Source organism: Scyliorhinus canicula, chromosome 21 (genome assembly GCF_902713615.1).
Source record: "Scyliorhinus canicula chromosome 21, sScyCan1.1, whole genome shotgun sequence".
Lineage (NCBI taxonomy): Eukaryota > Metazoa > Chordata > Chondrichthyes > Carcharhiniformes > Scyliorhinidae > Scyliorhinus > Scyliorhinus canicula.
Genome location: NC_052166.1, coordinates 70,861,257 through 70,933,345, shown reverse-complemented (window position 1 = coordinate 70,933,345; position 72,089 = coordinate 70,861,257). Strand labels below are relative to the sequence as shown.

At 48.6% G+C, this 72,089-nt stretch overlaps 1 protein-coding gene across 1 annotated transcript; it reads right to left on the bottom strand.

Moving 5' to 3' along the window:
- Window positions 1-29,805: 29,805 nt before the first annotated feature.
- On the bottom strand, window positions 29,806-56,455 carry agpat2 (1-acylglycerol-3-phosphate O-acyltransferase 2 (lysophosphatidic acid acyltransferase, beta)). Its single transcript, XM_038782615.1, has 6 exons — window positions 56,142-56,455; window positions 43,766-43,899; window positions 36,225-36,400; window positions 33,281-33,376; window positions 32,115-32,187; window positions 29,806-31,458 (listed from the first exon to the last, which is right to left on the bottom strand). Exons 1-6 carry the CDS (start codon window positions 56,303-56,305, stop codon window positions 31,307-31,309), a joined length of 795 nt encoding a protein of 264 aa, XP_038638543.1. The 5' UTR covers window positions 56,306-56,455; the 3' UTR covers window positions 29,806-31,306.
- Window positions 56,456-72,089: the final 15,634 nt, after the last annotated feature.

Here is a 72,089-nt window from a genome sequence, read left to right as displayed (position 1 = left end):
ACCCTGTAATCTGCATTCAAATTTTTTCTACCAAAATGAATCACCTCGCACTTATCAGGGTTAAACTCCATCTGCCACTTTCCAGCTCAGCTCTGCATCCTATCAATGTCTCTTTGCAGCCTACAACAGCCCTCCACCTCATCCACTACTCCACCAACCTTGGTGTCATGAGAAAATTTACTGACCTACCCTTCAGCCCCCACTTCCAATTCATTGATAAAAATCACAAATAGCAGAGGACCCAGCACTGATCCCTGTGGTACACCGCTGGTAACTGGTCTCCAGTCTGAAAATTTTCCATCCACCACCACCCTCTGTCTTCTATGTGATAGCCAGTTACTTATCCAATTGGCCAAATTTCCCTCTATCCCACACCTCCTTACTTTCTTCATGAGCCGACCATGGGGAACCTTATCAAACGCCTTACTAAAATCCATGTATACGACATTAACTGCTCTACCTTCATCCACACACTTAGTTACCTCCTCAAAGAATTCAATCAAATTTGTGAGGCAAGACTTACCCTTCACGAATCCGTGTTGACTATCCTGGATTAAGCTGCATCTTTCCAAATGGTCATAAATCCTATCCTTCAGGACCTTTTCCATTAACTTACCGACCAACAAAGTAAGACTAACTGGCCTATAATTACCAGGGTCATTCCTATTCCCTTTCTTGAACAGAGGAACAACATTCGCCACTCTCCAGTTCTCTGGCATCATCCCCGTGGACAGTGAGGACCCAAGGATCAAAGCCAAAGGCTCTGCAATCTCATCCCTTGCCTCCCAAAAAATCCTTGGATATATTCCATCTGGCCCAGGGGACTTGTCGACCCTCAGGTTTTTCAAAATTGCTAATACAGCCTTCCTCAGAACATCTGCCTCCTCCAGCCTACCCACCTGTATCACACTCTCATCCTCAAAAACATGGCCCCTCTCCTTGGTGAACATTGAAGAAAAGTATTCATTCAATGCCTCTCCTATTTCTTCTGATTCCATGCACAAGTTCCCACTACTGTCCTTGACCGGCCCTACCCTCACCCTGGTCATTCTTTTATTTCTCACATAGGAGTAAAAAGCCTTGGGGTTTTCCTTGATCCAACCCACCAAGGACTTCTCATGCCCCCTCCTAGCTCTCCTAAGCCCTTTTGTTAAGCTAATTCTTTGCTACCTTGTAACCCTCAAGCGACCCAACTGAACCTTGTTTTCTCATCCTTACATACTCTTCCTTTTTCCTCTTGACAAGACATTCAACCTCTTTTGTGAACCATGGTTCCCTCACACGGCCATTTCCTCCCTGCCTGACAGGAACATACCTATCAAGGACACGCAGTATTTGTTCCTTGAACAAGCTCCACTTTTCATTTGTGCATTTCCCTGACAGTTTCTGTTCCCATCTTATGCTCCCTAATTCTTTTCTAATCGCATCATAATGACCCCTCCCCCAATTATAAACCTTGCCCTGCTGTATGGCCCTTCCCTCTTCATTGCAATAGTGAAAGACACCGAATTGTGGTCACTATCTCCAAAGTGCTCTCCCACAAACACTTGGCCCGGTTCATTACCCAGTACCAAATCCTATTTCTAACTTCGGCCCATATTACCTCAGTCGGCAGATCCCCTTCGAACTGCCTTTCTGCAGCCATTAAACTATCCCTGATTAACAATGCAACTCCTCCACCTCTTTTACCACCTTCCCTACACTTACTGAAACATCTGACCCTGGAACTTCCAACACCGATTCCTGTCCCTGTTCTAACCATGTCTCCATAATGCCCACAACATCGTAGCCCCAAGTACCAATCCACGCTCCAAGTTCACCTACCTTATTCTGGATGCTCCTTGCATTGAAGTAGACACACTTCAACCCACCTTCCTGTCTGCCGGTACACTCCTGCGACCTTGATACCCTCCTCAGTACCTCACTACTCTCAACACTGGCTTCTGGATTACAGCTCGTTTCCCCAGCCCCCTGACAAATTAGTTAAACCTCCCCGAAGAGCCATAGCAAATTTCCCTTCCAGGATATTGGTGCCCCTCTGGTTCAGGTGCAAACCGTCCTGTCTGTACAGGTCCCACCTTCCCCGGAATGTGCTCCAATTATCCACGTCATGAAGCCCTCCCTCCTACACCATCACTGCAGCCACGTGTTTATCTGCATCTCTCCCTGATCCTCACCTCACTAGCACGTGGCACCGGCAACAAACCAGAGATGACAACATGGTTTGTCCTGGCTCTCAGCTCCCTAAATTCCTGTTTTAAATCCCTGTCCCGTCTCTTACCTATGTCGTTGGTACCGATGTGTACCACGACTTGTGACTGTTCCCCCTCCCCCTTAAGGATTCTGAAAACACAGTCCGAGACGTCACGGACCCTGGCACCCGGGAGGCAACATACCATCCGTGAGTCCCTTTCGCTGCCACAGAACCGTCTATCTGTTCCTCTAACTATCGAGTCCCCAATAACTATTGCTCTCCTGCTCTCCCTCCTTTCCTTCTGAGCCACTGGGACGGACTCAGTGCTGGAGATCCGTTCACCGTGGCTTACCCCTGGTAGGTCGTCCCCCTCAACAGTATCCAAAACGGTATACTTGTTACTGAGGGGAACGACCACAGAGGATCCCTGCACTGACTGCTTCCTCCCAGCCCCTTTCACCATCACCCATCTATCTTGATTCTTCGGAGTAACTACATCCCTGAAGCTACTATCTATGACCACCTCTGCCTCCCAAATGATCCGAAGTTCATCCAGCTCCAACTCCAGTTCCCTAACGCGGTTTCTGAGGAGTTGGAGATGGGTACACTTCCCACAGGCGAAATTAGCAGGGACACTGACGGTGTCCCTCACCTCAAACATTCTGCAGGAGGAACATTGCACTGACTTCCCTGCCATCCCCTCTGGATAAAACAAGAAAAAGAAAGAAAGAGCTTACCTGTTATTCACTCTACCCCTTAGGTTAGAGGAGGTGGAAGGGTGCACTGTCTAGGGTTTAGCAACCGCCCAACTTAAATCCAGGTAAAAATAAAACACTTAACCAGCAACCACTGCGCCCCGCACGAGAACAGCAATCAGCTGTTATGGGCCGCGCAAACAATTTAAATCTTTATTACTTACCCAGCAGTCACTCTGTCCTCACTCCGACCGGATTCAGCTGGAAACTCCCAACAGTAAGGTTTTTTAAAATTTACTCCCCTTCTCAGCAAGCACTCACTCAGCAACCACTGCGCCCGCACGATAACACCTCAGGGAAAAGAAAAACTACTTACCAGTCACCAGCCAATCACTTACCTGCAGGCTGCCCTCGAGTCTCCCTCTTTATCTTTACTCGGCTGGGATCCTTACAGTGATTTTTTATTTTAGTTATAGGAGGAGGGAGGGAGGGAGGGAGGGAGGGAGGGAGGGAGGGAGGGAGGGAGGGAGGGAGGGAAACGCTGAAGAAGTGTTTGGGGTTTCAATGCACTGATGCAAATTTTCCCCACAACAGCCAATCAGCAGCTCCGCTCTACTGCCCTCTGCTGGATGCTTGCCTTCACTTGAACACGGAGGGTGTCTTGCTCAGGTACACCTTCTGGATGCAGTGACCGCAATGCACTGATGCAAATTTTGCCTGCAACAGCCAATCAGCAGCTCTGCTCTACTGCCCTCTGCTGGATGGTAACACCTCCAGTTTGGCCATTGCATGAGCTTAAATTGGTCTGCTGATTTTCATAACAAGGAAGCATTTTATTTTTTATCAGATGATGCTACAGTCTCTATTCTTGTCTCCTGTAGTTGTCATTGGTGCTACTGCGATATTGGAACCTCCTTTAAACTGTGATTTTGCTGGAAACTCAACCAGCGGAATTGTCCGCCAGCAGGTTCCTCCGCCAGCTGTGCACCCAGGCCCGTGGGTTTCCTGACAGCGTGGGGTGACCCCCATTATCCGGCTGCAGGAACGGAGAATCCCACTGGCTGCAGGGGTGCTCCGCACCACAAAATGCAGCTGCCGGACTGGAGAATCCCCCCAATAATTTTGGGCAGTGATTGTGTTTCTTTGAGCTTGAGAAATCAAATTGAAGGCATTTTTATTTTTGCTCTTCCTTCTGTTTAAAATTCAGTCAAGCTCGGCCATCACATGCTGTGGTATCGGCTCTGGATTCTTTCAGCTACGCTGGTTATACAATTGAACATAGAACATACAGTGCAGGAGGCCATTCGGCTCATCGAGTTTACACAGACCCACTGAAGCCCTCACTTCCACCCTATCCCCGTAACCCAATAACCCCTCCTGACCTTTTTGGTCACTGAGAACCACTGATTTATGATTTATCATGGCCAGTCCACCTACCCTGCACATCTTTGGACTGTGGGAGGAAACCGGAGCACCCGGAGGAAACCCACACAGACACAGGGACTCCGCACAGACAGTGAGCCAGCAGGGACTCGAACCTGGGACCCTGGCGCTGTGAAGCCACAGTGCTAACCACTGTGCTACCGTGCTGCCCTGATTGGTATCCTCTTTTTTGACTGGTGCCCTGATTATTTTTAAAAAGGTTAGCTCTGCCCTTTAGTGAATTTTGCTCAGCCTTTTTGCCATCTGATTAGGTCCTTTGACTCTGTTTTCAATCAGGTTCAGCAATAAACCTCCACATGCTCTGGTGCCATCCTTTTCAGTTTCACACTGGATATTCTGCCCTGCCACTTCTACCCATGAATTGGAGATTCATCAGGCGAGCTCCTGTCTTCAGTTGAGACTTGCTTCTCAGTGCGGATGTAACTAGTAGGGTAGTGGGGGCCGGTTTAGCTCAATTGGCTAGACAGCTGGTTTGTGATGCAGCATAGGTTCAATTCCCAAACAGGCTGAAGTTATTTATGAAGCCCCCCATCCACCTCTTCTTAACCTTGTCCCTCGCCTGAGGTGTGGTGATCCACAGGTTAAATCTCCACCAGTCAGCTCTCCCCCTCAAAGGGGAAAACAGCCCTATAGTCATTTGGGACTTTGGCGACTTTACCTTACCTTACCTAGTAAGGTAGAAAAAAGGAATCAGTACCTGGATTCCCAAAGGGCATTCAATAAGGTGCTAAGGGTTGGATTAGCACAGTGGGCTAAACAACTGGCTTGTAATGCAGAATAAGGCCAGCAGCTCGGGTCCAATTCCCGTACCAGGTGTCGGAATGTGGCGACTAGGGGCTTTTCACAGTAACTTAACTGAAGCCTACTTGTGACAATAAGCAATTATTATTATTACATAACATACAAACCTGCCTATAAATTAGGAGATTGTAACTGATCTGAGCGTAACCTCCCATCTTTGCTTCTCAAGAATCTATCTAGCACTTATTAGAATTCCCATGTTAATCCCCATCTGCCCCTTATTTTTCCCCTTATTTTCTGTTATTTGGCTGTTTTGCACCTGGACAAAAATTCCCGCACACCTTTAAGATGGACTTCATCTTTAATATTTTTAAAAAGGAATCCAGCCAGACCTGCTGACATCAGTGATGATTCATGTTGATGGACTTGGCTGTCGATCAGTGAACTCTTTACTTTGCCGGGCCCTCAGCTGGTCATCTAGGCTGATTAGTAGTGCCTGTTCTGGAATGTTCCTTTTCTCTGTGAGACTGTTTCCAAATAAGTTTTCGGTTTGAACTCAGAGCTGAAGAAAGCTTTTTGGAATGTCTCTCTCCCAAAAGGGTAGAACTCTCTCAAACACATCTGCTGGGGCTCACTCCAGTTAAACAGAGCAACCAGCTTTTCCTTTCTAATCAGCCTGTGAATGTTTAATGCTTGAAGACAGAGTTGGAGGGAACTTTGTGGGTTTCCCTCACTGTAAAGTTAACAGACCTCTCTAAGATCTCATGAAACCAGTTCTCTGAATCTCCATTTATCTCTCTGCTGATTGTTCTGGCAGATAAGAATTACACATGCCTGAGGTGAATCTTTTGAGCAAATGCCCAGGTTAATAAAAGGAAAGTGACTCCCTAGAGGGAATCCCACAGTCTGGGGATTCAGACTGAATGTTCCAGCCAGAGAATCCTCGTTCGTCTTCAAATCAGTGGTTCTCATGCATTATGCGTCCAGGAAAGACAGTCAGATGAATAAACATCTTCAACATGTGAAGCAAGGACTCATTTTCCATCTCACATTAATCCTCTTTTATTTTTCAATAAATTTTGATGTTGCACCATTTCTCATTGGAATTGATTGTGTTCCACATGGCTCTGGAGCTCGCCTCTCAACAGTTGTTGAATCGATCCAGGTGCGACGCCAGTTTTGCTGTCATCAAGTCCGGCGTCAACGATTAGTCTCAGGAACGGAGAATTCTGCCGCACAACTTTAAACTGATACAGGCCATTTTGCTGCCACAAAAGCCAAAACTTCCTTGGCTGACTGATAAAGATATTTGCCAGTATCCTTTTAGTAAGTCAAGTTTGGTAATAAAAGTCACTTGTCCCACCTTTTCAACAAAGTCTTCCAAACGAGGAATAGGATACGAATCTGAATTTGTAACTGTTGACTTTTCTTTGGTCGACACACAAATCATTGTATTCCATCTGGTTTTGCTATCATCACAGAAGGTCAGCTCCAATCGCTGCAACTCACTTCAATGGCATAATTCTGAAGCATGATTTCAATCTCTGTGCCAATTTTAGTGGATTGAGCCTGTATGGACGTTGTTTAATTGGAATAGCATTTCCTACATTTACATCCTGTATAATTACTTTAGTACTTCCTAATCTGTTCCCACATATAGCTCTATGGCTCTATGTGAATGTAATAACTCTTTTTTAAGAAAACATTTTATTGAGGCATTTATAATTTTAACATTTTAACATATCAACATTCTAAATAACAGAGCGGTCCGACACACACAAAGACCCCACAGTAACATACCCAACTTCCCCCCGCCCTAACTCCTAGCTACCCATATATTAGATTACCTGCCCTTATTTTCCACTTCCATGCCTCCCCTCCTCCCCCCCCCCCCCCCCCTTCTGCTGATGGTCAGTTGAACGGCTGCCACCTCCGAGCAAACTCCTGTAATGAACCCCTTAAGGCAAACTTAATCTTCTCCAGCCTGAAAAACCCCGCCATGTCCCTGACCCACACCCCCAACTTGGAGGCTCCAAGTCCCTCCATGCCAGCAAAATCCGTCTCCGGGCCATCAGGGAGGCAAAGGCCAAAACGTCAGCCACTCTCCCCCCCACTGGGCTCCCGGATCTTCCGACACTCCAAATATTACCACCTCTGGACTCTGAGTCACCCTCCCTTCCAGGAGCTCTGACATCTGAGAATCCCTGCCAAAATCCCCTCAGCTTCAGACACGCCCAGAACATATGTACATGATTCGCCGGACTTCCCCCACACCTCCTGTGGTTAATGTCACTGAGTAATTCACACTGTATTTATCAATACCATTGTAAGCGCAGTAGCGTTATCCGACCACTAGGGGGAGTAGCTCTGGGAATGCTCAGGAGTTTGTACAGGGCTCCACCCTTGGCTCCGCCCACAACTCCTCCCCCTAGACTGCTGTATAAATAACCGTGTCCAGAGCCAGCCTGAGTTCATCGAGAGTTCAACGGGTAACAGGCTGGCTCTGAAGTAAGTAGATTAAAACCACTGTTCATATCTGAAAGCACGTGTCTCGTGAATTGATGGTTCCATCACCTCCCACATTTGTCCTGCACCTCCTCAAAAAGACTACTCATCCGGGTCAGAGTTATATGAGCCCTGCGGACCACCTTGAACTGATCAGGCTGAGCCTGGCACACGACGAGGATGAATTGACTCTTTTCAGGGCCTTCTCCCATAGCCCGACTTCCACCTCCTCCCCCCCCCCCCCCACTTCCTCTTCACCTCCCTGATTGGGGCCCCTTCCCACTCCATCAATTCCTTATATATTTCCGAGACCCTCCCCTCCCCAACCCCTGTTTTAGACATCACCTTATCCTGTAGTCCCCTTAGAGGGAGGCGAGGGAAGCTTGCATCTGGACAGAATCCCGTACGTGCAGGTACCGAAATCTGTTACCAGGCGGCAACTCAAACTCCTGCTCGAGCTCCTCCAGGCTCGGGAAACCCTCCTCAACGAAAAGGTCCCAAAATCGCTCAATCCCTGCCCACTGCCACCTCCTAAAGCCCCCATCATGCCCCCCCCCCGGAGCGAACCGGTGATTGTCACAGATCGGTGACCACTCCAGTCTCATCCTGCTGCCCCCATTGCCCCCACACTCTCAGGGCTGCCACTACCACTGGGCTTGTGGATAACCGAGCCGGCGAGAACGGCAGAGGTGCCGTTAACAAAGCCTCCAGACTCATACCCTTACAAGATGCCGCCTCTACCTGCTCCCACACCGACCCCTCCCCCCATCTCCCACTTCCTAACCATTGAAATATTAGCTGCCCAGTGGCAATTAATAAAGTTCGGGCCAAGCTTCCCTTCCCGCGCTCCCGCTCAAGAAGGACCTTCTTCACCCTTGGAGCTTTCCCAGCCCATATAAAACCCAAGATCGCCATGTTGATTTTCCTAAAAAATGCCTTGGGGATAAAGATTGGGAGACACTGAAACACAGACAGCAATCTCGGGAGGATTGTCATTTTCACAGTCTGTACCCTCCCCATCAGTGACAGTGGGCGCAGGTCCCACCTGCGGACGTCCCCTTTCATTTGCTCAATCACCCTGCCCAAATTTAGTTTATGAAGCTGACCCCAGTCCCTTGCCACTTCAATCCCCAGAAACCTAAACCTCCTTCTCATCCCTTTGAACGGCATCTCCCTCAGTCTCCTCTCCTACCTCCTTGCCTGGATCGCAAAGACATCACTCTTGATCATGTTTAGCTTCTAACCTGAGAACCGACCAAATTCCTCTAGTATTCCCATAATTTCTGCATCCCCCCCCCCCCCAACGGGTCTGTTATATAAAGGAGTAAATCGTCCGCGTGGAGCGAGACTCTATGCTCCATCCCCCCTCTCACTATCCCCCGCCAAATGTTCGATGTCCTCAGCGCCATTGCCAAAGGCTCTATGGTCAGGGCAAACAGTAGTGGGGAGAGTGGACACCCCAGCCTTGTCCCCCTACACAGACTAAAATACTCTGACCAGACCCGGTTGATCCTTACATTCGTCGCTGGTGCCTGTTATAGCAACTGGACCCAATCCATATATCCCTGCCCAAAATGTTGGGGGAGCACCCCCAGCTACTTGGACTCAATTAAAGACTTTACCAGGAGCGGCCCCAGCAACCCAAAAAACTTTTTACTGAACTGAACCGGGTATCCGTCAGGTCCCAGGGCCTCACCCGATTGCATCGTCCCCAACCCGTCAATAACCTCCCCAAGCCCAATTGGTGCTCCCAAATCCTCCACCAACTCTTCATCTATCGTTGGGAACTCCAGCCCCCCCCCCCAGAAATCGCTTCATCCCCTCCTCCCCGGCTGGGGGTCCCGATTTGTACAATCTACTGTAAAACTCCCGAAACACATCATTCACCCCCGTCGGATCCAAAACCAACATCCCCCTGCATCCTTTACTTTCCCGATCTCTCTCGCCGCCTCCTGTTTCTGCAGCTGATGTACCAACATCCTGCTGGCTCTTTCCCCATATTCATACACTGCCCCCTTTTTCCTCCTCAGCTGTCCCTCCGCCTTACCTTTTTTTAAAAATAATTTTTATTGGAATTTTTTTACAGAAAATATCAAATATAACAACAAACAATGAAATGCAACAAAATAACCCATAAAAACTGTAACACCCCCCAAACCGTAACAACACATGTATCCCCTCCCTCCCACCCCCCCCCCCCCCCCCAACCCCAATGAACAACAAGAGAACTTAAAAATAAATTTAAATTAAATAAACAAACAGAGTCATCGTCCCCGTCCCCTCCCTTTTCCCTCCCCCTTCCACCCCCCTCCCCCCCGGGTTGCTGCTGCTACTGTCCCAGTACCCTATCGTTAAGCCAGAAAGTCGAGGAAAGGTTGCCACCGCCTAAAGAACCCTTGTACCGATCCTCTCAGGGCGAATTTGACCTTCTCTAGCTTAATAAAACCCGCCATGTCATTGATCCAGTTCTCCACTCTTGGGGGCCTTGCATCCTTCCATTGTAGCAAGATCCTTAGCCGGGCTACAAGGGACGTAAAGGCCAGCACACCGGCCTCTTTCGCCTCCTGCACTCCCGGCTCCACCCCAACCCCAAAAATCGCGAGTCCCCAGCCTGGCTTGACCCTGGATCCCACCACCCTTGACACCGTCCTCGCCACCCCCTTCCAGAACTCCTCCAGTGCCGGGCATGCCCAAAACATATGGGCATGGTTCGCTGGACTCCCCGAGCACCCAACACACCTGTCTTCGCCCCCAAAGAACCTACTCATCCTCGTCCCAGTCATGTGGGCCCTATGCAGCACCTTGAATTGGATGAGGCTAAGCCGCGCACACGAGGAGGAAGAATTAACCCTCTCCAGGGCATCAGCCCATGTCCCGTCTTCGATCTGTTCCCCCAGTTCCCCCTCCCACTTAGTTTTCAGCTCCTCTACTGACGCCTCCTCCACCTCCTGCATAACCTTGTAGATATCAGATATCTTCCTCTCTCCAAACCAAACCCCCGAAAGCACCCTGTCACTCACCCCCCTCGCGGGAAGCGAAGGGAATCCCTCCACCTGCCGTCTAGCAAACGCCTTTACCTGTAGATACCTGAACATGTTCCCCGGGGGGAGCCCAGATTTCTCCTCCAACTCCCCCAGGCTCGCAAACCTCCCATTAATGAACAGGTCCCTCAGCTGTCTGATGCCCGCTCTGTGCCAACCCTGAAATCCCCCATCAATGTTCCCCGGGACGAACCTCTGGTTCCCCCTTAACGGAGCCTCCATCGAGCCCCCCATTTCTCCCCTATGTCGCCTCCACTGCCCCCAAATCTTGAGGGTAGCCGCCACCACCGGACTCGTGGTATACCCCGTAGGAGGGATCGGCCACGGCGCCGTTACTAAGGCCCCCAGACTTGTCTCTCCACAGAACGCCCTCTCCATCCGTTTCCATGCTGCCCCCTCCCCCTCCATCACCCATCTGTACACCATCGACACATTGGCCACCCAGTATTACCCCGAGAGATTGGGTAACGCCAGCCCCCCCCCCCCCCCCCCCCATCTCTACCCCGCTCCAAGAAGACCCTCTTCATCCTCGGGGTCCCATGCGCCCAAACAAAGCTCATGATGCTGCTAGTCACCCTTCTAAAAAAGGCCCTAGGGATAAAGATGGGAAAACACTGGAAGAGGAACAAGAACCTCGGGAGAACCGTCATTTTGACGGACTGCACTCTACCCGCCAGCGATAGCGGCACCATGTCCCACCTTTTAAATTCCTCCTCCATCTGCTCCACCAGCCTGGTAAAATTAAGCTTATGGAGAGTCCCCCAACTCCTGGCCACCTGCACCCCCAGGTATCTGAAACTCTTCACTGCCCTCTTAAACGGGAGCCTCCCAATTCCCTCCTCCTGATCACCCGGGTGCACTACAAATACCTCGCTCTTGCCTAAAGTTAACTTATAGCCCGAGAAGCCCCCAAATTCCGCTAACAGCTCCATCACCCCCGGCATTCCCCCTTTTGGGTCCGCCACATACAACAGCAGGTCGTCCGCATACAGCGATACCCGATGTTCCTCCCCACCCCGCACCAGACCCCTCCATCTCCCTGACTCCCTCAACGCCATAGCCAGAGGTTCAATCGCCAATGCAAAGAGCAAGAGGGACAGGGGACACCCCTGCCTGGTCCCACGGTAGAGCCTAAAGCACTCCGATCTCCTTCCATTTGTAACTACACTCGCCATCGGAGCCGCGTAGAGCAGCCTCACCCATTTGATGAATCCCTCCCCAAATCCAAACCGTTCCAGCACCTCCCACAGGTACCCCCACTCAACTCTATCAAACGCTTTCTCTGCGTCCAGCGCCACCACTATCTCCGCCTCCCCCTCCACTGCCGGCCTCATGATAACATTTAGCAGTCTGCGCACATTCGTGTTGAGCTGCCGTCCCTTAACGAATCCTGTCTGATCTTCGTGTATCACCCCTGGCACACAATCCTCTATCCTGGTGGCCAGGATCTTCGCCAGCAACTTGGCGTCAACATTGAGGAGCGAGATAGGCCTGTATGATCCACACTGCAAGGGGTCCTTATCCCGCTTCAGGATCAGAGAGATCTGCGCCCGCGACATCGTCGGGGGAAAAGCCCCCCCCCCCCCATCCCTCATTGAAGGCTCGCACCAACAGGGGGCCCACCAGGTCCGCATACTTTTTATAAAATTCCACCGGGAACCCGTCCGGCCCCGGGGCCTTACCTGACTGCATTTGTCCAATCCCCCTGACTAGCTCCTCCAACTCTATCGGCGCCCCCAGCCCCTCTACCAGCTCCTCTTGAACCCTTGGGAAACACAGCCTGTTCATGAAGCTCTCCATCTCCCCTCTCCCTATCGGAGGTTCCGGCCGGTACAGGTCCTCTTAGAAGTCCCTAAAGACCCCATTTACTCTGTCCCCTTCTGCACTACATTCCCACCCCCATCCGTCACTCCACCAATTTCCCTGGCCGCATCCCGCCTACGGAGCTGATGCGCCAACATCCTGCTCGCCTTCTCCCCATACTCATATACCGCGCCCTGCGCCCTCCTCCACTGTGTCTCCGCCTTTCTGGTGGTCAACAAGTCAAATTTGGCCTGCAAGCTACGCCGTTCTCCCAGCAACCCCTCCTCCGGTGCCTCCGCGTACCTCCTGTCCACATCCAAGAGATCCCCCACCAGTCTCTCCCTCTCCTTCCTCTCCCTCCTTTCCCTATGGGCCCGGATGGAGATCAGCTCTCCTCGGATCACTGCTTTCAGAGGCTCCCAGACAATCCCCACATGGACGTCCCCCGTGTCATTGGTATCAAGATACCCCTCAATACTTCTCCGGACCCTCCTACACACCTCATCAGCCAGCAATCCCACGTCCAGACGCCACAGCGGGCGCTGGTCTCGCGCGTCCCCCATCTCCAGATCAACCCAGTGCGGAGCATGGTCTGAAATTGCTATGGCCGAATACTCGGCATCCTCCACCCTCGGGATCAATCCCTTGCTCAGAACGAAAAAATCTATACGGGAGTAAACCGTATGCACATGGGAGAAAAAGGAATACTCCCGCGCCCTCGGCGTCCCAAACCTCCAGGGACCCACCCCTCCCATCTGGTCCATAAACCCCCTCAGCACCTTGGCCGCCGCCGGCCTCCTACCCGTCCTTGAACTGGACCGGTCTAGTGGGGGATCCAGCACCGTGTTAAAGTCTCCTCCCATGATCAGGCCCCCCGCCTCCAGGTCCGGAATGCGGCCCAACATACATAAGAACATAAGAACTAGGAGCAGGAGTAGGCCATCTGGCCCCTCGGGCCTGCTCCGCCATTCAGTGAGATCATGGCTGATCTTTTGTGGACTCAGCTCCACTTTCCGGCCCGAACACCATAACCCTTAATCCCTTTATTCTTCAAAAAACTATCTATCTTTACCTTAAAAACATGTAATGAAGGAGCCTCAACTGCTTCACTGGGCAAGGAATTCCATAGATTCACAACCCTTTGGGTGAAGAAGTTACTCCTAAATCTACTTCCCCTAATTCTGCTTTCACCCGCCAGTGGAAACAACCTGCCTGCATCTATCCTATCTATTCCCTTCATAATTTTAAATGTTTCTATAAGATCCCCCCTCATCCTTCTAAATTCCAACGAGTACAGTCCCAGTCTACTCAACATCTCCTCATAATCCAACCCCTTCAGCTCTGGGATTAACCTAGTGAATCTCCTCTGCACACCCTCCAGTGCCAGTATGTCCTTTCTCAAGTAAGGAGACCAAAACTGAACACAATACTCCAGGAGTGGCCTCACTAACACCTTATACAATTGCAACATAACGTCCCTAGTCTTAAACTCCATCCCTCTAGCAATGAAGGACAAAATTCCATTTGCCTTCTTAATCACCTGTTGCACCTGTAAACCAACTTTCTGTGGCTCATGCACTAGCACACCCAGGTCTCTCTGCACAGCGGCATGCTTTAATATTTTATTGTATAAATAATAATCCCGTTTGCTGTTATTCCTACCAAAATGGATAACCTCATATTTGTCAACATTGTATTCCATCTGCCAGACCCTAGCCCATTCACTTAACCTATCCAAATCCCTCTGCAGACTTCCAGTATCCTCTGCACTTTTCACTTTACCACTCATCTTAGCGTCATCTGCAAACTTGGACACATTGCCCTTGGTCCCCAACTCCAAATCATCTATGTAAATTGTGAACAATTGTGGGCCCAACACGGATCCCTGAGGGACACCACTAGCTACTGATTGCCAACCAGAGAAACACCCATTAATCCCCACTCTTTGCTTTCTATTAATTAACCAATCCTCTATCCATGCTACTACTTTACCCTTAATGCCATGCATCTTTATCTTATGCAGCAACCTTTTGTGTGGCACCTTGTCAAAGGCTTTCTGGAAATCCAGATATACCACATCCATTGGCTCCCCGTTATCTACTGCACTGGTAATGTCCTCAAAAAATTCCACTAAATAATTAGGCATGACCTGCCCTTTATGAACCCATGCTGCGTTTGCCCAATGGGACAATTTCTATCCAGATGTCTCGCTATTTCTTCCTTGATGATAGATTCCAGCATCTTCCCTACTACCGAAGTTAAGCTCACTGGCCTATAATTTCCTGCTCTCTGCCTACCTCCTTTTTTAAACAGTGGTGTCACGTTTGCTAATTTCCAATCCACCGGGACCACCCCAGAGTCTAGTGAATTTTGGTAAATCATCATTATACGCCTCATAAAGCCAGCGTCATCCCAATTCGGGGCATACACGTTTACCAGCACCACCTTCTCTCCCTGCAGCCTACCCTTCACCATAACAAACCTGTCCTCCTTGTCCGCCACCACCTCAGTCGCCTCGAACGCCACCCTCTTCCCCACCAGAATCGCCACCCCCTGGCTCTTTGCATCTAATCCTGAATGGAAAACCTGCCCCACCCACCCCTTCCTCAGACGAACCTGGTCCGCCACCTTCAGGTGGGTCTCCTGGAAATGAAAATTAAATGAAAATCGCTTATTGTCACGAGTAGGCTTCGATGAAGTTACTGTGAAAAGCCCCTAGTCGCCACATTCCGGCACCTGTCCGGGGAGGCTGGTACGGGAATCGAACCGTGCTGCTGGCCTGCTTGGTCTGCTTTATAAGCCAGCGATTTAGCCTTGTGAGCTAAACCAGCCCCTAAGCATAGCCACATCCGCCTTCAGCCCCTTCAAATGTGAAAATACCCTAGCCCGCTTAACCGGCCCATTCAGCCCCCTCATGTTCAGGGTGATCAGCCGGATCAGAGGGCACCCCGCCCCCCTCCCCCGCCGACTAGCCATAGCTCATCGACTGCTCGCCCCAGGCCAGCACACCCCGCCCGACCCGTTCCCCATGACGATAGCGCCTCTCCTCTAACCCCCCGGCCCACACCAGCTCCTTCCTGGCCATTCCAGCAGCAACCCGGTATCTTCCCCCCCCCCCCCCCCCCCCCAAGACTAGGACCCCTCCTAGCCGCGACGCACCCTCCATGGTACTTCCGTGAGTCAGCTGACTTCTGACCCGGCAACTCCCGCCAAAACCCGACCCCTCCCGACATGGGGTCATCCCCCCTCCTGCCACTCTCCTTCCACCGCTCCAGCGCGGGTAAAAACCAGTAGCAGCCCCGCCCCCACCGCCAGCTCCACCCCTCCTGCCCCGCAGCGCGGGAAACCAGAGGAAAGCCCGCGCTTTCACACTGCCCCACCCCACCCTTCTGACGCAGCTCCCAAATTCCAGCTCCACTCCATCCCCCAGCCCCATACAGAAAAAAAAACAAACCCCCAACATCCCCCACATAACACAAAACCATACCCAACAGAACCACCCGGAAACAGAGCAAGAACCAGCATAGAAAGAACGTATCAAAATTACAAAAACAGCAACAGCAAAAACAGCAACAACCGTAGTACACAAGACCCTGCAGCCCCCTCGAGTCCAGCTTCTCCATCTGCACAAAGGCCCACGGCTCCTCCGGGGACTCAAAGTAGTAATGCCGGTCCTTATATGTTACCCACAGACGCGCAGGCTGCAGCATTCCAAATTTAACCTGCTTGTTATGCAGCACTGCCTTCGTCCGGTTAAACCCAGCCCGCCGCTTGGCCACCTCCTGGTAGATTGGCACAACCGAGTTCTCCCATTTACTGCTCCTCTCTTTCTTGGCCCAGCGCAGCACACACTCCCGGTCACTGAACCGATGGAACCGCACCAGCACCGCCCGCGGGGGCTCATTCGCCTTGGACCTCCTGGACAGCACTCTGTAGGCTCCCTCAAGCTCCAGGGACAAATGGAAGGACCCCGCCCCCACCAACTAATTCAGCATCGTGGCCACATAGGACGGTAGATCCGACCCCTCCAGCCCCTCCGCAAGGCCCAGGATCCTCAAATTCTTCCGCCTCGTGCGAAAGTCCAGCTCCTCCAAGCGGTCTTGCCACTTTTTGTGAAGTGCCTCGTGCATCTTCACCTTCCCCACGAGGACCACGGCCTCCTCCTCCCGATCAGCGGCCTGCTGCTGCAACTCCTGAATGGCTGCCCCTTGGGCTGTCTGGGTCTCAAGCAGCTTGCTGGTAGTCGCATTCAGGGAGTCCAGCAATTCAGCCTTCAGCTCCGCAAAACAGCGCAGGAGAGCAGCTTGCTGCTCCTGCGCCCACTGCCTCCAATCCTCGGGTGCTCCGCCGGCCGCCATTTTGTCCTCCTTCTCCCGCTTTTCCTGGGGAGCTGCTGCCGCCTTTTTCTTTGCCCCACTCCGAGTGCGCACCATAAACTCCGGGGAATGTTCCTCCAAGCACCTTCCCCCACCGGGAATCGTCGAAACAGCGCCGTTTGGGGCCCTAAAACGGGCCCGAACGTCCTTTGATAGCGGGAGCTGCCGAACGTGCGGCTTAGCTCCCCATCACCGCAACCGGAAGTCCGACTTCACAATGTTCAGCACCATTCGTAACTCCTCAGAAAATGATGCAGTCCATGTCCAAATGCAGCAAGGCCTGCCCAATATCCAGGCTTGGGCTGGCAAGTGGCACGTTACATTTGCATCACACAAATGTCAAGCAATGACCATCTCCACCAAGAGAGGATCTAACCTCAGCTCCTTGACATTCAATGGCATTACCATTGCTGAATCCCCCACAATGAACATTCTGGGGGTTACCATTGATCAGAAACTGAACTGGACTAGCCACATTAATACTGTGGCTACCAGGGCAGGTCAAAGGCTAGGAATCCTACGACGAGTAACTCACCTCTTGACCACTGCCCCCCCCCCCCCACCCCCACCACCTCCAAAAAGCCTGTCCACCATCTACAAGGCACGAGTCAGGAGTGTGATAGAATACTCTCCACTTCCCTGGATGAGTGCAGCTCCAACAACACTAGTGAAGCTCGACACCATCCAGGACAAAGCAGTCCGCTTGATTGCTCCCCCCTCCACAAACATTCAATCCCTCCACCACTGACAAACAGTGGCAGCCGTGTGTACCATCCACAAGATGCACTGCAGAAACTCGCCAAGGTTCCTTAGACAGCACCTTCCAAACCCACGACCACTACCATCTAGAAGGACAAGAGTAGCAGATACCTAGGAGCCCCACCACCTGGAGGTTCCACTCCAAGTCATATATCCCCGATCCTTCACAGTCACTGGGGCAAAATCCTGGAACTCCCTCCTGAACAGCACAGTGGTTTTACCTACACCTAAGGACTTCAAGAAGGCACCTCACCATCATCTTCTGAATGGCAACTAGGGATAGGCAATAAATGCTGGCCTAACCAGCGATGCCCACATCTCTTAAATTTTTTTTTAAAAATTCTACCAACTTTCTTGAACTAGATATCTACTTCATCCTCCACCTTCACGTGTTCTTTATCAACCATCAGGTCCAAGATTGAATACAGTTGCCCTATCAGCACTTCTCAAGTTCTCTACCTCCTTTCTCAACCTGTGGCTTTGTGATCTTGTTATCACACAATCAGGAAACACTCCTGCATATACTTCTTGCAACACCTCAGTTGTTTGAATTTCCACTGGCCTTTCAACCACAGTAGGCTGCACTCCGACCTGTGATCCAGTTATATCATTACCCAGAATAAATTGTGCCCTGTAAAAGGCAATTTTTCTATTATGCTTACCACACTTCACTTTTCATCAGACTCTCTAACATGACCTTACATAGTGGCACACTCCTCCTCTCACCACTAATCCCACATATTAACACCTTTTCCGGCAATACTCCTTCCAAACTACATATCTCCTTCTATATCACCATTAAAGATTGACTTGCTCCTGTTTCTCTTAAGATCTTAATCTCCTTACCTACTCCCCCTTGTACACATACATGAACCGTATCCTCACAAATAAAGTCCTTAAAAAATTCTGCCTCCTGCTTACCCACGAACCTCTGAACAGACTGTACACTTTATTGTTCATCTTCCACTGGGACCATGTTTGTCCCCCACTTTAATAAACCCCGCTTATCCTGTTTTACCGAGTCTGTCTTCCCAGTATTTATTTTAAGCCACCAACAGAGGTTGAGGGGTGACCTGATAGAGGTCTACAAAATTATGAGGGGCATAGTGTCATGTGAGAGTACCTTTAAGAAATGGGTGTTTATAAATGGGTGTGTATATAAATATCTGCAGTGAGTACCTTTAAGAAATGGGCGTTTACTACTGGTTATGTCAGAGAGTGAGTGGAGCTGGGCTGTCTGTCAGCTTTTTACTTTCATTATAGGCTGTTTGCTGCAGGGTGGGTTTTAGTTTCGTTTTCAGTGTTGGAGCTGAAGCCAGACAGAGCAGGTGTACTGTTGATCTCTTTGCCATGAAAAGACTATCTCTTGATCATTTGGTGAATTCAGAATTATAAATGTTCTCAGTAGTGAATGTAAACCTAATGTGCTTCTGTTGAAAGGTGTTTTGTTTGTCTTCTGGATGTTGTTTGGGAAGTTATTAAGGATTGCTTAATGTTGTATTCTTTGGGGGTTGTATTTGAATTGATGGTTGCTAAGATGTTCTCTGTATGTTTCAAAAAGGTTAACTTGAGTTCATAGAATAAACATTGTTTTTCTTTAAAAATTACTTTTCCAATTCTGCTGTACCACTCCTGTAGAGTGGGCCGTGTGCTCCCCATACCACAATCTATTAAAAGTTGTGGGTCAGGTGAACTCCATGATACACTTTGGGGCTCTCTAAACTCTGGCCCATAACAAATTGGGGGCTCGAGGGGGATAAAAGTCTATCTATTGGATTGGCTTAGTGAACTTAAAGACAGTGCGGGGTGACCATATTGTGGTTGCTTTTCAGGTGTGGTATTCTAGTTTAAGTAGGGAGTGTGTTGTAGACAATGCCTCTTTCAGAGGCTCTGAAGTTTTTGGGGGTGGAGACGGTCACACACAGTACCTTATGGACAGAGATTAAAAGCAGACTGTTAGATTTGGCAAAAACATTGCAATTAACATTACCTGATAAAATGCAAAAAGATGAGGTAATTATGGCATTAAAGTTGCCTGAGGTACAGTTTGACTCATTAGAAATGGCAAAAATTCAGTTACAACTTAAACAAATGGAACATGAGAAAGAATTAAAGCAGCTTGAATACGAAAGAGATAGAGAGGGAAAAGAAAGAGAAAGGGAGATACAGATCAGGGAAAAAGATAAAGAGAGAGAGTTTGAACTTCAGAAAATGGCCGTGAAACATGACAGTCAGTTAAAATTGGCAGGCGTAAAGAGAAACGTACAGTTGGATGATAGTGATGAGGATAGTGAGAAAGAGCGTCAAAGTGGAAGGCTTGGTGGGAATCTATTTAAATATGTCCAAGCATTGCCAAGGTTTGATGAGAAGAAGGTAGAATTCTTTTTCATTTCATTTGAGCAGGTAGCTAAACAAATGAAATGGCCACAGGACATTTGTGTATTACTGATTCAAACAAAGCTGATAGGTAGGGCTAGTGAAGTGTTTGCATCACTACTGGAGGAGGTATCTGAGTCATATGAGGAGGTGAAAAAATCCATCTTAGATGCCATATGAACTAGTGCTGAAGCCTACAGACAAAGGTTTAGAAATTTAAGGAAAGAATCTGGTCAAACATACATGGAGTTTGAAAGGATCAAACAGAATAAATTTGATAGATGTATAAGGGCTTTGAAAATAGACCAAACGAATGGAGCTCTCAGATAAATTATACTTTTGGAGGAGTTTAAAAGTTCAATTCCTGATGTAGTGAGAACTCATGTGGAAGAGCAGAGGGTTAAAACTGCGAGATTAGCAGCAGAAATGGCAGATGATTATGAATTAGTTCATAAATCAAAGTTTGGTTTCCGACATCAGTTTCAGCCTGTGAGGGATAGAAACTGGGGACATGAGAAATATTCAAGTGGTAAAAGTAAAGGTGATCTGATGGGAGCTAATAAGGAAAGTGTACCTCAGATTTAAAAAGAAATCCAGGAGGGTGGAAAAGAAATGGAAATTTTCAAATGTTTTCACTGTAATAAAGTAGGCCATGTAAAGTTAGTGTTGGTGGTTGAAGAAAAGCACTGGGAAGGCTGATGTGGGAAAACAGGATAAGACAGTGGGGTTTGTTAAAGTGGTAAAGGAAAGCCCAAGTGAAGCAAAGGAGGTGCAAAATATTGTACAGCCTGATCAAGAGGTGATTGATAAGAAGGTGACAGATCTCTTTAAAGAATTTACTTGTGTGGGTAAAGTTTACTCATGTGTATCAGGAGGAGCAGGTAAAGAAGTCACAATTTTAAGAGATGTGGGAGCTAGTCAATCTTTAATGGTAAAAGATGAGGAATTATGTAGTTTGGGAAGAATGCTGCCAGAAAAGATGGTAATATGTGGAATTCAGGATGAGAGGAGTAGCGTTCCATTATATAAGGTAAGGTTGGAAAGTCCAGTGAAGAGTGGTGAAGTGGTAGTCGGAGTAATAGAGAAACTATCTTGTCCAGGAATACAGTTTATTTTGGGTAATGATATAGCTGGATCGCAGGTAGGAGTAATGCCTACTGTGGTTGATAAGCCAGTGGAAAATCAGACAACTGAAGTGTTGAAGGACGAATATCCAAGAGGAGAAATCAAAGAGTGAAGATGACGTTGAAGTGCAGTTGTCAGAAATGATTTTTGATCAGATGGTTGAAAAAGAACAAGTACAGGTGGAGGATGAGGTAGATATCTTCAGGAAAATTGGCGGAGTTACAACAAAAAGAAGTAGAAATAAAACGGAAGTATCAGAAAGAATACACGGAAGAGGATTTGAGTGTATACCAGAGTGTTATTACCATAAAAGTGATGTCTTGATGAGAAAATGGAGACCTTCACATATGCAGACGGATAAAAAGTGGGCAGAGGTTCATCAAGTAGTATTGCCGGTAGGGTATAGAAAGGAGGTGTTGCGAGTTGCACATGAGGTACCAATGGGAGGTCATTTGGGGATAAGGAAAACTCAAGCTAAAATCCAAAATCATTTTTATTGGCCTGGACTGCTTAAAGATGTAGTTAAATGTTGTCAATCATGTCACACAGGTCAAGTGATAGGGAAACCTCAAGCAGTGATAAAACCAGCACCCTTAATATCCATTTCAGCATTTGAGGAACCTTTTACAAGGGTCCTAATTGATTGCATAGGACCACTTCCTAAAACAAAAAGTGGGAATCAATATCTTTTGACTATAATGGATGTGTCTACTAGGTTTCCAGAGGCCATTCTAGTACGTAATTTTACAGCTAAAAAGATTGTGGAGGATTTACTTAAATTCTTTACTAGATATGGACTACTCACAGAAATACAATCGGATCAAGGATCAAATTTGACCTCGAGGTTATGCAAAGAAGTTATGGATACTTAGGAATAAAACAATTTAAATCATCCAGAATCGCAGGGAGTGTTAGAAAGGTGGCATCAGACATTAAAGACAATGTTGAGGGCTTATTGTCAAGATTATCCAGAGGATTGGGGTAAGGGATTCCATTCATACTGTTTGCAATTAGGATGCACCTAATGAGTCAACCAAATTCAGTCCTTTTGAACTAATCTTTGGTCATGAGGTAAGAGGACCACTTAAATTGATCAAGGAAAAATCGGTGAGTAAGAAATCGGAAATTACAGTATTGGATTCCATGTCAAATTTTAAGGAACGATTAAATAGAGCAGGTGAATTGACGAGATAACATTTGAAACTTGCACAAAATGTGATGAAATGGGTCGCAGACAAGAAATCCAAAGTCCGCAGTTTTGTCAGTGGAGTTAAAGTTTTAGTGTTGTAACCAGTGGTAGGTGAGCCTTTAAAAGCTAGGTTTTGTGGACCGTATCAGATTGAAAGGAAATTAAGTGAGGTGAAGTATGTGGTAAAAACACCAGATAGAAGGAAGACTCGCCGAGTGTTTCATGTGAATATGCTTAAAAGGTACTTTGAAAGGGAAGGAGAGAAAAGGAGGAGGTTTTAATGATTCTAACTCAAAAGTGATGAACCAAATCCAGATGACTGTGAATTTGACATACATCAAATTAAATTGGAAAACGGGGATGTTCTTACAAATTTGGATGAATTGTTGAGTTACCTTCCAGAGGAAAAACGGACTGACCTGAAAGAGTTATTGATATCACATGTACATATTTGTGGAGATAAATTGGGACGTACTAAAATGGCTATACATGATGTAGATGTGGGAATGATGTTCCAATCAAACAACATCCAGACTTAACCCTTTAAAATTGGCACAGGTTAACAAAGAGATTGCTTTAAAAATAGCATTATTGAAGTGGGTTGCAGCCAATGGAGCTCACCCATAGTGATGGTACCTAAACCAGACGGTACCCAACGGTTGTATGTGGACTATAGAAAGGTTAATGCAGTTACAAGAACGGACTCTTATCCTATCCCACATTTGGAGGATTGCATTGAGAAAGTGGGACAATCAGCTTTTATTTCCAAATTGGATTTACTTAAAGGTTACTGGCAGGTACCTTCATCCGAAAGGGCGAATGAGATTTCAGCTTTTGTGACTCCAGATGGTATATACCAATTCAAAGTTATGCCATTTGGCATGAAAAACGCCCCAGTCACATTTCAACGGTTGACTAACAAAGTTGTTTCATGATTACCCAATTGTGCGGTATACATAAATGATCTGGTAATTTTATGCCAGACATGGAAAGAACATTTAAAACATCTGATGGAGTTATTCGATCGACTTCAGGATGCGCGTTTGGTGATAAACCTCGCCAAAAGTGAATTTGGTAAAGGCCAAGTCCTTTCCTTGGCCATACAAACGGACACAGTCGAATGGTCACACGAGATGTGAAGACAAGCTATTGATGAGTTGCCGATACCCTCAAGACGAAGGGAAATAATGCAATTTCTTGGCATGAGTGGATTTGATCGAATATTTGTGCAAAGATGTTGTAGCGTGGTTGCTCCACTGATGGACTTGCTGAAGAAACATCGAAAATTTCAATGGACAGCGGAGTTTCAACAGGCATTTGACGGCCTGAAAGCTGTGATAACCAATGCTCCTGTGTTGGAGAATTACAAGGGACTCTGTGATCAAATTGAACTAAAGTATCTGACTTTAAAGAGAAATGCCGAGGTGTAGAGAAATGGACGGATTGTGCAAGGACCTTCTTGTTCAAAGAGACTGTCAATCGAGAAGGATTTCAGTTGGAGGAAGAACAAAAAAAATGGACCATTATTATACCTCTTTGCATGTGTTGTTTTTTTTTGAAACAAAGAAAGTGTATTTACTGTGGCATTTCTTGAAGGATAGTGAAAAGGTGAAAAATGAAACCATCTTAAAGTTGATGGTTTATTTATTTTTTCTTGGGTGGAGGTGTCATGTGAGAGTACCTTTAAGAAATGGGTGTTTATAAATGGGTGTGTATATAAATATCTGTAGTGAGAGTACCTTTAAGAAATGGGTGTTTACTACTGCAGTGATGTCAGGGGGTGAGTGGAAGTGGGCTGTCTGTCAGCTTTTTACTTTCGTTTTAGGTTGTTTGCTGCAGGGTGGGTTTTAGTTTTGTTTTCAGTGTTGGAGCTGAAGCCAGACAGAGCAGGAGTACTGTTGATCTCTCTGCCATGAAAAGACTATCTCTTGATCATTTGGTAAATTCAGAATTATAAATGTTCTCAGTAGTGAATGTAAACCTAATGTAATTCTGTTGAAAGGTGTTTCTTCTGTCTTCTGAATGTTGTTTGGGAAGTTATTAAGGATTACTTAGTGTTGTATTTGAATTGATGGTTGCTAAGATGTTCACTGTATATTTCAAAAAGGTTAACTTGAGTTCATAGAATAAACATTGTTTTGCTTTTAAAATTAATTTTCCATTTCTGCTGTACCACACCTGTAGAGTGGGCAGTATGCTCCCCATACCACAATCTATTAAAGGTTGTGGGTCAGGTGAACTCCATGATACACTTTGGGGTTCTCTAAACCCTGGCCCATAACAATAGACAGAGTGGATAGTCAGAGGCTTTTTCCCAGGATGGAGGGGTCAGTTACCAGGGGGATAGGTTTAAGTGCGAGGGGCAAGTTTTTTTCACAGAGGGTAGTGGGTGTCTGGAACTCGCTGCCGGAGGAGGTGGTGGAAGCAGGGACGATAGTGATGTTTAAGGGGCAGCTTGACAAATAAGCACCCCGGAAGTGCAGAAGATTTTAGTTTAGGGAGCAGCACGGTAGCACAGTGATTAGCACAATTGCTTCACAGCTCCAGGGTCCGAGGTTCGATTCCCGGCTTGGGTCACTGTCTGTGCGGAATCTGCACATTCTCCCCGTGTGTGCGTGGGTTTCCTCCGGGTGCTCTGGTTTCCTCCCACAGTCCAAAGATGTGCAGGTTAGGTGGATTGGCTATGCCAAATTCGCCCTTAGTATCCAAAATTGCCCTTAGTATTGGCTGGGTTATGGGGACAAGGTGGAGGTGTGGGCTTGGGTCGGGTGCTCTTTCAAAGGGCCGGTGCAGACTCGATGGGCCGAATGGCCTCCTTTTGCACTGTAAATACGATGATAATTCTATGATTCTAGACAGGCAACATGGTCGGCACAGGATTGGAGGGCCGAAGGGCTTGTTACTGTGCTGTACTTTTCTTTGTTCTTTATTCTAACACCAAGACTTCATGCGTCCAACATTATTACAATGAAAACATTTAAGTTTTCCTATCGCTCTTCCTCTCTTACATTTTCTTTTTAACCTGAAGCAAAATCTCCAATTAAATCTCCTTTGCCCTTCCCACCTATGGATTTCTGATTTCCACAGTTTCGATCCTTCACAGATTGAAATTTATATCAAAAGCCACGCCTTGATTTATTTCAAAATCATCTGCCATTTCTAGCAGTTTTAACCCTTTGCTCTAGATAGTTTTTTGAAGAATAAAGGAATAAAGGGTTATGGTGTTCGGGTGGGAAAGTGGAGCTGAGTCCACAAAAGATCAGCCATGATCTCATTGAATGGTGGTGCAGGCTCAAAGGGCCAGATGGCCTACTCCTGCTCTGACTTCTTATGTTATTATGTACTGCAGAAAGTGAATCTTTAAATTCCTCCAAAATAATAATTTCCCAAGACCGTCATACGCCTGATCTATTTTTAATGCTCTTATCAACTGAACAAAATGATTGTTCAATTCCTTCAAATTCTATACGTCTGATCTGATTCATTCCTTAGCTTTCTAAACTGCTATCTGTAGACTTCTGGCACTAGTTTATAGTCACTTAATATAGTTTTCTCAACTCATAAATGTTGTCCCCTTGTTCAAGAAGGGGAGTAGAGACAACCCTGGTAATTATAGACCTGTGAGCCTTACTTCGGTTGTGGGTAAAATGTTGGAAAAGGTTATAAGAGATAGGGTTTATAATCATCTTGAAAAGAACAAGTTGATTAGCGATACTCAACACGGTTTTGTGAAGGGTAGGTCATGTCTCACAAACCTTATTGAGTTTTTTGAGAAGGTGACCAAACAGGTGGATCAGGGTAAAGCTGTTGATGTGGTGTATATGGATTTCAGTAAGGCGTTTGATAAGGTTCCCCACGGTAGGCTATTGCAGAAAATAAGGAAGTATGGAATTGAAGGTGATTTAGCGGTTTGGATCAGTAATTGGCTAGCTGAAAGAAGACAGAGGGTGGTGGTTGATGGCAAATGTTCATCCTGGAGTTCAGTTACTAGTGGTGTACCGCAAGGATCTGTTTTGGGGCCACTGCTGTTTGTCATTTTTATAAATGACCTGGAAGAGGGTGTAGAAGGATGGGTTAGTAAATTTGCAGATGACACGAAGGTCGGTGGAGTTGTGGATAGTGCTGAAGGATGTTATAGGATACAGAGGGACATAGATAAGCTGCAGAGCTGGGCTGAGAGGTGGCAGATGGAGTTTAATACGGAAAAGTGTGAGGTGGTTCACTTTGGAAGGAGTAACAGGAATGCAGAGTACTGGGCTAATGGCAAGATTCTTGGTAGTGTAGATGAACAGAGAGATCTCGGCATCCAGGTACATAAATCCTTGAAAGTTGCCACCCAGGTTAATAGGGCTGTTAAGAAGGCATATGGTGTGCTAGCCTTTATAAGCAGGGGGATTGAGTTTCGGAACCACAGGGTCATGCTGCAGCTGTACATAACTCTGGTGCGGCCACACCTGGAGTACTGCGTGCAGTTCTGGTCACCACATTATAGGAAGGATGTGGAAGCTTTGGAAAGGGTTCAGAGGAGATTTACTAGGATGTTGCCTGGTATGGAGGGAAGGTCTTACGAGGAAAGGCTCAGGGAATTGAGGTTGTTTTCGTTAGAGAGGAGAAGGCTGAGAGGTGACTTAATAGAGGCATATAAGATAGTCAGAGGGTTAGATAGGGTGGACAGTGAGAGTCTTTTTCCTCGGATGGTGATGACCAACACGAGGGGACATAGCTTTAAATTGAGGGGTGAGAGATATAGGACAGATGTCAGAGGCAGTTTCTTTACTCAGAGAGTAGTAGGGGTGTGGAACGCCCTGCCTGCAACAGTAGTAGACTCGCCAACTTTAAGGGCATTTAAGTGGTCACTGGATAGACATATGGATGAAAATGGAATAGTGTAGGTCAGATAGGCTTCAGATGGTTTCACAGGTCGGCGCAACATCGAGGGCCGAAGGGCCCGTACTGCGCTGTAGTGTTCTATGTTCTATGTTCATCATAATCCCCAGATACGTCTTCAGATAGTGATGAAAACACTTCACTTGCTCTAACTACCAACTTGGTGCAACTGGAAGTATTTAAGCTGGTGGAGGTACTTCTACCCAACTCTGTCGAAGGCCTTTTCGGTGTCCTGTTACGACACCCTGGGTAAGTGCACAGTCAATTCCAGCCCCACAAACCCCAGAGTCACAACATAAGTGAATTAACCAATAATTTGCATTTGCCAAAGATTTTTAAGCCTTGACTGCTCCAATAAATTACAAACACCAGATTTATAAGTAAAACATTAACAGTTTATTATAAAAAGGAGAAAAGAGGAACATAAGGAAATAACAGAATAATCATGTACTGGACTACCTACTTGCAAGACCCCGCCACACCCTCTACCCAGACACACACAAGACAGACAAGGTTCGGTGGGGTTAAAAAGAAAATAGGGATTAAATGGTAGTTTTGAGATGAGTCTTCACTGCTGTGGTTGAAGTCTCTGGAAAATGGATTCACTCAAGATTCAGGTTGACACAATTCCGTCCTTTGACCATCAGATTGTGTTCCACAAGAATTCCAGGTCGGTGCGATTCCGCCCTTCAGCCAGCAGATGGAGCTAGGTCCGGGGTGTTCAGATCAGTGCAGTTCTCGTTGCCGGCCTCCAGATCCTGCTGTACACAGGATACTCAGTTTGGTGCACTTCAGCCTTTCTACCGCAAGATGGAGCTTTCACCTCCCTGTGAGAACACAGCTCTGATCATGGAATTAGCAGCTTTTAATATTAATAATCTTTATCAGTGTCACAACTAGGTTTACATTAACACTGCAACAAAGTTACTGTGAAAATCCCCCAGTCGCCACACTCCAGCGCCTGTTCGGGTACACAGGAGAATTCAGAATGTCCAATTCACCTAACAAACACGTCTTTCGGGACTTGTGGGAGGAAACTGGAGCACCAGGAGGAAACTCACGCAGACACGGGGAGAACGTGCAGACTCCGCGCAGTGACCCAAGCCAGGAATCGAACCCGGGTCCCTGGTGCTATGAAGCAACAGTGCTAACCACGGTGCTACCGTGCCGCCCAGTATTACTGGCCTGACTCCTGCGCAAGACTCCGGCTAACGCCTTTATCACAAATGCTCCCACTTTCAGCTTCAAGTTTTCAGCTCTCCCCAGCCCCTGACACACACAGTTCGGAGGTTGCAGACCTTGTACTTTCACACGCAAGGTCTCCTTCCCAGTTCTGTTAGTGTGTGCTCCTTTAACACAGGAGAGTCTTCACATATTTGGTTAGAATGCCTATTAAAATTGTCCAGCACAGAGAGAGAGAGTGAGCAAGAAATGGAGGAGAGAGACTTCGGGGTCCTTTCCTCACTGGCTGCTTAACAGACCAGAACAAAAGATGGCACTCAGCAGAGACCCGCCTTTTTTCCTGAATGTTTCTGGCTGGCTTCACAGCTACAGGCTACGATAGGAGAAGGCTGAAAACCTCATACACTGATTGGCTGCTTGCCTTGTCAAGCAAATTACATCACAGATTCTGCCACAGAACCTAAAGGGGATGTTTTTGGACCAGCCCATCAGAACAGGGGGGTTTTCCAGTGTCCAAAGATTACAATTTAAACAGAAGTGGTCGCAGAGGACCAGACGGGCTATGTTAAACGTAGACAGCTAACTGTGAACATTAGACAGCTGCTGAATGTGATACAGGCCCCATCCACGGAGAGAACATCAGAGGTGACTGGATTGGATTTGGGTTTGTTTATTTGTGTACCAAGTACAGTGAAAAGTATTTTTCTGCGAGCAACTCAACATATCTTTAAGTACATGAAAAGAAAAGGAAATAAAAGAAAATACTTTATTGGGCAACACAAGGTCGTCTCGCTGGACTGTTGGGATCATAGAATTTACAGTACAGGAGACCATTCGGTCCATCGAATCTGCAACGGCCATTGGAAAGAGCACCCTATGTTGGGGACGACCCGAAATAGGGGTCACAGCCTAAGATAAGGGGTAAGCCATTCAGGACTGAGATGGCGAAGAACTTCGCTCAGAGAGTTGCAAACTTGTGGAATTCAGAAAGCTGTTGGGGTTGGTTCGTTGGATATATTCAAGAGGGAGCTTGCAGTTAAAGAGATCAAGCGGGAGTGGGATACTGAATTTGTATGATCATACTGAATGGTGGTGCAGACTCGAAGGGCTGAATGGCCTACTCTTGCACTTATTTTCTATGTTTCCACCAAATAGCCTATTGTGCGCAGGCTTTCCACCCAACTCAAGATGGAAATAGCTCTTAAAAACAATTCTTCCTTCCAGATATTACACCCAAAGAAAAAAGTTGAATACCAGAGAATGTGTTTGATGTGTAACTACAGTCCCTTTCTGTGGGATATCAGTGAACATCTATTGATGAGCTGTAAATAAGTGAGTGGGGTTTTGCTATCGTCTCAACCTCCCAAATGTTTAAAGCAAACAAGGTGTGAATTGTTTACCAATGTGTATAGAATTTGACCCAGTTCAATGTCAATTCAAGTGTGTGAAATAGGAGATGCTGTTGCAATTGAGCAAAGAAAGGGCAAAGTCATTTTGAAACACTGCTGGTCTTTTATTTTACATCAAGTATGGCAACCTATCAGACAATCATTGATAAAATCCCTCTAAATGTTTTGTAATTACTCCCACCTCTTGAAACATCATTGTCCAAATGATTACATTGTTCATAAATCCGCAGTCACAGAATTAAGACAAAAACTAAATAGTTATTGGGGAAGAGAGATTTGCGAGAGATGAAATGGTAGCTAAATATTTATTCAAAAGTTGTTTGAAAATAGCAACTTTAAAAGATCAAATATTCTCACATAAAAGCCCAATGCAATGCTAATTACATTTACATGCAGCATTATTTAATATTTTACCCAGACAACTGCGAATGATACAGAAACTGACATTCAAAACCAATACGGCAAAATAAGCTGCAAAACAATATTCATGGCCCTAAACACTGATACTTGGGAGTCACCATTACAGACCTGGTGGCCTTATTTGGTCTGTAGCTGGATTGGAGAGAGGTTAGTGTTCATTTTTAGTGCCATAAATGTTGTACAGTTAAGTTTGGATACGTTCACAGCAGGTCAAATTCTGTACATTTAGATTGTTGGAAATACTGAGACTTGGAATTTACATCAGGTCCCGACCCTGGTGCAGAAACTCAATATGACTTTAGCTCATCAGTTATGCAAACAGCAACTACCTCAATGCTGGTAAATTGCCTCCTGCAAAGCTTAAGACATCTTCACCTCAAAAAATACATTATAGCTAATTTAACAATGAAATACATTTGGATGAAAGCACTTGATCAATATTGATAGGATCAAGGCAAGTGCGGATTGGAGCAGTAACTCTGCCTCACTTGCAGTAAGGTATATACCAACACTCACTAATTTCCTGGATAAGCAGCAAATGGAACAGGAAAGGGAATGAGGCCTGCTCAGGAAAAGATGCGGAATGTGTTTAATGGCCTCTGTCTCCACACAAAACTCATCTAGTTCTAAAACAATGTTCCTGATGTTTGGAAGTCTGACTGATCAGGCTTATGGTCATTGTGGAGTGTTACTTTATTAGAGGATGAGAATGGCAGCAATCGTTTTCAATCTGGTTCCTCAATCTACATGTAGACTTCTGATCAATCTCTGGCGCTGAAATTTGTTTATGGGCACAACAGGAAGACAAACTGTATTCAGGTGATGAATGAAAAACAGCCTGAGGGAGGGAGCACCTGGCGAGTAGAACCAACAGCAGTTAAACGGTTCACAGAGCATCTGCCTTCTTCCTATTACTTACAAGCAAGACATCCCACCTCAGGAACAAAATTGATTGGTTGGGATCTCGTGCCCATGCTGTGCAGCAAGAGACTACCACATGGTGCAAGTGACAGCATCTTACTGATCAGTGAGGAATTCCTAATGTTTCATGAAAATTCATTGAGTGTAAACCTCGCATTAGACGATCTGAAGCATCAGTATAGACCCCAGCGCAGACATCACTGACGCAAACACTCATCAACAGATCGGTGAACTGTGATTTCATTTGGCTCCACTCAGTTTGAGGACAGGAGCAGAGATTTCATTCCATGTGGCCATTAGCAGATCCCGCGCTTTCTCTGTTAGTTCTGGCACATCGTCTGTTGTCAGACCACGAGTTTCCAAAGGAGGAAGAATCTTAACTGTACACTTACCTGGAAAATAAAGAAAGGCACATCACATCAGAAGAGGAGAAATTTGCTGCCTCACTTATACAGCTGGGAGGCTGCTAACCCTCAATATACTCATCCAATATTAATCAATTCCTCCCTCAATGTCCTACCATGTTCCTTTCCCCTTCAGGTATTTATTCAACTTTCTTTTGAAAATTATTGAATCTGCTTCCACTGTCCTGTCAGGGAACTCTTTCCGGGACATTAAGTTTACACAATTTATTCTATATGCGGCGAAAGACTTCAAAGACCAGGCCCAAGTGTTGGTGGTTAACTGTAGTTATAAAATCCGATAGATTGAAGAGCTGGCAGGATAAGCAGGACAATCCAGCTCTGAAACAAAGGAGTTTTGAAGATATGTTAAGGGAACAGAATCAGTCATTTGGAAGGTTAAGGGGAAGTCGAGGAACAAGATTTCAAACTCATGACGGCTGTAACGCGATGGATGCAAAAACAATTTGTGTGGAAGCGTTATGAGGGGCAGGAGGCGTTATTCAGGCAGCTGACTCCACCATAGTAATGCAGTTTAAAAACTTGCACACTTATAGTCAGGGATTAACTGTAGAGTCCGAGACAAAGAAAGGACTGAAATGGGCCTTCTTCAGGCAAGATGACAAAGCTCCGGTTCAGATACATACCAGAAGTAAACCTTTTCTCTGCTCTGTTGTAGAAGTCATTGTAAGAGGAGAACACGACTGGGATAATTGGAACCTGAAAACAGCAGATTTGATGAAACAGTTCAATAATCATTGTTGGCTGGACTACTGCTTCCTTTGCCCTTCAAAGGGATGAAGTATCCACTTTCCCTGAAGTTTAATACCCATGACCAAGTCAAATCGGAAATGTACAAAGAAAGATTCTGCAACTGACAGCATTTCAGATTTAACTTGTCATTAGACCTGGAAAAAGACTGCAGGTGTCATTAGAAAGAATAAATCAGAGTAACACAGATTCTAAATAGAAAAAAATTAGTCAGAATGAAAGGGATAATGGACCTCGGCATTGCTCCATGATCTCAATATGACATTCAGAGCATCAAGCGTCCTGCCGAATAAATGCAAAAGCTCTGAAGAGTCATCTGGGCTCTTACTCTTCCCACAGATGCTGCCAGACTTGCTGATATTTTCCAGCATTGCTTGCTTTAATTTTTTATTTTAAACGTCGAAACAGTGGCTCCCAAAGGAATCAACAATGATAAAACTCTTTTTGAATCAATGTTAAAACTCTTTTTGGGCTGTGTAGGAACTTCCTCATTAGAAAGTAACAAATATTAAAACCTTTTACCCGATTCAGTTTAAAGATTTTTACATTGCTAAATTTTTACATTGGTAAATTAAATAACTTAAAATAAGTTGAAAAATATAGAAGAAAATGTAACTTTCTACTTGGAGTATCTCCTGCTCACTGCAGATTCAACTTCCCAAACCTTTCACTCCTTGAATCCTCTTGGTCACTACACCCACCCTCAGAGTTCTGGCCTCTTTGTCTCTCCAAACCTTGAATTGTGGTCTCCCCCCTTCCTGACCTCCAGGATGTCACCTTTCTCTACCCTCAACCACCTGACCTCCCACTGCCTGACTCATCCTTTCGTGTCTACCCTCTCCCAAACCTCACGATGCACAGCAAGATTACAGCCCCCATTTACTTACTGATGTGAAAGTGAAATATGCTAACGCTCAATGAGAACTAATTGTACAAGGAACAGGTTTGGACAACTAAATGCTGAATTGAAGTTTCTTTGCTTTCTACACAATCTGAACCTCACCCCCCTGCAGCACGTTGATCAATTTCAAACAGATTTTACCTGTGCCTGCACTGCCAAGTGGAAAGCTCCTCGTTTAAAAGGTAGCATGTTACCATCATGATTCCTGGTCCCTTCTGGAAACACCCACAATCGGATCTGGAGGGGATCAAAAGTGACATCAGTAAAGAATATTGTTAAGCTAAAAGTCAAAGCAAAGCCCTCAGTTTGCGGGGTTAAAAAGTGCAGCAATGCAATAGTTATAGGGGGATTCAATTGTAAGGGGAATAGAAAGACATTTCTGTGCTGCAAATGAGACTCTTGGGTGGTATGTTGCCTCCCTGGTGCTAGGGTCAGGGATGTCTCGGAGCATTTACAGGATATTCTGGAGGGGGGAGGGTGAACAGCCAGTGCTCGTGGTACACATCATAGGTAAAAACAGGGATGGAGGTCCTAAAAGCAGAATTTAGGGAGTTAGGAAGAAAGTTGGATAGTCGAACCTCAAAGGTAATGATGAAATGGTTACCACCAGTGCCACGTGTTGGTCAGAATAGAAATAGCAGGATATACAGGATGAATATGTGGCTGAAGAGATGGTGTGAAGGGGAGGGTTTCAGATTCCTGGGGCATTGGGACTGAGGGAGGTTGGACCAGTACAAACTGGACGGGTTACACCTGGGTAAGATCAGAACTGATGTCCTAGGGGGAGCATTTACTAGAATGGCAGGGGGATAGGAACCTAGGCAAGGAGTCAGAGGCGGAGGAAACAAGGACAAAAACAAAATGTAGAAAGAGGAATAAGAAAAGTGACAGGCAGAGAAACTAAGGGCCAGATTCAAACAGGGTCACAGTGAAAAATACTGGAAGCAAATAATGTTAAAAAGACAAGCTTAAATGTTTTGTGCATTAACTCACGGAGCATTCGCAATAAAGCGGATTAACTATCGCACAAATAAACGTAAACGGGTATGATACAATCAAGATTACGCTGACATGGTGACCAGGCATGGGAACTGAATGCCCAAGGGTATTCAGTATTTAGGAGGACAGGCAAAAAGGATAAGGCAGTGGAGCTGCAGTGCTGGTTACAGAGAAAATGAACAAGGACAGCATGGCGACATAATGGTTAGCACTGCTGCCTCAGCACAGAGGACCCGGGTTCGATCCCGGCACCTGGTCACTGTTCGTATGGAGTTTCCACATTCTCCCCGTCTCTGCGTGGGTCTCACCCCCACAACCCAAAAAGAAAAAAACCACAACCTCAAACAATACCACAATGAGTCAGTAGAGGTGACTTGTGAAATGTTCTTGTTAGATAGCCTGATGAACATTACAAGAACACTTGTAGCTAAAGCTCTAAACAATTTATTAACATTACCTGTGGGTAAACTATATCCAAAGCAACAGATGAACAACAGTAAGATCATGCACATGCAACCTCTCGCCAACTTCCTCAATCCAGTCTGAGGCGTCACCCGAGTTACATTCATAGAATTGCCAAACAAGGATCATAGAATTTACAGTGCAGGAGGCCATTCGGCCCATCGAGTCTGCACTGGCTCTTTGAAAGAGCACCCTACCCAAGCCCACACCTCCACCCTATCCCCATAACCCAGTAACCCCACCCAACACGAGGGGCAATTTTGGACACCAAAGGCAATTTAGCATGGCCAATCCAACTAACCTGCACATCTTTGGACTGTGGGAGGAAACCGGAGCACCCGGAGGAAACCCACGCAGACACGGGGAGGATGTGCAGACTCCGCACAGTGACCGAAGCCGGGAATCGAACCTGGGACCCTGGAGCTGTGAAGCAATTGTGCTAACCACTATGCTACCGTGCTGCCCACTTGTATACTGAGGCGCCTTGTGGTCAGTCAGTGAATTACAACTAGCATAGATGGATTTACGAGGAGGCAGCTCAAGTGGGTCAAATGGCCTGTAATTACTTAGTAACTTTAAATTTCCCCCAGAATATAGTGACGCAGCGGTAATATCACTGGGCTGGTAATCTGGGCCCAAGCTAATGTTCTGTGGACATTGCTGCACGGCAGCTGGTGAAAGTTGAAGAATCTGGAATATAAAGCTAGTTTCAGTATTACCTGCGAAACGATCATCGATTGTCATAAAAACCCACCTGGCCTACGAGTGACTCAGACCTACAGCAATGTGGTGTCTCTATACCGCCCTCTGAAATACGCAACAAATGCTGACTTTGCCAGTGAAACCCACACCGCATGGAAGAATAAAAAAATATATAAACTTTGCCTTTGACCAGGTTTGAGCCTAGAGCTAGGGAAAGGATGGAGGAATAACGGTGTGGAAATGGGTATAAAGATAAGTGGAGAATGCAAGGTGGTTAGAATATCATTGAATAATCTATATTGTATATTATTGTAATTTCATTAAAGTGTACAAAGTTTTTACAGGGAAAAATGCAGGAAAGATGTTTCTCCTGATTGGAGGCCTAGAAGCAGGAGACAGTCTCACAATAAAAGGTAAACCATTCAGGGCTGAGATGAGGAGGATGGTAAATCTTTGGAATTCTCATCGCAGAAGGCTGTGGAGACTCGGTCATTGAGTATGTTCAAAGTGGAAATTGATAGATTTCTCGATACCAATGACATTAGGGGATACGGAGATAGCGCGGAAACAGAGTGTTGAGGTAGGAGGATCAGTTAGATGGTAGGGCAGGCCGAGTGGCCTACTCCTGCACCTATGTTCCGATCAGTGACATGGTGGTGACACAAATTGCAGACACAAGCACAAGTTTTTTTTTAAAAATCCAATGGTTCCAATTTGTTTTGAGCTATACAGGTTTCTTTCGTTGTAATTCAGCTATTTGTACAATTTTTTGTTGCATTCATTACACTGATGGCCTTGTTTACATTTGTAAATTCTTCATTAAATACTGCTAACTGGGCAAGTTTAATCTGAATCAGGTTTGCCTTGTTTGCATTGGCTCGCACTGTACATTTAGAATCAAGAAAATTAACTTTTTACTTACATTCTCTTTCAGCATGGTCTGAGCAGCCTCCGCCATCACACTTTTCGCATCACTTTTTTTCTGCCGGTTGATGAAGATGATGCCAGCAAGCCAGCAAACTAACCCAACTGTGCCCGCATACATCAGCTCTTTCTTCGCAATCGCAACACAGCGATCAGGGAGGATCTCCATCATACCTGGGAAACAAAACTTATCACAATGATTTCCGTACATTGAGATACTGGATAGGAGGTGACGGGCAGGTGACGTTTTACTGTACAGGAAGAAATTAATAATATTCATAGATATTGCAGCATAGGAGGCCATTTAGCCCGAGACCCATGTTACACATTACCTGGTACTCTATTGTAATTCCTGATTTCTCTGCATATACAATGTCCTTCAGTTATGTTTTTAACATCCTGTTATAATTACCTGTAATTTTCCATGTTCTTTTCAGCTTGAGCTGGAAATTCCAATTTTCCCTTTTCTTGCAATAATCCTCAATTCCCAAGATTCTGAGGGGCGGGGGCGGGGACGGGGGCGGGGCCGGGGCGCGGACAGGGGCCGGGGCGCGGACAGGGGCGGGGGCCGGGGCGCGGACAGGGGCCGGGGCCGGGGCGCGGACAGGGGCGGGGCCGGGGCGCGGACAGGGGCGGGGCCGGGGCGCGGACAGGGGCCGGGCCGGGGCGCGGACAGGGGCCGGGCCGGGGCGCGGACAGGGGAGGGGCCGGGGCGCGGACAGGGGCCGGGGCCGGGGCGCGGACAGGGCGGGGCCGGGGCGCGGACAGGGGCGGGGCCGGGGCGCGGACAGGGGCGGGGCCGGGGCGCGGACAGGGGCCGGGGCCGGGGCGCGGACAGGGGAGGGGCCGGGGCGCGGACAGGGGAGGGGCCGGGGCACGGACAGGGGAGGGGCCGGGGCACGGACAGGGGCCGGGGCGCGGACAGGGGCCGGGGCCGGGGCGCGGACAGGGGCCGGGGCCGGGCGCGGACAGGGGCCGGGGCCGGGGCGCGGACAGGGGCCGGGGCGCGGACAGGGGAGGGGCCGGGGCGCGGACAGGGGAGGGGCCGGGGCACGGACAGGGGCCGGGGCGCGGACAGGGGAGGGGCCGGGGCGCGGACAGGGGCCGGGGCGCGGACAGGGGCCGGGGCCGGGGCGCGGACAGGGGCCGGGGCCGGGGCGCGGACAGGGGCCGGGGCGCGGACAGGGGAGGGGCCGGGGCGCGGACAGGGGAGGGGCCGGGGCGCGGACAGGGGCCGGGGCCGGGGCGCGGACAGGGGCCGGGGCCGGGGCGCGGACAGGGGCCGGGGCCGGGGCGCGGACAGGGGCCGGGGCCGGGGCGCGGACGGGGCCGGGGCCGGGGCGCGGACGGGGCCGGGGCCGGGGCGCGGACGGGGCCGGGGCCGGGGCGCGGACGGGGGCGGGGCCGGGGCGCGGACGGGGGCGGGGCACGGACGGGGGCGGGGCCGGGGCACGGACAGGGGCGGGGCCGGGGCGCGGACAGGGGCGGGGCCGGGGCGCGGACAGGGGCGGGGCCGGGGCGCGGACAGGGGCGGGGCCGGGGCGCGGACAGGGCCGGGACCGGGGCGCGGACAGGGGCCGGGACCGGGGCGCGGACAGGGGCCGGGGCCGGGGCGCGGACGGGGCCGGGGCCGGGGCGCGGACGGGGCCGGGGCCGGGGCGCGGACGGGGCCGGGGCCGGGGCGCGGACAGGGGCCGGGGCCGGGGCGCGGACGGGGCCGGGGCCGGGGCGCGGACAGGGGCCGGGGCCGGGGCGCGGACAGGGGCCGGGGCCGGGGCGCGGACAGGGGCCGGGGCCGGGGCGCGGACGGGGCCGGGGCCGGGGCGCGGACGGGGGCGGGGCCGGGGCGCGGGCGGGGGCGGGGCCGGGGCACGGACGGGGGCGGGGCCGGGGCACGGACGGGGGCGGGGCCGGGGCACGGACGGGGGCGGGGCCGGGGCACGGACGGGGGCGGGGCCGGGGCACGGACGGGGGCGGGGCGGGGCACGGACGGGGGCGGGGCCGGGGCACGGACGGGGGCGGGGCCGGGGCACGGACGGGGGCGGGGCCGGGGCACGGACGGGGCCGGGGCACGGACGGGGGCGGGGCCGGGGCACGGACGGGGGCGGGGCCCGGACGGGGGCGGGGCCGGGGCCCGGACAGGGGCGGGGCCGGGGCCCGGACAGGGGCGGGGCCGGGGCCCGGACAGGGGCGGGGCCGGGCCCCGGACAGGGGCGGGGCCGGGGCCGGACAGGGGGCGGGGCCGGGGCCCGGACAGGGGGCGGGGCCGGGGCCCGGACAGGGGGCGGGGCCGGGGCCCGGACAGGGGGCGGGGCCGGGGCACGGACAGGGGGCGGGGCCGGGGCACGGACAGGGGAGGGGCCGGGGCACGGACAGGGGAGGGGCCGGGGCACGGACAGGGGAGGGGCCGGGGCACGGACAGGGGGCGGGGCCGGGGCCCGGACAGGGGGCGGGGCCGGGGCCCGGACAGGGGGCGGGGCCGGGGCACGGACAGGGGGCGGGGCCGGGGCACGGACAGGGGAGGGGCCGGGGCACGGACAGGGGAGGGGCCGGGGCACGGACAGGGGAGGGGCCGGGGCACGGACAGGGGAGGGGCCGGGGCACGGACAGGGGCGGGGCCGGGGCACGGACAGGGGAGGGGCCGGGGCCGGGGCACGGACAGGGGAGGGGCCGGGGCACGGACAGGGGAGGGGCCGGGGCACGGACAGGGGAGGGGCCGGGGCACGGACAGGGGAGGGGCCGGGGCACGGACAGGGGAGGGGCCGGGGCACGGACAGGGGAGGGGCCGGGGCACGGACAGGGGAGGGGCCGGGGCACGGACAGGGGAGGGGCCGGGGCACGGACAGGGGCGGGGCCGGGGCACGGACAGGGGCGGGGCCGGGGCACGGACAGGGGAGGGGCCGGGGCACGGACAGGGGGCGGGGCCGGGGCACGGACAGGGGAGGGGCCGGGACAGGGGCAGGGGCGGGGCCGGGGCACGGACAGGGGCGGGGCCGGGGCACGGACGGGGGCGGGGCCGGGGCACGGACAGGGGCGGGGCCGGGGCACGGACGGGGGCACATCATAACATTCCATGCTATGGGCAAAGTGGTGGTAAATGGGATTAGGTAGGTAGGTAGGTCAGATGTTTTTCGTGTGTCTGTACACCTCTTCTGCACTGTGATTCTGCAATTCATCTCCTTATTCCTGACTCAAAAGCAATTGGAAACAATGCTTCACCATTGGTGTGAACCCTTTCGTTATTTCAAATAGCTTGCAATGGAATCATCTCTCAACCACCCATGTTCCAATTGGAATTCGATCACTACCTGAAAAGGCAAAAAGCGAAGGACTATTGGGAAAAGGCAGTAGTGACAAGAGGTGCATGGCTTCTGCCGTGAGCCATCATGGACATAATGGGTCAAATAACCTCCTGGGCTGTAACCATGTTATAATTCTACAAGTTATCCAGGAACGATGGGAAGGAAAGAAAGCAAGGGAGATAGATTAATGATCAAGGAGTACACTATAGTACTAGAGAGAGGGGATGCCCTGGAGGAATCAATACAATCTATTTGGTTAGAGCTAGGAAATAATTACGGTGCAATTATACCCATAACCGAGGAAGGGATTGCAGAAGACTCGGTGCTCAACCAGAGGAAGCGTAATCAACAAACGCTGGTTCAGAAGGTATGTGAAACCAACCAAAGCAGCTGGTTGGTGAATAAGTCCCAGTGAATATTTTCAATCTTTGAAAGGAATTAGTTGCTGAATACCCGGTAGGGACTAAAAAAAAGGGCACAGTAAGAAGTCTTACAGTACCAGGTTAAACAGGTTTGTTTCAAACACTAGCTTTCGGAGCACTGCTCCTTCCTCAGGTGAATGATCTCCACATCATTAAAAAAGAGTATAGAATAGTACTTTACAATTATAATCCAAGTGTTTGGTAAGAAACAAGGTTCCTACCTAAATAAGGTCCCTAACCTAAACTTTTTAAAGGGAATAACTAGCTTAATCGAGAAGGATGTTGTGGCAGGAGACTGCAGACCCGTGATGTACTCCGCCTTCACAATGTGGGAAAGGAGGAATGCTGGACCATGTGTGCAGAAGCTGTGTTCAAATGCAGCTTCTAGCTAACCAAATTGTGAAGCTGGAGCTGTGGGTGGACACACTGTGGTACATCCGCGATGCTGAGGAAGTTGTGGATAGCATGTTTAACGAGGCAGTGACACCTCAGGTGAGGATTACACAGGAAGAGGAATGGGTGACTAGCAGGAACAGTAAAAGACTCGGGGAGTGCAGGAATTTCCTGTCGTCATCTACCTCTCAAACAGATATCCCGCATTGGATACTGTTGGGGATTTGGGGGGGGGGGGGGGGGTCTCTCAGGGGAAAGCAGCAACAGCCAAGTTCACGGCTCCATGGATGGCTCTGCTGCTCACAGAGTGGTGGCAGGAAAACGAGTGGCAAGGATACAGTGATAGGGGATTCAATAGTTAGGGGCACAGACAGACACTTCTGTGGCTGCAAATGTGAATCAAGGACGGCATGTTGCCTGGTGCCAAGGACCGGGACATCACTAGCAGCTGCAAGCCTGGGGAGGGAAGGTGAACAGCCAGTGGCTGTGGTTCACATTGGCACTAACAACATGGGTAAACAAAGGGGTGAGGACCTGCAAACGGAGTACAGGAAGTTAGGAAATAAATTACAATGCAGGACTCAAACGTAGTAATCTCAGGATTAATCCCTGCTAGACAGCGCAAATTAACACCTGGCTGGAGAGATGGTGGAGCCGGGAGGGATTCGGATTCCTGGCTCTGGGACCGGCTCTGGGGAAGGTGGGACTTGTACAAAACAGACAGTTTGCACCCAGGGAGAGATGGGACCAATGTCCTTATGGGGGCTTTCGCTATTTCTGTTGGTGAGTATTTAAACTAATGTGGCAGGAGGATGGGAGCCCAGCAGTAGGATCAGATAGGTGAAAATCAGATCAGGAACATGGAAGTAGAACTTTAGCCAGTGATGCAGAACTGTGTTTTCAAACATTTTTACCAACCGGCCGACCTCTCGCGACCCACGCCGGCCGACCTCTCGCGACCCACGCCGGCCGACCTCTCGCGACCCACGCCGGCCGACCTCTCGCGACCCACGCCGGCCGACCTCTCGCGACCCACGCCGGCCGACCTCTCGCGACCCACGCCGGCCGACCTCTCGCGACCCACGCCGGCCGACCTCTCGCGACCCACGCCGGCCGACCTCTCGCGACCCACGCCGGCCGACCTCTCGCGACCCACGCCGGCCGACCTCTCGCGACCCACGCCGGCCGACCTCTCGCGACCCACGCCGGCCGACCTCTCGCGACCCACGCCGGCCGACCTCTCGCGACCCACGCCGGCCGACCTCTCGCGACCCACGCCGGCCGACCTCTCGCGACCCACGCCGGCCGACCTCTCGCGACCCACGCCGGCCGACCTCTCGCGACCCACGCCGGCCGACCTCTCGCGACCCACGCCGGCCGACCTCTCGCGACCCACGCCGGCCGACCTCTCGCGACCCACGCCGGCCGACCTCTCGCGACCCACGCCGGCCGACCTCTCGCGACCCACGCCGGCCGACCTCTCGCGACCCACGCCGGCCGACCTCTCGCGACCCACGCCGGCCGACCTCTCGCGACCCACGCCGGCCGACCTCTCGCGACCCACCATTTATGTTTACATTTAGTATGACAGGTGAGCCTGCTGGGTCCTCACGATCTCACTTATTTTGTCATTCAATGTTACATTTCTGATAAGGACTTCAGCTGATGATTTAAGTTCTCACTGCATCCAATGATTAAAAACCAAGAGGTTTGTCCTCTAACTCTCTATTCTTTGTATTCAAATGCCTTTGAAGTTTTGAGAGTTTTAAACTCTCACTTGCAAAAACTTTCCTGCATATAGGACACATTGGGACTTTGCATTCTGAGTTGCAATTATAGAATTAACAAAGGAACACCTCCATTTTCCTGCTGCTTTGCTCCTGATTTCGGTATTTTCTTTGCTGTATGTGCACCCGAGGCCCTAGATCTCTGTACCGAGCTAACACTAGCACTGATTTGTCCTGCCGGGGACTCTCCTGGCAGCTCTGTCCAGCAGATTCAGTTGTGAGATTCTAGTCTGTTTGTGTCTCTGGCCCTCTCTTCCTTAAAACAAAACAATCAATCTTCCGTTCTTCACAGTCCTGCTGCCTTGCTTGTTGGCAGCTAGAAAATAGCGGAATCTTTCCTCCATGATTCAGCACCAAAATCACAGATGTACATGGCGTGTGTCATCACTGTAGGTGCCAGGCGTGTGACCTGCTCTCCGCCACAGCTTCTGGTGGGAAGACTACATCGTTCACATTTAAAACCAGACCGTGGCCGCCATTCTCTTTTTTTTCCAGATTTTTATTCCGTTTTTATTAGAAGTGACAAAAATTCCAACTTTAGAAACGTCCAAAATTGGATACAATGATTGCACCACAAATTGGAGCTTCTGTTTTGTTAAAGAGTTAATTGGGCTGGTGAAAGAATGAACAGCAGAAAGCTATTGGCATAAACGTCTCACCTGTATTCTCCAGTCTCAGGTTTCTATGAAGATTCAAGCTTCATTATCTCAAGTGTACACAGTAAGAAGTCTTACAACACCAGGTTAAAGTCCAACAGGTTTGTTTCAAGTCACTAGCTTTCAAAGCACTGCTCCTTCCTCGGGTAAATGAAGAGATATGTTCCAGAAACATATATATATATATATAGACAAAGTCAAAGATGCAACAGAATGCTTCGAATGCGAGCATTTGCTGGTAATTAAGTCTTTACAGATCCAGAGAGAGGGGTAATCCCAGGTTAAAGAGGTGTGAATTGTCTCAAACCAGGACAGTTGGTAGGATTTCATACGTTTTAGTATTATTGCTGGAATACTGTCAGGGGCCATAGCCTTTGCAGTATCCAATGCCTTCAGCCGTTTCTTGCTATCACGTGGAGTGAATCAAATTGGTTGAAAACTGAGATGCTGGGGGCTCTGGAGGAGGCCAAGATGGATCATCCACTCGGCACTTCTGGCTGAATATTATTGCAAATGCTTCAGCCTCATCTTTTGAACAGATGTGCTGGGCTCCTCCATCATTGAGGATGGGGATATTTGTGCAGGCCACAGAACAGAAAGCCTGATGGAAACTTGTTATTGCGAACATTGTAACATTAATGGTATTCTATGACTGATCTTCTCACAAGGACAACGTTAAGTGGGGACTTACTGTAGTTCTGCGGGATGCTGGAGTTGTATCCAGCAGGGAGATCAGGCTCAACTGTTGTCCCACCTAAAGCTCAACAACCTGCAAGTTCAGCTTTATTAGTCAAAATACCAAAGACAATGATGGAGGGAATCTTAATTGCAGCCAAAGGTCAGTATGCTCCATTGGAAGCAGCCTTCCTTAAACACCCAAATCATTGCAAAATCCATCTGCCAACACCAAACACAACCAGAATTAAGCAACATTAATCTGTAGTGCAAGTACACAACTCACTCAAAGGCTCATCCTTACCCATCAAATCCAGGGAGCTCTGGTGGTTGGAAATGATGACATATGGACCTTTAGCATCCAGATTTTCCAATCCCTTCACTTCAAGCTTAATACCATACAAATTCTTGATGTGTTGCAAAACACTGCGGACTACTCTAGAACAAAAACATAAAGCAAGAAATATGGTTAAAATAAATGGAATCTGGAGAAATTGATACATCAGATAATCAGATTGGAGGGGCACCCCGAACAAATTCTATAGCTTGCAAGCAAGTTCTCCTTGATAAACCCCACAGTTACACAGCAAGTAACCCTTAACCCAATTCACAATTTTTCAGGATAATACAAATGCTCGTTAAAGCTTTGATAATTAAAATTCATCAATTACATTGTACATGTTCCTGAACTATTGGTGAGTCATGAGTTATAGGAAGAGGCAGAAAGTCGAGTTAAGGCCATGATCTGATCAGCCATGATGTTGAATGGTGGAGCAGGCTGGAGGGCTGAATAGCCTCTTCCTGCTCCTCTTTCTTATGATCTTGTTGGAGGTGTGCCCTCTTGTTTAACTGACAAAGACAATATCTGATAGCTGCAATCTTACTGGCAGCAAATTCAACATATTCAAAGCATAAAAAAACAAGTCCCATTAAAAAATGATGGCAAACAGATTGCAGTTAATTTCAACGATCAAATCCAAATGTAGAAAAGGAGGGCAGTGACCTTTCATTGCTTTTCCTGATATTTGATCCCAGGATGGGACAAATATTTGTTGGATTTGCCTCTCTACAGCACTTGTCTATATTCAGGAAAATTTGAAAAGCTTTCCTTGGCAGAAGGAAATCAGAATGACGAAGTGGATAGAAAGAGTGATCCAAAAATTTGGCATTGAAAGCTAGGATCAGTTACCATGATAATTATCATTGGTTGTTGTAAAAACCTATCTGGTTCACTAACATCCGTTGGGGAAGGAAATCTGCTGTCTTACACGGTCTGTCCTATATGTGACTCCAGACCGACAGCAATATGTTTGACTCTCTGAAATGGCCGCGCAAGCCATTCAGTGCAAGAGCAATTAGAGATGAGCTGGCCTTGCCTGCAACATCCTCATCCCACAAAACAATAAATAAAACAGTTAGAGAAAGGTTTGAAGAAATCTTAACAGTAGAGCAGAGGTACAAAGTTAAAACACAAAGTCAGCAAATAGCAAAACACAGAGGTCATCCTCCAGTGTTTGGGGTCAGCAAGGGGAGTGGATGTGATTGTGGTGCACAGACAGAATGGAAAAGTGAGGGTGACTGAATCATACAATAGTACAAGGTCAGCACGGTAGCATGGTGGTTAGCACAATTGCTTCACAGGTCCAGGGTCCCAGGTTCAATTCCCGCCTTGGATCACTGTCTGTGCGGTGTCTGCACGTTCTCCCCGTGTCTGCGTGGGTTTCCTCCGGGTGCTCCGGTTTCCTCCCACAATCCAAAGATGTGCAGGTCAAGTGGATTGGCCATGATAATCAATCATAAGACAGAGGAGCAGAATTAGGCCACTCAGCCCATTGAGTCTGCTCTACCATTCAATCATGGCTGATATTTTTCTCATCCCCATTCTCCTGCCTTCTCCCCATAACCCCCGATTCCCTTATTGATCGAAAACCTATCTATCTCTGTCTTAAAGACACAGTGATTTGGCCTCCACAGTCTTCTGTGGCAAAGAGTTCCATAGATTCACCACCCTCTGGCTGAAAAAATTCCTCCTCATCTGTTTTAAAGGATTGTCCATTTACTCTGAGATTGTGTCGTCTGCTTCTAGTTTTTCCTACAAGTGGAAACATCCTCTCCACGTCCACTCTATCCAGGCCTCTCAGTATTCTGTAAGTTTCAATAAGATCCCCTCTCATCGTTCTAAACTCCCAACGAGTACAGACCCAGAGTCCTCAACCGTTCCTCATATGATAAGCTCTTCATTCCAGGGATCATTCTTGTGAACCTCCCCTGGACCCTTTCCAAGGCCAGCACATCCTTCCTTAGATACAGGGCCCAAATCTGCTCACAATACTCCAAATGGGGTTGGACCAGAGACTTGTATAGCCTCAGTACATCCCTGGTCTTGTATTCTAGCCCTCTTGACATGAACCCTAACATTGCATTTGCCTTACTGCCGACTGAACCTGCACGTTAACCTTAAGAGAATCGTGAACAAGGACTCCCAAGTCCCTTTGTGCTTCTGATTTCCTTAGCATCTTCCCTCCATTTCTCCTTCCAAAGTGCATAACCTCACACTTTTCCACATTGTGTTCCATCTGCCACTTCACTGTCCACTCTCCTATCTTGTCCAGGTCCTTCTGCAGCCTGCCTGCTTGCTCAATACTACCTACCCCTCTACAGATCTTTGTATCATCTTAGCAAACTTAGCAAGCGTGCCTTCAGTTCCTTCCTCCAGATCATTAATGCATATTGTGAAAAGTTGTGGACCCAGCATCAACCCCTGAGGTACACCACTAGTCACCGGCTGCCATCCTGAAAAAGACCCCTTTATCCCCAGTCAGCCAATCCTCTATCCATCTTACCCTTAACACCATGGGCTCTGAACTTATTTAACAGTTTCCTATGTGGCACCTTGTCAAAGGCCCTCTGGAAATCTAAATAAATCACGTCCACTGGTTCTCCTTGGTCTAACTTCCTTGTTACCCCCTCAAAGAACTCAAACAGATTTGTCAGACATGACCACCCCTTGACGAAGCCATGCTGACTCAGTCCTATTTTATCATGCACTTCCAAGTACTCTGCGATCTCATCTTTAATAATGGACTCTAGGAGCAGCATGGTGGCACAGTGGTAGCACTGCAGCCTCACGGCGCCGAGGTCCCAGGTTCGATCCCGGCTCTGGGTCACTGTCTGTGTGGAGTTTGCACATTCTCCCAGTGTTTGCGTGGGTTTCGCCACAACCCAAAGATGTGCAGGATAGGTGGATTGAACACGCTAAATTGTCCCTTAATTGGAAAAAATGAATTGGGTACTCTACATTTATAAAAATAAAAATAATGGACTCTATAATCTTACCAATGACCGAAGTCAGGCTAACCTGACTCAGATAGTCAGAGGGTTAGATAGGGTGGACAGTGAGAGTCTTTTTCCTCGGATGGTGATGACCAACACGAGGGGACATAGCTTTAAATTGAGGGGTGGTAGATATAGGACAGATGTCAGAGGCAGTTTCTTTACTCAGAGAGTAGTAGGGGTGTGGAACGCCCTGCCTGCAACAGTAGTAGACTCGCCAAATTTAAGGGCATTTAAGTGGTCACTGGTAGACATATGGATGAAAATGGAATAGTGTAGGTCAGATAGGCTTCAGATGGTTTCACAGGTCGGCGCAACATCGAGGGCCGAAGGGCCCGTACTGCGCTGTAATGTTCTATCCGGCCTATAATTTCCCGTCTTCTGCCTCCCTCCCTTCTTAAACAGTGATGTTACATTAGCCACTTTCCAGTCCTCTGGGACCCTTCATTACATGTTTTTAAGGTAAAGATAGATAGTTTTTTGAAGAATAAAGGGATTAAGGGTTATGGTGTTCGGGCCGGAAAGTGGAGCTGAGTCCACAAAAGATCAGCCATGATCTAATTGAATGGCGGAGCAGGCTCGAGGGGCCAGATGGCCTACTCCTGCTCCTGGTTCTTATGTTCTTATGTTCTTATGTTCTTCCTGTTTTCAGTGATTCCTGAAAGATCACCACCAATGCCTCCATAATCTCTGGAGCTATCTCTTTCAGAACCCTGGGGTGTAGTCCATCCGGTCCATGTGGTTTATCCTCCTTCAGACCTTTCAGTTTCCCCAGAACCTTCTCTTTAGCAAATCCCTAAATTCTCACTGATAATCTCCATTCTCCTCTCATTGTACTCCATTGACATTCTTATATTCAAACATATTATTCCCCACGTTAAAATCTTATTGGCAGCATTCTGTTCAATTTACAAAATATGTCCTCTGCAAGTACCTTGCTCTCTACTTCACCATTTCATACACCCACGATTGATAAAATCTGCAAATCTGGATGGTCAATTCCCAAAATCAGGAACTAACAAAAATTGGTTTTAGATCCCTGTTAGCAACATCCAAGAAAGTGCCTTTCTAAAGCACCTTAAACAAGTCAATTTCCTCAAGATGCTTCACACCAGAAACATTAAATAAAATCTGACGCCGAGCCACATGAGATGTTAGGACAGGTCACCAAACGTTGAGTCAAAGACGTAGGTTTGAAAGGAGCATCTTGAAGGAAAGAGCAGTCGAGAAGCACAGTGGTTTCGGAAGGCAATTCCAGAGTTTAGAGCCCAGACAGCTGAAGGCACAACCACCGATGGTGGAGCGATGGAAATTGGGGATGTGTAAGAGGCCAGATTTAGAGGGCAGAAGGTTGAAGGGTTGGAAGTGAATGTAGATGAGGAGGGTCAATGTTATCAAGGGTTTTGAAAGTGGGGGGGTAGGAATTTTTAAATCAAGGCATTGCTTATCCAGGAGAGATGTCGGTCAATAAGCACAGGGATTGATGCGATTGTGGTTTCCATTTTTCCTGCCTACCCCACACAGATGAATGATGGTTTGATACAAGTCAGTATTTAGGCACCAGGGCTTTAGATGACCTCAGGTTCATGCAGTTATGAAGTTAAAATATAGGACGGCCAGCCAGGACAGCAAAACACATTCCCCCAACCCAAGAATGACTAAACCAAACAAAAATACCTTTCCTTTCATTCATCAACCTGCCAATCCATTTCACCATCAAGGATGTATAAAATTGGGTTTCGCCCCCACACCCAAAGAAGTGCAGGATAGGTGGATTGTCGCTAAATTGTCCCTTAATTGGAAAAAATTAATTGGGAACTCTAAATTTTTTTTTAAAGTATGTATATAATTTAGACTTCTTGCAAATATATTCCAATCCCACCTAACTACTGTAACAATACAATTTTCAAAAAACTAAATGAGTTAAATTTGAACATTACAATAGGGGCTACACTTCAAATATCCTTCATTAGCTGTAAAATCCTTCCGCAGTTCCAATGGTACACATACAAATTAGGAGCAGGAGCCACTCAGCCCCTCGAGCCTGATCTGCTCGCTGTTCAATGTTGTGGTTGATCTCATTGTAAGCCAAATTCCACATTCCCACCTACCCCCATAAACTTTCACCCCTTTGCTTATCCAGAATCTATTGAACTCGGCCTTAAAAATATTTAAAGACTCTGCTTCCATCAGCTTTACATGGAGAGCTTCATAAATTCATCACCCTCAAATAATTTCTCATCTTGGTCTTAAATGAACGAACTTTTATTTTTAAACTGTGACCCCGAGTTCTAGATTCTCCCACAAGAGGAAACATCCTCTCCACATCCACCGTCAATACCCCTCAGGATTTATGTTTTTCCAAAGTTTCCTAAATTTGGGGACGGTTCCATTAGCCTGGAAACTCAAAAGATTGGTTAGCTAATAAAAAACAAATTAGACTTTTATAAAAGTTTGGAATAAAATACAGTTAAAAAAATAAGAAAACAAATTAGACATAAATGGGTCATTTTCTGGTTGGCAAAATGTAATGTGATTATTATTTTTAGATGTGAAATTGTCCATTTTGGCAGTAATAAAAAAGTGGTGTCACCAGTACCCCGTGCAACTGAAGCTAATCTCCCTACCTCTTGTATTTATTTCTCCTAACAATTGATTATATTCCATTAGCTGCCTGATTATTTGCTGTACCTGCATACTGGTCTATTTTGATTCATATTCTAGAGCCCCCAGATCACCCAGAGCTCAGTAATTTCTTACCATTTAAGTAAATAGGTATTTTTTATTCTTCCTGCCAAAACAGACAATTGGACATTTTGCCATGTTCTACACCAGGGGTGGGCAAACTACGGCCTGCGGGCCGCATGCGGCCCGCCAAAGGTCTTTATGTGGCCCACCAAGATCAAGTCATAAAAAAAATGTTAATTTTTTTTTTAAAGAATTTTTTTTTTTAATTAAGGTTAATTGGGGGGGGGGGGCGGCTGTTGGGTTACTGGTATAGGGTGGATACGTTGACTTGAGTAGGGTGATCATTGCTCGGCACAACATGTGTTTCATGTGAAGTTTCTACTTTAAAATATTAATTAATAAAAATTAATTGCTTTTTTTTTAAAACCTTTTATTTTGGCTATTTTAAATATTAATTATTTTACTTAATACACTATGCAACCCTTTAAAATTGTGAATTTCTGAATGTGGCCCTTGCACAGAAAAGTTTGCCCACCCCTGTTCTACACAATTTGCCAGACCTTTGTCGACTCACTTAACACCAGTCTCTTGTAGCCTTACGTCCTCATAGAATAGCTACAGAGCAGGAGGCCATTCGGCCCATCGAGTCTGCAACAACCCTTCAAATGAGCACTCTACACCCTGTAACAGCAGAGAGACCGCAAACTACAAATGATTATAGAACATAGAGCAGGCCCTTCGGCCCACGATGTTGTGCCAACCATTTATCCAAATCTAGAGGTGTACAAGGTGATGAAAGGCATGGATAGCCAGAGACGTTTCCCCAGGGCAGAAATAGCTGTCACGAGGGGATATAATTTTAGGGGAGATGTACGGTAGGTTCTTTACACAGAGAGTGGTGGTTGCGTGGAATGCAGCGGCGCTGGTAGAATCAGATTCAACAGGGACATTTAAGCTAATCTTGGACAGGCACATGGACAGCAGTTATTTGAAGGGGTGTAGGTTAGGTTATTTTAGATTAGGATAAATGGTCGGCACAACATTGTGGGCCGAAGGGCCTTTACTGTGCTGTATTGTTTTATGTTCTTCCAGGTCTCAAATCCATCTCCCTCCCTGATCCCCATATCCCTTTAGCTGTTTTTCAAAAAATCAGAAATATATCTCTTTCTTGAAACCACTTAATGATTCAGATTCCACTGCACTATGGGGCAGCGAGTTCCACAAATTCACCACCCTCTGCGAGTCGTTCCTCCTCATCTCAGTTTAAATCTACTACCTCTCAACCTTTATCTGTGACCTCTCATAGAAAATAAGTGGAGGAATGGGCCATTTGGCCCTTCAAGCCTGCACCACCATTCAATATCATTTCTGATCATGCAAATTCAGTATCCCACTCCCGTTTTCTCTCCTTGATCCCTTTTGCCGCAAGGGCCATGTCCAGCTCCCTCTTGAATATATCCAACAAACTGGCCCCAACAGCTTTCTGTGGGAGAAAATTCCACAAGTTCACAACTCTCTGAGAGAAGTTCTTCCTCATCTCAGTCCTGAATGGCTGACCCCTTATTCTTAGGCTGTGACCCCTAGTTCTGGACATCCCAAACATCGGAAACATTCTTCCCACATCTAGCTTGTCCAATCACATTGGGATTTTATATGTTTCTATGAGATCCCCTCTCATTCTTCTAAACTCCAGTGAGTACAAGCCCAGTCGATCCAGTCTGTCTTCATATGTCAGTCCTGCCATCCCATAATTAGTCTGGTGAACCTTCGCTGGACACCCTCAATAGCAAGAACCTTCCTCAAACTAGGAGACCAAAACTGCACACAATACTCAAGGCGTGGCCTCACTAAGACCCTGTATAACTGCAGCAAGACATCCCTACTCCTATACTCAAATCCTCTCGCTTAGGGCCAGCATGCCATTGGCTTTCCTCACCACCTGCTGTACCTGCATGTCAACCTTCAGTGACTGTTCCACCATGACACCCAGGTCTCGTTGCACTTCTCCTTTTCCTAAACTGCCCCATTCAGATAATAGGGCAGCATGGTAGCATAGTGGTTAGCACAATTGCTTCACAGCTCCAGGGTCCCCAGTTCGATTCTCGGCTTGGGTCACTGTCTGTGCGGAGTCCGCACATCCTCCCCGCGTGTGAGTGGGTTTCCTCCGGTGCTCCGGTTTCCTTCCACAGTCCAAAATGTGCAAGTTATGTGGATTGGCCATGATAAATGCCCTTAGTGCCCAAAACTGCCCTTAGTATTGGGTGGGGTTACTGGGTTATGGGGATAGGGTGGAGGTGTTGACCTTGGGTAGGGTGCTCTTTCCAACAGCCGGTGCAGACTTGATGGGCCGAATGGCCTCCTTCTGCACTGTAAATTCTATGATTCTATGCCTTCCTACTTTTGCCACCAAAGTGGATAACCACATATTTACCCACATTATATTGCATTTGCCAAGTATGTGCCCACTCAGCCAACCTGTCCAAGTCACCCTGCAGCCTCTCTGCATCCTCCTCACAGCGCACACTGCCACCTGGCTTAGTGACGTCTGCAAATTTGGAGATATTGCAGTTCCTTCATCCAAATCATTAATGTATGTTGTGAACAGCTGGGGTTCCAACACTGAACCCTGTGATACCCCACTGGTCACTGCCTGCCACTCTGAAAAGGACCCGTTTATTCCCACTCTCTGCTTCCTGTCTGCCAACCAGTTCTCTATCACCATTAATACATTACTCCCAATACCATTAGCTTTAATTTTGCTAACTAATCTCTGTGTGGGACCTTGTCAAAATAGACAACATCTACAGGTTCATCCTTGTCCACTCTACTGGTCACATCCTCAGGCTAATTAGAGGTTAGATGTCAGGTTAACCAGTCTATAATTCCCCATTCTCTCTCCCTCCTTTATTAAAAACGTGGTGTTACATTAGCTCCTCTCCAATCCATTGGAACCCTTCTAGAGTCTATAGAATGCTGGAAAATGATCACCAATGCGTCCACTATTTCTAGGGCCACTTCCTCAAGTACTCTGGGGTGCAGAACATCAGGCCCTGGGGATTTATCGGGTTTTAATCCCATCAATTTCCCCAATATAATTTCCTGACTTGCTATGTTAGTCTATCCCTGCTGGCAGAATATTTATATAGATTATAAACAGTTGAGGTCTGATTACTGACGCCTGCGGCACCCTGCTGGTTACACTTCGCCAGCCAGAGAAGGCCCCATTTATCCCAACCTCTGCTTTCTGTCTGTCAGCCAATCCTCAATCCAATCCAGGACTTTACTCCCAATACCCTGCAATCACACCTTCTGGATCAGGTCTTTTATGCGGCATCTTATCAAACGCCTTCTAGAAGTCTAGATATACCATATCCATAGGTTCCCCATTATTCATCTCCCAGGTTATAGAACATAGAACAGTACAGCACATATTGGTTCAGTATCTCCGCCATCTGTGTTTCCCATTATGTCGTGAAAGAACTCAAGCAGGTTTGTCAAGTATGACAAATCCTCATAAAACCAAGCTGACAATGGTGGATTGAGCTTTGTCTTTCCAAATGTTGTCATCTCCTCCTTAATGATTGATTCCAGCAACTTCCCCACCAGAGGTCAAGCTAACTGGTCTATAGTTTCCTACTTTTTGCCTCCCTCTCTTTTTGAACGTGTTTCCAATCCACTGGGACCCTTCCAGAATCCAGGGAATTCTGAAATACCATAGCAAGTGCATCCTCTAGCTCTACTGCCACCTCCTTTAAAATCCTAGAGTGCAAGCCATCAGGTCCCAGAGACGTATCTGCCTTTAATCCTATCAGTTGATTCAATACCGTCTCCCCAGTGATGGTTATTACACCAAGTTCCTCTGAATTAACTGTAGTTTTAGGAAAAATGTTATTATCTTCCACCATGTCGACAGAGGCTAAATATTGGTTCAGTATCTCCGCCATCTGTGTTTCCCATCATTACCTCATCAGTATCATCCTCTAGAGCAGTGCATCTCAAACTATCTGGTGTGGCGGACTGGCAGTTTTTTTTTTCAATGTGCCAGGGACCGGTGAGCGAAATAAGCCAATCTTTCTTTTCTGGAAACACTCCAAGTACTGGCAGACGATGGCTCGCGTACCGGCACCGGTACGCGTACCACACTGAGAAGCACTGCTCTAGAGCGTCAAAATTTACTTTAGCTATTCTCTTCCTCTTTATATACTTATGGCATCAGTGTTTATGTTTTGTGCTAGTTTCCTTTCGTAGTTCATCTTAGCTGTTTTGATTTTATTTTTAGTAGCCTTTGCTGAACCTATGTTCTCCCAATCCTCCGGTTTAGCACTAGCTTTTGCAGTATGGTATAGCCTTTACGTTATTGCCTTCATAGATCATAATCATAGAATTTACAGTGCAGACTTCCTCCTTGACTTCCTTGTTTAGCCATGAAACTTCCCCCTTTTACAATTCCTCTTCCTCTCTGGAATATACTTTAATTGAGATGTTTTTAATATCTAACTGAAGAGCCACCATTGGTCCTTACCCTCAATTACGTGTGTCCACTCCACTTGGGCCAACTCTTTCCTCGGGCCTGTATAATTACCTCTCGTGCACTGTGCTTTTCACACATTCTGACCTCCTTTATTAATCTCTGATAACACTCAGCCTCATCCCAACTTTCACTCCACAGTCTCCTTTATATTTTGATTTTTTTACACTTCCTTTCCCCTCTGTAGTTGTTAGACTGGCCCTGCCTGTTCATCCTATTAACCTCTACCTTCTCCTCACATGCAGACCTGCTGCTTTGGATCCCATTTACCATTAATATCTTGTAGTTTTACCCTTCCCTTCTCCCCCATCACCCCACTCTATGCAGGGAAACATTCAAATAAAGAGAGAAGTCTGGAAGAGTTCAATTGCAAAATCAGCAAATAGACAATTTCAAACAGGCTTCACCTTGATCACGTGACAGCAACAGGCCAGGCTCCTGGCCAGTCAATTATCAGATACTGACCAACACACAGGACAGCAGGTTCAATTTGCACAATTGCTCGAGTGTCATAAACCAGTATGTAAACGATGCAGCTTTTTACAGGGGGGACTTCCTGATTTGGAAGTGGTGGTGATTTTGGGGGGTGGCTTGGGGGTGATTTCTGGGTTATTTTTTCAGACATCTAGGTGATTTTTTCAGACCTCTGGGTGATTGCATGATGATCTGGGGTATTTCAGGGTGATGATATTGGGGTGACTTCTGAGAAAAGTAGGTAATTTATGGGGGAATTTGAGTGACTTCTCAGGGACCAGCAATTTCTAAGAGATCTGAGTAATTTTGAGGTGATTTCTGGCTGATTATGTGGATTACTCAGAGGATTCCTGGGGGATTGGGTGTCATTTATGGGGAATTTGGGGATGAATTGGGGGGTGATTTCTGGGTGATTTGGGAGTGATATGGGGGTTTATGGATGATTTGGGGTGTGTTCCAGATGATTTGGTAGTGATTTTTGGGTGATTATGTGGGTAATTTGGAGGAATTCTGAGGGACTGGCATGATTTCTGGAGGCTTTGTGAATGATTTAAGTGATGGGGTGATTTGAGGATGATTTGAGAGTGCTTTCTGGATGAATTGGTGAATTTCTGGGTGGATTGGGCGACTTGGGGTGATTTGTGGATGGTTTGGGATTGATTTGGAGATGGTTTCTGGATGATTTCTGGGCTTATCTGGTGATCTGGGGGCTTGGGGTGATTTCTGGGGGGCTTGGGGTGATTTCTGGGGGGCTTGGGGTGATTTCTGGGGGGCTTGGGGTGATTTCTGGGGGGCTTGGGGTGATTTCTGGGGTGATTTCTGGGGGGCTTGGGGTGATTTCTGGGGGGCTTGGGGTGATTTCTGGGGGGCTTGGGGTGATTTCTGGGGGGCTTGGGGTGATTTCTGGGGGGTTGGGGTGAATTTCTGGGGGGCTTGGGGTGATTTCTGGGGGGGCTTGGGGTGATTTCTGGGGGGCTTGGGGTGATTTCTGGGGGGCTTGGGGTGATTTCTGGGGGGCTTGGGGTGATTGTATGGGGGGCTTGGGGTGATTTCTGGGGGGCCTTGGGGTGATTTCTGGGGGCTTGGGGGTGATTTCTGGGGGGCTTGGGGTGATTTCTGGGGGGCTTGGGGTGATTTCTGGGGGGCTTGGGGTGATTTCTGGGGGGCTTGGGGTGATTTCTGGGGGGCTTTGTATGATTTCTGGGGGGATTTGTATGATTTCTGGGGGCTTTGTATGATTTCTGGGGGGATTTGTATGATTTCTGGGGGATTTGTATGATTTCTGGGGATTTGTGTGATTTCTGGGGGATTTGTGTGATTTCTGGGGGGTTTTGGGGTGATTTCTGGGGGATTTTGTATGATTTCTGGGGGATTTGGATGATTTCTGGGGGGTGTGGGGTGATTTCTGGGGGTGTGGGGTAATTGCTGGGGGGGTGTGGGGTGATTTCTGGGGGATTTGGATGATTTCTGGGGGGTTTGGGGTGATTTCTGGGGGATTTGGATGATTTCTGGGGGATTTGGATGATTTCTGGGGGATTTGGATGATTTCTGGGGGGGTGTGGGGTGATTTCTGGGGGATTTGGATGATTTCTGGGGGGGTGTGGGGTGATTTCTGGGGGTTTGGATGATTTCTGGGGGCTCCCACCCCCTCACTCACTTCATGTTCTCCACATCGCGGCCTCTCCGCAGACAGACCGGGATGACCGGCACGGCCAGCGCCATGATCCAGGAATAATAAAATCCCATCTTCACATAATAGCGGAATCCGGAGCTGAGCAGCCACAGGAGGAGCGGCAGCAGCAGCAGCCAGAGCGGCGCCATGGCCGAGCCGAGCCCGAGGCCTGGGGCCTGTCCCGCCTCCTCCGCCGGGGGCTCGCCTGCTCCCGGGTGCCTGCTCCCGGAGCCTCGCAGTTCCGGTGCCGCTCCGGGTGTCGGTGTCTCCGGTTCCCGCTCCGGGTTCCCGCCCTCTCGGTCTCAGAGCCGCTGCTTCCGGGAGTCATTGACGCGCAGGCGCACTGGGCACGTGACCTCTTCAGGCGGAGGTCACGTGGCTCCCTTGGTAACATTTACATTTGTATAGCGCCTACCACAGCCCAGGCTGCTGCCCAGCTCTGGAACATCAGCCTCCTTCCGGAACCAAATCCCGGCTTCATCTCACTGCCAGATCCCAAATCCCGGCTTCATCTCACTGCCAGATCCCAAATCCCGGCTTCATCCCACTGCCAGATCCCAAATCCCGGCTTCATCCCACAGCCGGATCCCCAAATCCGGGGTTCATCCCATTGCCGGTACCCAAATCCCGGCTTCACCCCACTGCCGGATCCCCAAATCCCGGCTTCATCCCATTGCCGGATCCCAAATCCCGGCTTCATCCCATTGCCAAATCCCCAAATCCGGGGTTCATCCCACTGCCGGATCCCAAATCCCGGCTTCATCCCACTGCCGGATCCCCAAATACCGGCTTCATCCCACTGCCAGATCCCCAAATACCGGCTTCATCCCACTGCCGGATCCCAAATCCGGGGTTCATCCCACTGCCGGATCCCCAAATCCCGGCTTCATCCCACTGCCGGATCCCCAAATACCGGCTTCATCCCACTGCCGGATCCCCAAATCCCGGCTTCATCCCACTGCCAGATCCCCAAATACCGGCTTCATCCCACTGCCGGTCCCCAAATCCCGGCTTCATCCCACTGCCGGATCCCCAAATCCCGGCTTCATCCCATTGCCGAATCCCCAAATCCCGGCTTCATCCCACTGCCGGAACCCCAAATCCCGGCTTCATCCCACTGCCAGATCCCCAAATACCGGCTTCATCCCACAGCCGGATCCCCAAATACCGGCTTCATCCCACTGCCGGATCCCCAAATCCCGCCTTCATCTCACTGCCGGATCCCCAAATCCCGGCTTCATCCCACTGCCGGATCCCAAATCCCGGGTTCATCCCACTGCCAGATCCCCAAATCCCGGCTTCATCCCACTGCCGGATCCCCAAATCCCGGCTTCATCCCACTGCTGGATCCCCAAATACCGGCTTCATCCCACTGCCGCACCCCCAAATCCGGGGTTCATTCCACTGCTGGATCCCCAAATCCCGGGTTCATCCCACTGCTGGATCCCCAAATCCCGGGTTCATCCCACTGCCGGCGTGGGGACCGGAACCGCCCAACACAGTACAGCACGAAAACAGGCCTTTCAGCCCTCTGAGCTTGCACCAACCATGCTGCCCGTCTGAACTAAAACCCCTACCCTTCCGGAGTCTGTACCCCTCTATTCCCATCCTATTCATGTATTTGTCAAGATGCCCCTTAAACATCACTATCGTCCCTGCTTCCACCACCTCCTTTGGCAGCGAGTTCCAGGCTCCCACCACCCTTTGTGCAAAAAACAATTGCCTGGTACATCTCCTTTACACCTTTCCCCTCGCACCTTAAACCTATGCCCCCTAATTGACTCTTCCACCCTGGGAAAAAGCTTCTGACTATCCACGCTGTCCATGCCCCTCATAATTTTTGAAGACTTCTACCAGGTCATCCCTCAACCTCCGTCACTCCAGTGACAACAAACTGAGTTTATCCAATTCTCCTCATAGGTAATGCCCTCAATACCAACCAACATCCTGGTAAACCTCTTCTACACCCTGAACAAAGAACGAAGAAAAGTACATCACAGGAACAGGCCCTTCGGCCCTCCAAGCCTGCGCCGACCATTCTGCTCATCTAAACTAGAATCTCCTACACTTCCGGGGTCCGTATCTATTCCCATCCTACTCATGTATTTGTCAAGATGCCCCTTAAATGTCACTATCGTCCCTGCTTCCAGGCAGCCACTACCCTCTGTGTAAAACACTTGCCTCGCACATCTCCTCTAAACCTTGCCCCTCGCACCTTAAAGCTATGGCCCTGAGTAATTGACCCCTCTACCCTGGGAAAAAGTCTCTGACTATCCACTCTGTCTATGCCCCTCATAATTTTGTAGACCTCTATCAGGTCACCCCTCAACCTCCGTCGTTCCAGTGAGAACAAACCAAGTTTATTCAACCTCTCCTCATAACTAATGTCCTCCATACCAGGCAACATCCTGGTAAATCTTTCCCTCATAGAAATTGTTGTATCCTCATTGGCTACAGGTGATGTTCCAGAGGACTGATAATAGCCAATGTTGTTCCTTTATTTAAGAACGGTAGCAAGGATAATCCAGGAAATTACAGGCCATAGATTCCCTCCCCTGTCCTTGAGTGGGCCAACCTTTTCCCCGAAAAAAAAGATGAAAATCGCTTATTGTCACGAGTAGGCTTCAATGAAGTTACTGTGAAAAGCCCCTAGTCGCCACATTCTGGCGCCTGTTCGGGGAGGCTGGTACGGGAATTGAACCGTGCTGCTGGCCTGTCTTGGTCTGCTTTAAAAGCCAGCAATTTAGCCCATTGTGCTAAACCAGCCCCTAAGCCCCTAGTCGCCACATTCCGGTACCTGTTCGGGGAGGCCGGTATGGGAATTGAACTCACGCTGCTGGCCTTGTTCTGCATTACAAGCCAGCTGCTTAGCTCGCTGTGCTAAACCAGCCCCTAGCTACCCTCTTTCTGGTAGTGTGGCGACCAGAATTGAACATTACATTCCAAGTGTGGCCTAACTAAGGTTCTTTTTAGCTGCAGCATGACTTGCCAATTTTTATACTAAATGCCCCATCCTATGCCGGCAAGCATATTATATGCCCTACCATTTCCAGCTGCTTTGCCACTTTCAGTGTCCTGTGGACCTGTACACCCAGATCCCTGCCTGTCAATACTCCAAAGAGTTCTGCCATTTCCAGTATATTTCCCATCTGTATTAGACCTTCCAAAATGCATTACCTCACATTTGTCTGGATTAAACTCCATCTGCCATCTCTCCGTCGAAGTTTCCTGTCATAATATACATCTATGTATGTAATGGAGTGCAGACAGGCAGTGATTGACACACAGGATGACCAGTAAGCGCACAGAACACAGCAGCCAATCACCAGACAGGACACAACCACTATAAAGCCAGAGGGCGCCAGGTTTCCCGCTCTCTCTGACCCAGCCACTGAGACAGTCAGAGTCCACGAGCTAGTCAGTGCAAACACCATGTGGTAGCTAGTAAGTCTGGTCAGGCTAGTACTAGGTCTCCAGTAAAGTCAGCATAGTGTCAACCCACAGTTGAACATGTTTAGTAGTTAAGACGTTAAATAAAATCATGTTGCATCTTATCAAGTGTTGGAGGTCTGTCTCTCGCTAGACTGCATCATGTGCACTCCATGTCGACCCAGCCAGCCTAACAAGTCATTTCCAACTGACCTGTATCCTGTTGTATCCACTGACAGGCCTCATTGCTATCCTCAATTCCACTAATCTTTGTGTCATCTGCAAAGGCAGCACGGTAGCACAGTGGGTAGCACTGTTGCTTCATAGCGCCAGGGTCCCAGGTTCGATTCCCGGCTTGGGTCACTGACTGTGGGAAGTCTGCACATTCGCCCTGTGTCTGTGTGGGTTTCCTCCGGGTACTCCGGTTTCTTCCCACAAGTCCCGAAAGAAGTGCTGTTAGGTGATTCGGACATTCTGAATTCTCCTTCTGTGTACCCGAACAGGTGCCGGAGTGTGGCGACCAAGGGATTTTCACAATAATTTCATTTCAGTTACATTTTCCTCCAAATCATTTATATATACTATGAACAGCAAAGGTCCTAGCACCGATCCCTGCGGAACACCACTAGTCACAGCCCTCCAATCAGAAAAGCACTCTACCACTGCTACCCTGTGTCTTCTATGGCCAAGCCAGTTCTGTGTCCATCTTGCCAGCTTACCTCTGATCCCGTGTGACTTCACCTTCTGTACCAGTCTGCAATGAGGCTCCTTGCTAAAGGCATTACTGAAGTCTATGATCATAATGAATGGCAGAGCAGTCTTGAAGGGCCAAATGGCCTCCTCTTGCTTCTATTTTCTATGGTTCCACGATGAGTTCCAATTTTAAGTCTCCATATCATCAACCTCTACCTTCCTGTTGGTATGACATCCTGGGCTAGTGTGTGGTCAATTCCAGCCCCACAAGCCTCAGATATACAACACAAGTGAGTTAAACAATAATTCTTATAAAAATACCCAGTCTTTGGCCATTGGCAGTCCAATAATTACAGTCACCAGGTTTGTAAGTGTAAACACAATTACTGCTCATTAATAACAAGAACTATAATGAAATATGCAACAAAAACAACAGGTTAACTATTAACTAATTCCTAATTCACACTTTAACTTTCCCCGCCCTCTAAACTCATGCACAAGACAGACAAACAGAGAGGGGCAAAAAGGATAAAATTCATAAATGAAAGGAAGAAAGAGTCTTTGTTTCATAAGAACATAAGAACTAGGAGCAGGAGTAGGCCATCTGGCCCCTCGAGCCTGCCCCGCCATTCAATGAGATCATGGCTGATCTTTTGTGGACTCAGCTCCACTTTCCGGCCAGAACACCATGACCCTTAATCCCTTTATTCTTCAAAAAACTATCTATCCTTACCTTAAAAACATTTAATGAAGAAGCCTCAACTGCTTCACTGGGCAAGGAATTCCATAGATTCACAACCCTTTAGGTGAAGAAGTTCCTCCTAAACTCAGTCCTAAATCTACTTCCCCTTATTTTGAGGCTATGCCCCCTAGTTCTGCTTTCACCCACCAGTGGAAACAACCTGCCCGCATCTATCCTATCTATTCCCTTCATAATTTTATATGTTTCTATAAGATCCCCCCTCATCCTTCTAAATTCCAACGAGTACAGTCCCAGTCTACTCAACCACTCCTCGTAATCCAACCCCTTCGGCTCTGGAATTAACCTAGTGAATCTCCTCTGCACACCCTCCAGTGCCAGTACGTCATTTCTCAGGTAAGGAGACCAAAACTGAACACAATACTCCAGGTATGGCCTCACTAACACCTTATACAATTGCAGCATAACCTCCCTAGTCTTAAACCCCATCCCTCTAGCAATGAAGGACAAAATTCCATTTGCCTTCTTAATCACCTGTTGCACCTGTAAACCAACTTTCTGTGACTCATGCACTAGCACACCCAGGTCTCTCAGCACAGCAGCATGCTTTAATATTTTATCATTTAAATAATAATCCCGTTTGCTGTTATTCCTACCAAAATGGATAACCTCACATTTGTCAACATTGTATTCCATCTGCCAGACCCTAGCCCATTCACTTAACCTATCCAAATCCCTCTGCAGACTTCCAGTATCCTCTGCACTTTTCGCTTTACCACTCAACTCAGTGTCATCTGCAAACTTGGACACGTTGCCCTTGGTCCCAAACTCCAAATCATCTATGTAAATTGTGAACAATTGTGGACCCAACACGGATCCTTGAGGGACACCACTAGCTACTGATTGCCAACCAGTGAAACACCCATTAATCCCCACTCTTTGCTTTCTATTAATTAACCAATCCTCTATCCATGCTACTACTTTACCCTTAATGCCATGCATCTTTATCTTATGCAGCAGCCTTTTGTGTGGCACCTTGTCAAGGGGCTGGTTTAGCTCACCAGGCTAAATCGCTGGCTTTTAAAGCAGACCAAGCAGGCCAGCAGCACGGTTCGATTCCTGTACCAGCCTCCCCGGACAGGCGCCGGAATGTGGCGACTAGGGGCTTTTCACAGTAACTTCATTGAACCCTACTCGTGACAATAAGCGATTTTCATTTCATTTTGTGTGGCACCTTGTCATAGGCTTTCTGGAAATCCAGATATACGACATCCATTGGCTCCCTGTTATCTACTGCACTGGTAATGTCCTCAAAAAATTCCACTAAATTAGTTAGGCATGACCTGCCCTTTATGAACCCATGCTGCGTCTGCCCAAAGGGACAATATCTATCCAGATGCCTCGCTATTTAGAACATAAGAACATAAGAACTAGGAGCAGGAGTAGGCCATCTGGCCCCTCGAGCCTGCTCCGCCATTCAATTAGATCATGGCTGATCTTTTGTGGACTCAGCTCCACTTTCCGGCCCGAACACCATAACCCTTAATCCCTTTATTCTTCAAAAAACTATCTATCTTTACCTTAAAAACATGTAATGAAGGAGCCTCAACTGCTTCACTGGGCAAGGAATTCCATAGATTCACAACCCTTTGGGTGAAGAAGTTCCTCCTAAACTCAGTCCTAAATCTACTTCCCCTTATTTTGAGGCTATGCCCCCTAGTTCTGCTGTCACCCGCCAGTGGAAACAACCTGCCCGCATCTATCCTATCTATTCCCTTCATAATTTTAAATGTTTCTATAAGATCCCCCCCTCATCCTTCTAAATTCCAACGAGTACAGTCCCAGTCTACTCAACCTCTCCTCATAATCCAACCCCTTCAGCTCTGGGATTAACCTAGTGAATCTCCTCTGCACACCCTCCAGCGCCAGTACGTCCTTTCTCAAGTAAGGAGACCAAAACTGAACACAATACTCCAGGTGTGGCCGCACTAACACCTTATACAATTGCAACATAACCTCCCTAGTCTTAAACTCCATCCCTCTAGCAATGAAGGACAAAATTCCATTTGCCTTCTTAATCACCTGTTGCACTTGTAAACCAACCTTCTGTGACTCATGCACTAGCACACCCAAGTCTCTCTGAACAGCGGCATGCTTTAATATTTTATCGTTTAAATAATAATCCCGTTTGCTGTTATTCCTACCAAAATGGATAACCTCACATTTGTCAACATTGTATTCCATCTGCCAGACCCGAGCCCATTCACTTAACCTATCCAAATCCCTCTGCAGACTTCCAGTATCCTCTGCACTTTTCGCTTTACCACTCATCTTAGTGTCATCTGCAAACTTGGACACATTGCCCTTGGTCCCCAACTCCAAATCATCAATGTAAATTGTGAACAATTGTGGGCCCAACACGGATCCCTGAGGGACACCACTAGCTACTGATTGCCAACCAGAGAAACACCCATTTATTCCAACTCTTTGCTTTCTATTAATTAACCAATCCTCTATCCATGCTACTACTTTACCCTTAATGCCATGCATCTTTATCTTATGCAGCAACCTTTTGTGTGGCACCTTGTCAAAGGCTTTTTGGAAATCCAGATATACCACATCCATCGGCTCCCCGTTATCTACTGCACTGGTAATGTCCTCAAAAAATTCCACTAAATTAGTTAGGCATGACCCGCCTTTAACGAACCCATGCTGCGTCTGCCCAATGGGACAATTTCTATCCAGATGCCTTGCAATTTCTTCCTTGATGATAGATTCCAGCATCTTCCCTACTACCGAAGTTAAGCTCACTTGCCTATAATTACCCGCTCTCTGCCTACCTCCTTTTTTAAACAGTGGTGTCACGTTTGCTAATTTCCAATCCACCGGGACCACCCCAGAGTCTGGTGAATTTTGGTAAATCATCACTAGTGCATCTGCAATTTCCCTAGCCATCTCTTTTAGCACTCTGGGATGCATTCCATCAGGGCCAGGAGACCTGTCTACCTTTAGCCCCATTAGCTTGCCCATCACTACCTCCTTAGTGATAACAATCCTCTCAAGGTCCTCACCTGTCATAGCCTCATTTCTATCAGTCACTGACATGTTATTTGTGTCTTCCACTGTGAAGACCGACCCAAAAAACCTGTTCAGTTCCTCAGCCATTTCCTCATCTCCCATTATTAAAACTCCCTTCTCATCCTCTAAAGGACCAATATTTACCTTAGCCACTCTTTTTTGTTTTATATATTTGTAGAAACTTTTACTGTCTGTTTTTATATTCTGAGCAAGTTTACTCTCATACTCTATCTTACTCTTCTTTATAGCTTTTTTAGTAGCTTTCTGTTTCCCCCTAAAGATTTCCAAGTCCTCTAGTCTCCCAGCAATCTTTGCCACTTTACATGCTTTTTACTTCAATTTGATACTCTCCCTTATTTCCTTATATATCCACGGTCGATTTTCCCTCTTTCTACTGTCCTTCCTTTTTGTTGGTATAAACCTTTGCTGAGCACTTTGAAAAATCGCTTGGAAGGTTCTCCACTGTTCCTCAACTGTTCCACCATAAAGTCTTTGCTCCCAGTCTACCTGAGCTAGTTCTTCTCTCATCCCCTTGTAATCTCCTTTGTTTAAACACAAAACACTAGTATTTGATTTTACCTTCTCACCCTCCATCTGTATTTTAAATTCCACCATATTGTGATCGCACCTTCCGAGAGGATCCCTAACTATGAGATCATGAATAAATCCTGTCTCATTACACAGGACAAGATCTAGGGCCGCTTGTTCCCTCGTAGGTTCCATTACATACTGTTCTAGGAAACTATCGCGGATACATTCTATAAACTCCTCCTTAAGGCTGCCTTGACCGACCTGGTTAAACCAATCGACATGTAGATTAAAATCCCCCATGATAACTGCTGTACCATTTCTACATACATCAGTTATTTCTTTGTTTATTGCCTGCCCCACCATAACGTTACTATTTGTGGGCCGATAGACTACTCCTATCAGTGACTTTTTTGCCTTACTATTCCTGATTTCCACCCAAATGGATTCAACCTTATCCTCCATAGCACCGATGTCATCCCTTACTATTGCCCGGATGTCATCCTTAAATAACAGAGCAACACCACCTCCCTTACCATCCACTCTGTCCTTCTGAATAGTTTGATACCCTCGGATATTTAACTCCCAATCTTGACCATCCTTTAACCAGGTTTCAGTAATGGCCACTAAATCATAGTCATTCACGATGATTTGTGCCATCAACTCATTTACTTTATTCCGAATACTACAAGCATTCAGGTAAAGTACACTTATGTTGTTTTTTTTACCTCTGTTTTGAATCTTAACATCTCCAGTTTTATTCCTTTTGTTATTACTGGGCCTATTCACTGAGCTCTCCTCAGTCACTGTACCTTGTACTGTCGCCCTTTTTGATTTCTGACTATGTCTTCTCTGCCTTGCACTTTCCCCCTTACCTCCTTTTGCTTCTGTCCCTGTTTTACTACCTTCCAACTTCCTGCATCGGTTCCCATCCCCCTGCCACATTAGTTTAAACCCTCCCCAACAGCTCTAGAAAACACTCCCCCTAGGACATCGGTTCCAGTCCTGCCCAGGTGCAGACCGTCCGGTTTGTACTGGTCCCACCTCCCCCAGAACCGGTCCCAATGCCCCAGGAATTTGAATCCCTCCCTCTTGCACCATCTCTTGAACCATGCATTCATCCTATCTATCCTAACATTCCTACTCTGACTAGCTCGTGGCACTGGTAGCAATCCTGAGATTACTACCTTTGAGGTCCTACTTTTTAGTTTAACTCCTAACTCCCTGAATTCCGCTTGTAGGACCTCATCCTGTTTTTTACCTATATCGTTGGTGCCTATGTGCACCACGACAGCTGGCTGTTCACCCCCCCCCCCCCCCCCCCCCCCCCAAAATGTCCTGCAGCCACTCCGAGACATCCTTGACCCTTGCACCAGGGAGGCAACATACCATCCTGGAGTCTCGATTGTGTCCACAGAACCGCCTGTCTATTCCCCTTACGATCAAGTCCCCTATCACTATAGCCCTGCCATTTTTCTTCCTGCCCTGCTGTGCAGCAGAGCCAGCCACAGTACCATGAACCTGGCTGCTACTGCCTTCCCCTGGTTTCAGGTGGTAGTTCTTCACTCTTCTTCACAGCAAGCTTGTAGATTAAAGTTACAGCGTGTAATGATCTTCTTTGTAGATTCATTCATTCAGGTTTTCTGTAGTGTAGAATTGCATTACTCAGCTTTTTCTGGAGAGGGACCCTATTCCTGTTCAAACTTTGCTTTCAATGCAAGGTTTGAATTCAGGCTTCTGAAGCTTTCTGTAAGAAGGCAGCACTCTCAGGTTCTCTGCAGAGAGATAGCAGCCTGTAATGATAGCCTGTAATGATTGTAATGATAGCCTGTAATGATAGCCTGTAATGATAGCCTGTAATGATTGTAATGATAGCAGCCTGTAATGATAGCCTGTAATGATTGTAATGATAGCCTGTAATGATAGCCTGTAATGATTGTAATGATAGCCTGTAATGATAGCCTGTAATGATAGCCGCCTGTAATGATAGCCTGTAATGATTGTAATGATAGCCTGGAATGATAGCCTGTAATGATTGTAATGATAGCCTGGAATGATAGCCTGTAATGATAGCCTGTAATGATAGCCACCTGTAATGATAGCCTGTAATGATAGCCGCCTGTAATGATAGCCTGTAATGATAGCCTGTAATGATAGCCTGTAATGATTGTAATGATAGCCTGTAATGATAGCCGCCTGTAATGATTCTCCTGTAAATAGATTAATCCAGGCTCTCTACCAGCTCAGAAATACAGCTTTTCCAGAGACCCTTTCCTGGGACTGCCTAGATCAAAACTGAAACCTGGAGACTCTGAAAAGCATCCCAGTGGAATAGGATCCAATCATCACCTGTTACCTAGCAGAGCGCAGCCTCTGCACCAAGTCATTTGGCCACCAGCCAATCAACTGAACCCAGTCCCAGCCCATCTCTCTCTTTGGTGCTGACCAGTCAGCAGCTTCTGTTAAAGCCTTCTAGATTCTTCTGCTTGAATTTTCTATTTATTTGTTAATGGGATGTGGGCGTCGCAGGCTACGCCAGCATTTATTGCCCATTCCTAATTGCCCTCGAGGAGGCAGTTAAGAGTCAACCACATTGCTGTGGGTCTGGAGTCACGTAATAATAATAACCGCCTATTGTCACGAGTAGGCTTCAATGAAGTTACTGTGAAAAGCCCCTAGTCGCCACATTCCGGCGCCTATTCGGGGAGGCGGGTACGGGAATTGAACCCGCGTTGCTGGCCTTGTTCTGAATTACAAGGTAGCTATTTAGCCCACTGTGCTAAACCAGCCCCATGTGGGCCAGGCGGGTAAGGACGGCAGATTTCCTTCCCTAAAGGACATTAGTGAACCAGATGGGTTTTTACAACAATCGATAATAGTTTCATGGTCATCATTAGACTTTTAATTCCAGATTTTACATTGAGTTTCAATTCCATCACCTGTCGTGGTGGGATTTGAACCTAGGTCCCCAGATCATTATCCTGGGTCTCTGGATTATTAGTCCAGCAACAATACCATTACACCACCACCTCCTTTGAAGAGTTTTCTGAAGTTCACAATGGTTACTTGGAGGCAAAGGAATCCCCCCCCCCCCCCCCCCCCCCCGCTGCTGCTTTTGGTAGGCTCCAGTACAATAGTGAGAAATTCCTGCTTCGATCGACTGTCTGCAGAGTTCTCCTGCACAGCATTTATGTTTAAAGTCACAAGTTCATCAAATCCTGACCTTTTCTTGCTTGCCTTCAGCTGGGTTTAAAAAATTTTGATTCTCCTGGAGTGTTCAATTAATAATTTATTTTTTAAAATTCAGAGCAAGTTCAGATGCCACATGTTCAGAGGTAGCCATGGAGGTCAGGGGCAGGATTGCCCGTTGCCTGATGCTGAAATCAGGAACGCTGATCGGGTGGAGAAAGAATCCCGACGGCAAAATCACGGCAGGTGGCAGTTTGACGCTGAGTCCCGATGCCCCGCCCTCCAAATCGACGTCAGCGAGACGCGTGCAGCCGCAACACCTTTGGAATGTCGTTATCGGGCCCACCGGCACGGGCCACGTGTGGTCTTGGGAGTCGTACGCCTGTCGTGGCGGCTGCGGAGAGAGAGAGACACAGAGACGGGGAGTACGGACAGTGTCTAGCACTGCCATACTCTGCCGAGAGCCGTACCACTGGCCGGCGAGCTTCTGCCAGGGCTGGGGGAGTAGTGCGGAGTTGCCAGGAGGTGGGCTATGGGGTCCAGCACAATCAGCGGCATCTTTTCCGGTACAATCGGTGTGTGTGTGTGGGGGGTGTAGGTGTACGCATGGCTGCAGCTTGTCAGCCTGTGCCTGTCCGGCATGGACCCGGCAATTCTCCCACCGTTTTTCACATATTCCACGGGTGTTTCACATGGTGCTAGCTCCACTCCAGTGGCAGAATCAGTGCGGGAGTGGTGCCGATTTTTCCATTGTAAAATACCACGTATCCTCCGTTGGTGTCAGCACTTAGTCGCAGGAACGGAGAATCCTGCCCCAGATTTTTAGTTATGCCTTTTTTCAAACTACACTTCTGATACTGTATTTTTTAAAGATTTCTCTGAATTTACTATAGATTAGTTTTCAACTTGGAATTTTAAAAGATTTAGTTCACTCTTACCAGGTCGGCCGGCTCTGTGCTCTGAAATTTGAAGCTGGGCTTCCAAAGGAAGTGAAATAGAATCTTCTGCTGCAGTAAAGAATTTCAAATTTCTGCCTTCAGCTTCCAATCCTTTCTTTGGAGTTTTTTTTTGTTAATTGTTCCTCTGCGGCTCTGTTTCTGGAGCTTCTTTTTGAGTCAGGCTGTTTCATTTTTTCTCAGTCTTCAAGCATTTTTGTTTTTCTCAACATTCCCATACCAGCCTCCCCAAACAGGCACCAGAATGTGGCGACTAGGGGATTTTCACAGTAACTTTATTGAAGCCTACTTGTGACAATAAGCGATTATTGTTGTTATTTTGATGTGAGGTTTTGGGTTGCCGACAAGCTTCTCCATGTTGTCGGGTGTTTGAAAGAAGAAGTCTGAAGAAGTCTTTGTAGTCACACGTAGGGAACCTTAAAGCTGTTATTGACTCTTTGAACTATTGACAAATCCAGTCAAAGGTACAGGCTGAGGGCTGTCTCCATGCTGGCTGGTACACACTGCTCAGTCCCATACTCACCTGACCCTGGGTGTATGTCAGGTGCTCTGTCATATGCTGTGTGGGTGGTACATTACTCAGCCCAACATTAACCCTCTATGTGTCAATCCTTATATTCCAGCTGAGATTGATGTGATGTATTTTGGTGAGAATTATGCAACAAAAAATATAGGTTTGCTGTTGCTGCTGGTATGATTGGTGCTGGTGACGGTGCTGGGATTGTTGCTGCTGGGATGGGTGCTGCTGCTGGGATTGCTGCTGGGATTGCTGCTGGGATTGGTCATGCTCCTGGGATTGCTGCTGGGATGGGTGCTGCTGCTGGGATTGCTGCTGGGACGGTTGCTGATGCTGGGTTTGCTGCTGGGATAGGTGCTGCTGCTGGGATTGCTGTTGGGATGGGTCCTGCTACTGGGTTTGCTGCTGGGATGGGTGCTACTGGGCTTGCTGCTGGGATGGGTGCTGCTGCTGGGATGGGTGCTACTGGGCTTGCTGCTGGGATGGGTGCTGCTGCTGGGATGGGTGCTGCTGCTGGGATTGCTGCTGGGATGGATGCTACTGGGTTTGCTGCTGGGATGGTTGCTGCTACTAGGATTGCTGCTGGGATGGTGCTGCTACTGGGATTGCTGCTGGGATGGGTGCTGCTGCTGGGATTGCTGCTGGGATGGGTGCTGCTGCTGGGATGGTTGCTGCAACTGGGTTTGCTGCTGGGATGGTTGCTGCAACTGGGATTGCTGCTGGGATGGGTGCTGCTGCTGGGATGGTTGCTGCTGGGATGGTTGCTGCTGCTGAGTTTGCTGCTGGGATGGATGCTGCTGCTGGGATGGGTGCTGCTGCTGGGTTTTCTGCTGGGATGGTTGCTGCTACTGGGATTGCTGCTGGGATGGTGCTGCTACTGGGATTGCTGCTGGAATGGGTGCTGCTGCTGGGATTGCTGCTGGGATGGGAGCTACTGGGTTTGCTGCTGGGATGGGTGCTGCTGCTGGGATTGCTGCTGGGATGGATGCTACTGGGTTTGCTGCTGGGATGGGTGCTACTGGGTTTGCTATTGGGATGGGTGCTGCTGCTGAGATTGCTGCTGGGATGGGTGCTCCTACTGGGATGGGTGCAGCTGCTGGGATTGCTGCTGAGGTGGGTGCTGCTGCTGAGATTGCTGCTGGGATGGGTGCTGCTGCTGGGATGCGTGCTGCTGCTGGGAGTGCTGCTGGGATGGGTGCTGCTGCTGGGATGGGTGCTGCTGCTGAGATTGCTGCTGGGATGGTGCAGCTGCTGGGATTGCTGCTGAGATGGACGCTGCTTCTGGGATTGTTGCTGCTGGAATTGCTGCTGGGATTGGTGCTGGGATGGGATTGCTGCTGGGATGGGTGCTGCTGGGATAGCTGCTGTGATGGGTGCAGCTGCTGGGATTGTGCTGGGATTGGTGCTGGGATCGGTGCAGCTGCTGGGATTGTGCTGGGATTGCTGCTTCTGCTGGGATTGCTGCTGGGATTGGTGCTGGGATGGGTGCTGTTTCTGGGACTGCTGCTGGGATTCCCTCTATCATGTGCAATTCCCCACTTCCTATGATGGTTGACAGTAGCAGGGAGCCGGCAGGAGGCATAGAGCTGGCAGGAGGCAGGGAGCCGGCAGGAGGCAGAGAGCTGGCAGGAGGCAGGGAGCTGGCAGGAGGAGGCAGGGAGCTGGCAGGAGGAGGCAGGGAGCTGGCAGGAGGAGGCAGGGAGCTGGCAGGAGGAGGCAGGGAGCTGGCTGCAGGAGGCAGGGAGCCGGCAGGAGGAGGCAGGGGGCTGGCAGGAGGCAGGGAGCTGGCAGGAGGCAGAGAGCTGGCAGGAGGAGGCAGGGAGCTGGCATGAGGCAGAGAGCTGGCAGGAGGCAGAGAGCTGGCAGGAGGCAGAGAGCTGGCAGGAGGCAGAGAGCTGGCAGGAGGCAGGGAGCTGACAGGAGGAGGCAGGGTGCTGGCAGGAGCAAGGGAGCTGGCAGGAGGCAGGGAGATGGCAGGGAGCTGGCAGGAGGAGGCAGGGAGCTGGCAGGAGGAGGCAGGGAGCTGGCAGGGGGAGGCAGGGAGTTGGCAGGAGGCAGGGAGCTGGCAGGGGGAGGCAGGGAGCAGGCAGGAGGCAGGGAGCAGGCAGGAGGCAGGGAGCTGGCAGGAGGCAGGGAGCTGGCAGGAGGAGGCAGGGAGCTGGCAGGGGGAGGCAGGGAGCTGACAGGAGGCAAGCAGCAGGCAGGACGAGGCAGGGAGCTGGCAGGGGGAGGCAGAGAGACGGCAGGAGGCAGGGAGCTGGCAGGAGGAGGCAGGGAGCTGGTAGGGGGAGGCAGGGAGCTGACAGGAGGCAGGGAGCTGGCAGGAGGAGGCAGGGTGTTGGCAGGAGGCAGGGAGCTGGCAGGAGGAGGCAGCGAGCTGGCAGGAGGCAGGGAGCTGGCAGGAGGAGGCAGGGAGCTGGCAGGAGGAGGCAGGGAGGTGGCAGGAGGAGGCAGGGAGCTGGAAGGAACCAGGGAGCTGGCAAGAGGCAGGGAGCTGGCAGGAGGAGGCAGGGAGCTGGCAGGAGACAGGGAGCTGGCAGGAGGCAGGGAGATGGCAGGGAGCTGGCAGGAGGAGGCAGGGAGCTGGCAGGAGGAGGCAGGGAGCTGGCAGGGGGAGGCAGGGAGTTGACAGGAGGCAGGGAGCTGGCAGGGGGAGGCAGGGAGCAGGCAGGAGGCAGGGAGCAGGCAGGAGGCAGGGAGCTGGCAGGAGGAGGCAGGGAGCTGGCAGGGGGAGGCAGGGAGCTGACAGGAGGCAAGCAGCAGGCAGGACGAGGCAGGGAGCTGGCAGGGGAGGCAGAGAGACGGCAGGAGGCAGGGAGCTGGCAGGAGGAGGCAGGGAGCTG

Bases quoted from the DNA above. Each gene is read 5' to 3' on its own strand.
- agpat2 (XM_038782615.1), bottom strand. From the start codon at position 56,305: ATGGCGCCGCTCTGGCTGCTGCTGCTGCCGCTCCTCCTGTGGCTGCTC. The intron at 43,900-56,141 runs GTGAGTGAGGGG...TTTTTGTTCTAG, and splicing joins CGCGATGTGGAGAACATGAA to AGTAGTCCGCAGTGTTTTGC. The intron at 31,459-32,114 runs GTATGTATCTGA...TTTATTTTCCAG, and splicing joins AGAGAAAAGGTTTACTTCTG to GTAAGTGTACAGTTAAGATT.